Raw genomic sequence first — 72089 nt, forward strand, 5'->3', positions numbered from 1 at the left:
GCATAATTAGTTAAGAAAATGCAATAAAATGGTTCATATTTGAGCCAGATATGTAGAATTTCCAGTGTGATAACATCTAGAAAGTCTCTGGCATCTGGCTTATTACTGAGCCTGTACTATTGGGAAGTGGTAGAATGATTAAAAAATGTAGGCAGCTAAACTATGCCCTTTGATGTCATGTGACATTGACTCACTTTGTCTGTCTCTTGCTTTCTGGCTAGGCATGTGAGAATTTTTGCTCAATCATGAGCTCTTGTGTCTTCTCACCAAGGCAATTCAATGGAGACACAAACTTCTAAAACTATGAATCAAAGTAAATATATTCTCTATGGTAATGGACCATCTCAGTTTTTTATTTCCTTTTATAGTCACAGAAACTTAGCCAGCATGGTGTTTCCAAAACGTGCCTTTGTTACAATAATAGAGCAGAGTCAGTTCTGTTCATTTTACAGGCAGACCTCATCCTCACATTTGTGTCATCCCTTGTTTCCAGTGGGACTTAGAGCCTATTATCTAACTGCAGCATATCTCAGTTCCCTAAAATAAAATATGCACAATGTACATAGATGCCTTCAAATATATTTGTCTTGAGGCTCAAATTTATTAACAGAGCAGAATCACAAAAAATAGAAATATGTATTATTGTCTTCTACACAAAAAACCTTTCTATCATTCCTCTTTTATCTTTCCTCATATACAAGGTAAAATATTATAATACAAATGACTTCAACTACCAGAACTATCAAAATGTGCCTAAAATGATTAAAGAACTAATAGAAAGATGGAATAAATTTAAAGATATGAATATAATTAAAAATTTTGTAATAATTATAGATACTGTATGATCGTACACTAAAAACTGGAAGCAGGACATCATGATGCATATTTGTAATCTTATGACTAGAGAGGTAAAGGCATGAGCATCAGGAATTCAAGGTTATTGTTAGAAGTATAGTAAGTATGAACCAGGGGCGAGGTACATAAGATTTTATATTGAAATAGCAACCAATCAACTAAGTAACCACAAACAAAAACTGGAAAAAAAACACACACAAAATAAATTACAGAAGTAAAAATAAAACAAGATTAGTCTGTAACAAAAATTTCATGAAAAATTGGTGTTAAGCTACAAAACTTTTAGAGATTAAAATGATGGCATGTGGAATTTTTTAAAACAAATGGATTAATAGATAATCAACAAAATATCTAAATGTATAAACTTTACTTTTAAAGAAAGGGTCTGAAACAATGTAGCAAAAAAAAAGATAGGTAGAAAGTAATAGATAATGACACCCACTTTTGGCATCCATGTGCTTGAAAAAACATTTGAATGTATGCATACATACATACACACCTTTGCACACACATAAACACATAAATGAAGCCTAAATCAAAAATGTATTTTGTAGTAAATTAATAATATAATCAAATTGAATTAATAAATTGACAGGAAAATGTTTAATTCTGAAATGTAAGATGTGACTGTGAAAAAGCACATTAGTGAGGCTGCTTCTAGCATCAGGGGCAGGAGCTCTAAAACAATACAGTCTCTTTCCATATTCTACTTGAACATGATGTGCAATACAACAGAACCTTTTTGATATACCATGAAGTGGGAGCAATTCTTTCTACTTATGGGATTTTTTGTTGTTATTTGTCTTGTTTTTACTGGTGAGGTACAATATGAAGTTTTAAATTTAGTATATATTGGTAATGAATATGAACAATGATATTAGAATATCAATAGTCTCAGGTTATACCTTCAAAAAATGAGTGCATCCAAACTCTTTTCTTCTATTGACTTTAATTTAATGCCTTTATATCAATTATATTTCCCTTTGAGATCAATTTTTAGAATCAACTTATGAAAGATTTCAACAGTATTTATCATTTTGTACTGAAATTTCATTTATAATAATGAACTTCAAGCCCATATTTGTTACATATGACAGTATCCCATGCAGGTTATGTTTGGATTACATACATACATACATACATACATACATACATACATACATACACACACACACACACACACACACACAGAGACAGAGAGAGAGAGAGAGAGAGAGAGAGAGAGAGAGAGAGAGAGAGTGATGCCTGTGTTTCTGACACATTTTAAAATATATCACTATTGATAAACATTTAGGCTAATTACATATCATGGCTATTGTGAATATTATCACAATAAAAATTGGATTCCTGCTTTTTAAAAAGATGTGCAATAATGCAGAAATTTTTTAATGTAACACTATGTGGGAGCAAATATTTCTACTTATGAGATTTTTGTAGTGGTATTTGTTTTGTTGTTACTTGTGAGATACAATATGAAGTTTTGAGTTTTACATGTATTGGTAACAAACAGATTGAGTTTATTAGAATATCAGTTAGAATATCAATATCTGTTGATCAATTTTCTTTAGGAATGCAAGGAGATAGATAGATAGATAGAGAAGTAGCATGAAGCCTCAAGTTAGCTGAATATTACAGGACAGGAGAAAAAACAGTCAGTTTTCATTGATGGTGTGACTCTTGCATGTTGACTGCAATCCAGGGCAGGCTCCATGATGAGGAGTTGGTGGTCCAGAGGTAAGGTTTAGTTTCAAAAGAGTACTGTACTGCTAAATAGCACACTGCTGGCTCATTACATTCAGTGAACAACTGAATGCTGTAGTGATAATAATCTCTGTGATTGCTATTATTTTTCTTTTAACTTCAGTACTGCCTGAAAACTAAAATAATTTCAAGAAAAGGGCATTCAGTTTTCTTTGGGTGCATAGTGCCTTCTGGTTTCAAGATTCAGTGAAATGTATGCTTTTCTTTCTTTTTTAATAATAACAAAATAAAATAAAATCTATCACATAAGAGATGGAGAAGACAAACAAACTGATGGAAAAGAGATCAGGAGAAGACTAAGAATCATCAACCTACTTGTTCACATACTCAGGTATCTCATAAAAACACTAAAGCAGAAGCCACAATATATATATATATACAGAGGACCTGATACACACCTGTGTAGACCCTGTGCATGCTGCATCATGCTCTGTGGGCTTATATGAGCTTTGTCCATTTTATTTATTGGGCCCTCATTTCTTGGTGTCCTCATCTACCCTGGCTCCTACAGTCTTCCTTCCTCCTTATCTGTGAGTATTGCCTAAGACCTAAAGGGCGGAATTTGATGGAGACATTGGAGACAAAGGGTTTGTGACTTGTTTGGTGTTTGTTTCTCTTTTGAGAATATGCATAGAACCTTCCTGTACCAAAGATGCTGGAATGTAGGGGTGAAATTTCCAAGTAAGAACAACCTCAACTATTCCATGTTCAATAACTTGTCCTCACCAATGGGAACTTGCTGTCAGTTTGTGTAGCTCAAACCATTGTCTTGAAAACAGCCTGGATTTTGGGGAGATTGCAAATGCTACACCTTTGACCAAAACTAAATTATATGTAAACTAATCCCAGTACTAGAAGCTTCATTTGGTGACAAGTTTTGCCATTTGGACTCTGACTTCCCCTTTATTTGACAATTTATTTTAGATTGCCTTCATATATGAATATATTCTAGGCAGCTCTTATTGTATTAGACTTCCATATTACCCATCAAATGCTCATTAACTTTGGTTGTATTTCCACATATCCTCTCCCTCATTCCCCTGTCCCATTCCCATCCTTACTTGATCCTCCCATTCCAACCCCCACAAACCAATCCATCCATGTCTTTCTATTCTATCTTCCTCTCTTAAAGAGATCAAAATTGCATAAACGGAGTTGGCAGCCCCTTCCCCATACAGGGATACTCTCTCAATCTAGACAAATGAGATAGGGCCTAGGCCCTTCTCCAAATGATGTGACAGACTTTAATGATACCCTATGGAGGGCCCCAAAATCCCTGGTGAGTAGAACGAGGGATGGGTTGGGGGGTTGGAGGGAGAAATGGGAGAATGGGAGGGAGAGGGAACTGAGATAGATATGTAAAATATGATTGTTTCTAATTTAAATTTTAAAATCTATTAAAAGAAAAAAAAGAGAGAGATCCATCTGTTCCTTCAAATCCTTTACTCTATAACTGCCACCTGTGGTTCTATGGATTTTAGCTTGTCCACCATTGATTTTAAGGCTAAGGTGTATATTATCAGTGCATGTTTTTATTAACAACGTTGAAATCAGTACCCCTTGCATTTGTTAGGCTATGCCTTGTCCTTTATTATAGTTGTGCATTAAGATCATTTCTTTTTGCTATCAAGTTAAAACTGTATATTTGTTTGGCCATTAAAAATGATATGCTAAAGTATTGTTATGGAGAGATTTGTAGTACATGGATATTATTGTGAAGCCTCTTCATTCATTCTGTTGCCTCTTTCTGCGGTCCACATATTGTAATTTTATCTATGGTGTCAGTTATAGAAACAAGCCATTCTGCAATACAGTTTACCATACTCAGATATTTTTAAGGATGTGCTCAGCTACCATAAATGTACATCAATATCTACAAATGACCATGAAAATAACATATTTTCATATATGTACATTAGCCTACACACACACACACACACACACATACTTTTTCTTAGCTCTTTGATACAGGTTCCTACTATATAGCACTGGATATCCTAGAACTCACTATGTAGTCTAAGCTGCCCTCAAACTCTAAGAAATCTGCCTGCTTCTGCCTCCCAAGTGCTGACATGAATGGAATGTGCTACTATGCCCAACAAGGAACACACAATCTGGTCAGCAACAGAGAAGAAAATATGTGTATGTTACATGCATATATATAATATATATATATATATATATATATATGATATCTATGAAATAATAAGATGATAACACAACAGCGGTCATTCTAAATTATACTGTTTTTTATTGACCTTTGTGCCTTTGTAGTTACTTCTAGAGCTAAGTAAAGTATAAATCAATATGAATGTTTATATGAAGAACGCATTTGAATGTATAATATAAAGTTTGCTTTAGATTAAGTGGCAGGCTTACTTAAATAATTTCACTGTGTTCTAAAGTTCTGGTAGCACAGAAAAGTTTTCTCAAGAGCTTTGCAATGTGTTTAAAATCCATCATGTGTTCACATATTTATACTTTGGTAACAAAATCTAAGGATATATGAGCTGCATGAATATTCCCTAATATGGTAATCACAGAACAAAAATAAAACATTTAAAATACCATGAATTACTATTCATGAAGGATTAACTTGAAAAACAGTATACTTGAACTCATTGAATTATGTCCAACACAATAGTGTGCCATGATATTGCAGTAAATTTTAAGTATAGATACCATCACAGCTACAATAAAGTGTCACTAATATACATTATTAAGTAGAAAGGCCACATTAGACTTAGAACTTAATCTAAACCTCAGTTTTATCACTATTCACATAAACTCTGATTGCCTCACTTTCTATGATAAAGACTAAGAGATAAAAATATGGAAATTTATTTTGCAATGGCATTTAAATTGTTTTCCTTTTGGTATACACATTAATTAATATGTATGGTTTAATCCTTTTTGAGATAAAACAAAATGAGAAATTGGCTAGAAGAGATGAATGGTAAGCTCAAAAGAATCACATTAGCCATTAATCAAAACTATGGAAAGAAAAATTAAGAATGTTTTAAATAAAGATATACAATTTACATTTTTTTCTTTTGTTATATAACAACAAACCTTGATATGTAATAGCCTTAAAAATTTGTATAGCATCTTAAATAAATCATGAATGCCCAAAGAACTCCATTCCAAAGAGACTGTGAGCTAAATCTTTTCAGTCAAAATTTATATGTATCAATCAATATATTAGAAACAGGTAAACTAGAAAAGAGATCATTTATTTGAATATTTATGGATTCATTTTTTTGCATGCTGCTGAAATTTGAACTCATGGACTTGAACTTATTATGTAAGCAGCTGACCAACATCCTGGGCATTATTTTTCAGACACAGTCTCAGTAGGAATCTAAGTGAGCCTTTAACTTGCCAGATAACCCAGGTTTGCCTCAATCATGTAGTTTTTCTGTATATATCTGACAATGGTTAGATTATCACACCTAAATCAAAAATTGTCCTTAAATTTAGTTCATGTGAAATGTATGCACACTAACAGTAGTTTGTAATGGTACCCAATCTTTAAGTTCAAAGTTGGATTGCAAAGACAATATCTAAGATGATTAGAAATTTTTATGAATACAATAGGCTCCTTTTCAAACTGTATGTTTTGGTGTTTTACTTTCATATATTGCAGAGAAATACATACTCAGCAAATCATGCCATTTACGATTCTGAATTATAGTTTGGTAAATATAATATAGACACAAGAATTTATTCATTTAATATTGTTTCCTAAATATACCATAGACCAAAATCTTACCCGATCAAAACATAAAGCATTGAAATGCTAACAAGACTGCTTAAACTTTGGAAATCATGGTTCTACAACTAGAGTCAATGACACAGCAGCAATAGTTCTAGGTAAGTTTGAAAACTGCAGAGAAAGTGAAGGGAACATTTTCATATATGATGGAAAGCACTTAGTACACCAACAGTCCTAGCACAGAAGACTATTCATAATATTCTGCAGGAGTTGATAACAGACTCTGTTAGCAAGCTAAGGAAGACCAAACATTATAATTATGAAGTTACGTGAAGTAATCAGAGAATTGTATAGTAAAGTTTTATGAAGATAGTATTGACAGATTCCAGTTGGCTTAATGAACAACATCACATTTAGAAGACTTTTCTTAAATTGTAAAATTGAGGTAATGTGAGGGAAAGTTTAAAAAATGCCAATCAATTAGTGATTACACAAAATATAGAGAAACAAACAAAAAGAAAAATCAGATTTTAGAAGTTAAACTCTGCATTGTGGAAAACACACTCACAAACACACACACATACACACACACACACACACACACACACACACACAAACACACACACACACAGTCCCATATATAGACGGATTCATCAAAGTTGAAGGTTTATAATTATGATTGGGAGAGGTTTTTCTCACTCAGAAAGGAAGCAATCATACAGAAGACATTATGGATCCAAGAGATATTTCAGGGCTTGATATGTGAGATTCAGTGACTTCTTAAAAAGGAGGCTGTTGAGTGAGAAGACTGAATAAGGAAAAATTCACCTTCCACTTGAGCAGCTAGCAATGGGCATTCTAAATAGGAAATTGGCAGAAAAGCTTCCTTTCTTCTCAGATTATGAAGAGTTAGGTAAATTCAGAAGATAACAGATTATTTCTATGGTTACTTAATGTGAGGCTAAATGATTGTTTAGGATACTGGAAACTTGACTCCCAATTTAAAGATGTATTTTAATATTTAAAAATTCTAGGAAATACTGCTCTAAAGGAGGATAATTTAAAGAAATCATAAAAGAATGAGCCCAATAATTTGCAGTATCCAAGGACAAGTACAAATCACAAAATTGAGACAGAGGATTAAATTGCATACAGAAATCCCTTGTATTACTAGCGCAAGCATTTTAATATAATGTATATTTGAATATATTAGTTTTCTAAAATGTGGTAAAATTTAATCTCCACTTATATTAGAAGTACATGCATAAAAAAGTGCCTTATATATTTCTTCAGAGAGGATTTTTCCACAATCAAACTTGGGAAAACTTTGCCAATAAGTCATCAGGTCTCAGATATTCAAGAACCCAACTTAGACCAGACAGACCATGTAAGGGAAAAAAAAAACATTAATGTTTTGGTAAAGGAACATATCAATAAAACTGTCCCTAATGACATTCTGATATACTTATGTATGAGTGTCTTCCTCAGCCACCATCCCAGAAGCTTCTTCTTACAGTAGATGGGAACAAATACTCACAGAAGGACAATGTGAAGAGAGTTCGAGACTTGGGAATGAATACCCAGTACTAAATGAAATGTTTCCATCAAATCTCTCTCCTAATAACTCAGGGAACCCTGTAGAAAAGGAGAGAGACATATTGGAGGATCCAGAGGGGCTGGAAACACCTAGGAAATAAGGCCTTCTAGATACGACAGGAAAAATGCACGTTGAACTCACAGAGACTGTAGCAACATGAACTGGGCCTGCAGGAGTATGTGAAAGATAGGGGTCCCAGCTATGATGGAGAGAAAGAGAAGCAGATATAAACACAGATTCCTGACCCAGAAGCTATCTACACCTGATTAATTTTCTCCAACACTCTCACCTGGGATGCAAGATACTCTTAAGGACAGGCCGCCAGGGAAGCAGTAGATTATGAACTCAGTGTCAGCTATGGAGTTTCCTTGTCTCTTCATGTTGACATTTTTAAAACCTTACAGATGTTTTGAGTAGATGTATTCTGTTATCCAGTTTTGTGGTTTTTTTTTTTTTTTTTGAGTTCCAGCATGTAGGAATTTGTGTTTCTCTTCGTCTACATGTGATTCTTATGCCCTTTCTTTGTCTCTTTATTTTATTTGTCTGTCTTATCTAATTCCTGTTTGTTTTGTTTCTTTTATTTTATTACTATTCTATAGATGCCTGTTTGTTTTCTGACCAGAGACAGAAAGGATGTGGATTCACAAGGGATGGGAGATAGAGAGGGTCCAATGTCAGTTGGGAAAGGAGAAAATATAATCAGAATATATTGTAAAAAAATATTTTCAAAAAAGTAATAGAAGGCTAGAGAGATGGCTCAGTCATTAAAGGCTAGGCTCACAACCAAAAAAGTAATAGAAATGCAGATATGCTATAGCAAAAGTATATAAAAAAAAACCTTAAGCCTCTGTATTAATGGATTGGATAAAGCATAGAAATGAGATTGTCTTGAATATGCTCTGATATAAAGAGGGACATGATTGTTTCTTTCTTTCTGGCTTTATTATTTTCTGAGTTAATATAAATTCATAAATTATGGCACTCTTGACATCAGATATTTTTCAGATATTTGTTATTAAAAGTTTCTTTTACAGTCTGGAAAAGCCTGCCGGATTTCAACTGTCCTTCAGAACTATGAGTATCTTATATTGGATTTTTGTACTAGTATTGCTGTTTTTCATTCACAAACATTCACACAAACTCTAGTTATATTGCTGTGATTGGCAATCTAAATGTATTTATTGAATTATTTACTTATTATCTTATTTTCCAATGTTAATTGGTTTATTAAAAGCAAGAATATACATATGTACGCATGTGTATGTGTGTATATTTTTAAGGCTGGTATAATACAGAAATACAAGGTAATAAACCCCCTTAATACTTCATGTGTTACACATTTAGCTTGACATTTGATAGAAATTACTGACTCCAAGGTAGCTTGCTTATTAATGGGCTGGCTAGTTTTTTGTCAACTTGACACAAGCTGCAGTCATCTGAAAGCAGGGAAGTTTAGTTGAGAAAATGCCTTTGTAAAATATGGCTGTAAGAAGCCTGTAGGGCATTATTACAAATTAATGATTGGTGTGGGAGCGCCACCCTGTCTGTTTCTTATGAGGCCACCTGGGATGGTGATCCTAGATGCTGAGCAAGCCAGTACGTGTCACTCCTCCATGGCCTCTGTTTCAGCTCCTGCCTCCAGGGTCCTTTAGTATTTGATTACCTGTCTTTTTTTTCTTCCACAATGAGCAGTTGCATGGAAGTGAAAGTCAAACCATTTCTTCCCCCAGTTGTTTGGGACACAGTGTTTCAGCACAGGAATAGTGACACTTATATAGACAAGTACATATTTTAGTAAGATCATAAAATAATTCTTTTGAAGAACAGCAGTGATTCTCCCAAAATAACATGTAATTTTTAAAGAGCAGTCCATCAAGAGACTCAACAGGGATTTGCTTTCTAAAATCCTATTTTGTTTTTTCTCCAAAATAAACAGATTACAAATTTCATAGCAATGTATGGTGACAAGCAGTATAGCACAATCTAGACACTAGCACTCTGTTGGTTTATTTAATTCAGTGACTGAAAATAATATAAAGTATCATATAAGAAGCAACACATGTACAGATCTGACTGTGAGTGAAACAAATATGTATTCATCCAATACTTCATTTTACAGCTCATGCTAGCACGCAGTGTCTGCCCAAGGAACTTTCCAGGCATTCAGGCAAGATTTTTAGATGTTTTAATGTTCCTGTCCCTGGGATGAATTTGCATGTTGTCTATAGAGAAGGCAATCATGCATTGAGAATGAGAAAAAGAAAAGCAGAGAATCCAGCATAGGATATTAGAATCTTTCAAGCTGAAAAATTCATACAAACCCCTGAACACGAGACCTACATATACTACTGAAAAGTATGGTCTGTGCTTATATGAAATAAAAATGTTATCTCTACAAACAGTATTAAATATTAGCTCATGGGAAGTTGACATGCTCAATAAACTTATGTAATTATTAATAATTCATCTACTCAAGAAATGAATAGAAGGGACTAGAGCTGCCAAATTTTGTGTATGCATCTGGTGTGTGTGTGTGTGTGTGTGTGTGTGTGTGTGTGTGTGTGTGTGTGTGTGTCTGTGTGTGTGTGTGTGTGTGTGTGTGTGTTTGTGTGTCTGTGTCTCTGTGATTTTCAGCTTTTGAGTGTAGGCAGATATGTATGTACATGAATGTAAAGTTCACTGATAACTGACAAAGTTGTCTTTACACAGGTGTCTTCCAGCCATTGTAAGATTTTCTTTTAATAGAGTATTTCTCACAGACCTGTAAATCCTTAAGTAGGGAAGGCTGTCTGGTCAGTGAATCCCAGGGGCACACCAGTCTTCTCCTCATGCCTCCTGAGCACTGGTGTTACATGCATGTTCTCCTTATTGTTTCTGGCTTTGTTACATGTGACCTGCACATGGACCTCAGGTTCTCAGGTGCTCACAACAAGTACTTCATTGATTGGAGATCTCCCTCACTTCAAACTCTCTTTTATAAAAAGGAAAAATTAATTTTGTGTATGGAGGGGGGCCTTGGGGATGATGTGGTCTTGAGATTTTGTTTGGTTTTTGGTGAAAGAAGTTGAAGTTTTGTGGGTAGAGACTCGGTAAGGATCTGAAAGGACTTGGAGATGGGAAGAACATGATCAAAATACATTTAAACATGAAAACTTTTAATTAATAATTTATTAAATGTTAAATGTCAATCCATTTACTGCCTTGACATTTTTAGAAAAGTAGATTCCCTCTCCATTTCTGAAATGTGAACATATGTAAAATCTTATATACACTGTCAAATATGACTTATCAAGATCCATGTCTTGAAAGAAGTAGTGTTTTAATGATCACAGCTGCTCAAGGAAAAGCAAATATTATCAATGATGGCATATATTAAGTAGCTTTAAGTTTTTTCTATGAATTATTTTCTATTTTGATTTATAAATAATACTATTATACTATAGCAAATACGAATAATGTTCAAATATATAGGTGCACCAAAGACAGAGTCAGCATTTATATTTTATTACTATCAGTTCTTATCTAATTATTTTAAATGGTTAATAATTTGAAAAATTAAGAGAATATTGAATTTATAATTATGTGATGTGCTTCATTAGAATTTTAATATAGCCTATTCTATAATATATAACATTCTGTGGATACCAAATTTTAATTTCTATAGAATATCACATCAAAAATTGTCATAATTGTTTATCAAAAATCTTGCTATGAATCATGTGTGTCAATTTTCATTGACGTGAAAGATACTATAAAAGAGACGTGTCAAGATTTTCTCACCATTTGTTGCTAAAATTTGAAATTTTCCAATATGTTGTTTAAAGGAATGTTTTTTGCTATTCCATGTTAGTAAAACATACATAACAATAGGTATAATTTTGTGAGTTTGATTGATAAAATTTCACATGAAATATTGCCACATATATTAGTGATCAGGAACATATTTTGTCATGTTTGTTACTTATCAGAAATCATCTATTTGGTACCTTTTCTTTTTCTAATAATGAAGATGTTACCCTTTACTTTCAATAAAATTAAAAGTATTATAATTTTTTATTAGTTCTTCGACAATTTTACACCCTTGCAATGATACACAAACCATTACCTCTTCTAGTTTGCACACCACAGCTTTGACCATGAAAATCCTTCACAAGTCAACTGGCCTCACATTCTGAGCGAAAAAATGGGATTTTTGGGTAGCTCTGAAGGCAGGTTCTGTTATCAGATAAGCGTAGGTCCAAGATCTTGGGGTAGACAAGTAACATGTCAGGTGAGATTTGTAACTGTCCTTTTAGATTTGTGTATTTGTTGAGAGCCTCTACTCCTTTTGTTGGTTATTAGGCTTCTTGAGGGAGGATTTATATATTCAGACAGGAAACAAAAGGTTAAGGTATTAAGATTATTCGTTTAATCTGCTTATGCCAATTTTAGTACTGTTATCCACTCTAGCATTGAAACTTCCCTTTGCCTTAAAATACCTTCATTAGCACTAAGAGATATCAGACAACTCCATTTCCATCTTAGTGGGCCATCAATTGACAAATGCTTCAGTCAACCATTGAAATACACTTTTGACAACTTTTTAAACTGTGTGTGCATCCACATTAAACATAGAATCTCCACTCTGAAGGCCCATATCAATAAAATCATCCTGATCCAGTATTATGCTCCTTCTACCACTATCCCATACCATTAATATCCATCACCACACATATTACCCTAACTTCTTGGGCATACTGCAATGAAATATAATGCTTCTCTTATAATGAACACTAAATAAGGGAAGTCAGAAACTACCTAAGAAATTATGCAAAGTAATTCCTTTAAGAGCAAAATATGAGAGTAGAGACAATTAAACACAATCAATAAATACTCTATAATTAAGATTATCAAACAAATATAATTCATAATAAATAACCAAATAGAAATGTGATGCTGAAGACAAAAATCACTAAACTGAAAATTAAACAATTTTAACAGCTGTAATAGTCAAGTAGAAGCAGAAAGAAGTGGACTCAAAAATAAGTTATTAAAACCCTCCAGTTAGTAAAGTACAAATATCAAGGAATGAAAGAGTGAAGAGAACCAACAGGATTGGGGAAGATCATTAAATGACTCGTGAATAAATTATGGAACTCTGAAGAGGAGAGGAGAGAAGAGAGTTGAATGTTTAATTAAATAAATAAGAGTTGAAAATCTCCAAAGTCTTATAAAGAGAGTGGCCATGCAGATTCATGAAATCCAAAGAATGCCAAATAGTTTCAAACAAAAGTAGTATTCTACTTTACAGTGGTCTGAATAATTCAAAAATACAAATCTCTGAAAGCAGAAAGAAAAGGTCAACTTATTTTATACAAAAGCACTTCATTACACTATCTGTGGATTTTCACAGAAATTTTATAAGCTAAGAAACAATGTCATGTATGTTTTCACACGCTTGGGGATAGGGATTTTGAGACAAGTTTTCACTATATAGCTGAGACTGGCCTCAAATTTACAATCTTGTCTCAGCTATCTGAACACTTGGGTTATTGGCAGGCATGATCACAATCAGCTTTCCAAGTGGTGAAATTTAAGGAAAACCCTACTGCCTAAGAATACTAGACTGTATAAACTGTCTTTCAACAATGGAGCAAAGATAAAGAGTTTCTCACAAAAATAGAAAGTGAAGGAATTCTTCATCAGCAGGCCATTCTTACCAGAAATGCTATGAGCATCTGGAGTTGTAATAGAAGGACACCAAATAGAACCACAAAAACAGTTGAAGGTTTAAATCTCACTGCTAAGTATAAATAGACATATAACTAAAGTATAGTCTAACAGTATATTGTGACACAAGTAATTTAATGCTACTATAAACATTAAAACATGAGAGAGCTGGAGAAATGGCTTATGGTTAAGAACACTGAATGCTTTTGAAAATGACACAAGTTTCGTTCCCAGAACCTATACCATGGTTCACTCCAACTGTCACTCTATTTCTAGTGCACTAACATTCTTATCTGGCTTATCAGGAACCCCATGCATGTGATACACACACACACACACACACACACACACACACACACAGGCAAAAACTCACATGCACAACATTAAAATAAATACTTAAATGCTATCAATAGCTATAAAAACAAAAAAAGTTTACATGCCATCAAAAATTCAATTCTGACATCAGTAATAATAATTTGGGGGTAAAAGTGTTACTAATTTATCCAGTTATATAACAAATACAAAGTCCACTATATTTGTAGTATTTATATAAAGGGTCTCTAAAAGAAGGATTGAGATAAATAAAATGATTAACAAATAAAATAAAAAGTAAAAAAGAAATATTATACATTTTATTGGTACTTGCTAAAATTATTTTAAATATTTTGTATTAAAGAAATAAATGAGCCGGGCAGTGGTGGCTCATGCCTTTAATCCCAGCACTCAGGAAGCAGAGGCAGGAGGATCGAAGCCAGCCTGGTCTACAAGAGCTAGTTCCAGGATAGGCTCCAAAGCTACACAGAGAAACCCTGTCTCCAAAAACCAATAAATAAATAAATAATAAGTGGAAGAGTATTGATTTCTGCAGTTTTATACTTATAATCTATCAAAATAAGTGATAATAACTATAACAATAAGCTAGATTAATTTAAATGAACCTTATATCAAAAGTTTTACTCTGGCTTTACACAAAATCTTTTATTTCTTGTATCAGCTTTTTAATGAAATATGTATTAAGATAAAACTGTGGTTATACAAATTATACAAATACACATTTTTTACTCTGTCTTAGAGTTTCCATTGTTGTAAAGAGACACCATGAAAAATGCAAATCTTATGAAAGAATACATTTAATGGGGTGGCTTACCATTTAGAAGTACAGTCCATTATCATCATGGTGGGACATAGACACTTGCAGGCAGACATAGTATTGGAGAGGTAAATGAGAGCTCTAAATCTTGGGTAGGCTATAGGAATTGGGCATGATTTTAGCATATATGAGACATCAAAGCCTACACCCACAGTGACACACTTCCTCCAACAATACTGCACCTACTCCAACAAGGCCACACACCTTAACAGAGTCCCTCCCTTTGTGGGCCATTTTCTTTCAAACCATCACGAGCCTTTCAGTTCTTATCCTTGATGAAGGTCTGGGAAATAAAGATCTTAATCTTCAACATAAAGATTTCTTAAATAACACATCCTTAACTTGTTTTAAATATGATTCAATGTGTACTATGAAAATTCACAGAAATTGTACGTCAAGAATATATTTAGTTTCTAGTCCTCACTGATTTTTGTGATGAATAACTCAATATTTAATTGGATGATAATAAAAATAGTCACATACCTCAACCAGTGATTTACAAAGCAGAACTTAATCTTTGCAGGTTGTCAGAGGATTAAATAATGATGTTAGCAGTCACCCACCTTTATCTGACCTCAGAGGCTTGAGCAATTGTCCAGCATAGAAAGAATTAAATTATGTTCCAGATCTGTCTTAACAATGTTTCTCTGGCAGTTGAGAGAGTGAAAAAGTGAAGTTCATGATACAGTGTGATGTTAAAAAAGTATGAACAGAGCATATAAAGCTTGTAAATGGAAGGCAGCTGCATATTTTATTCAAATATATGTCAAAGTCCTGTAAGAAAATACTTCATTGGAATGGATTTTCTTGAATAATCTATGGGATGTTTCCATAATATATTATTAAATCAAGCTGAAACATATATTGTTTTATACAACTCAACTCTGGGATCTTTCATATAGTTTGTAATGATGTATAAATGAAAATGCTGCATTCCCCAGCTGCAGAAACTCAGGGAGGAAAAGGGTCAGTGAATGCTAATGTCTGAACTAACTCCATTTGCAGAATAAAAGCAAATCATTTCAGTTAACAGTTTCCTTGTGTTAATCTTAGCAATAAAGACTATTTCATTTCATTTTGAAATCTAAAACAAGAGATAAATTTTGTCATTTTATAAAAAATAAATAATAGGAACTATAAAACTAAGATAACTGAATTTAAGCAGACTTTACATAAAAAGCTTTACTATAATATTACACAGAAAAATTTTATTGCATCAGCCTTTTTAGTAAAACATCTTCAAATTCTTGACTGTAATGAAATTTTCTGAAATGAAATTATTAATCTACATTAAGAAAACTTTCTTCACTTAATTTAAATATGATTCAATGTATACTCCAAATTCTGTAGACACTGCATGAGTAGTATACATCTATCTATCTATCTATCTATCTTTCTTTCTTTCTTTCTTTCTATTTATCTATCTATCATCTATTTATCTATCCATATATCTTCTGATCCTGTTTGGTTCTACCCTAGGTATCTGTGATATCCAGTCTCTGGTTCCTGGACATCCATTCAGTGAAGGGCAACTATGCACTCTCTTTTGTCATGGGCCTGAAGTTAAACAAACATTTCTTAGCCACTCCCACAAATTCCCCACCATCATTTGTTGGCAGAAGTTTCTGTCCCGCCCTCCCCGTCCCATTGCAATTTATTCACAAATAAACACACAGAGGCTTATAATAATTACAAACTGTTTAGCCAAAATCTCAGGCTTCTAATTGCCTAGTTGTCTCTTAATAATTGACCCATTTCTATTAATCTGTGTATCTTCACAGTCTTGTCTTAGCTGTAATACCCAAGTCTCTTGCTTTCTCTTCAGCTACATAACATCTCCTTCATGATTCACTCTCTCCATTCATCTTCCCAGAATTCTCCTAGTCTGGTAGCCCTGCCTATGATTCCTGCCTGGCTATATCCTGCCTGTCCATTAGCTGAAACAAGTTTATTCATCATCCATAAAGAGAAACATATATTCATATAATGCAGAAGGACTTCTGATCAATCATTGTCCCAGTACATCTTGCAGGCTGAACAGATTGTAGCTGGAGGGTTTTATGGCTGTGTTGGTGCCCATGTTTCTCTTTTGGTAGCTTGTAGAAAACCTGCAGAGTAGCCTCCCATACCAAAGAGATAAGTAGGAGTATTGTCTCTATGCAGGTAACAACTCACCCTCTCTACATTCAGTGAGCTGTGTCAAAGTTATTCTCATTAATTGGGTCAATTGTCAGCATTGTGAGAGTGACCTTCTGTCATAGCATCAGTTTGTGTTGTTTAGGAATCTAGCTACATGGGATCTTCACAACCAAAAAATCAACAGAATGCAACACAATCCTGCCACTGAAAACCTTGCCTGGCTACAAAAGATAGCCAGGTCAGATTCCATGTCCTCCATTACTGGGAGTCTTAACTAGGGTCATACTCAGATTTCAGTAATTTTCCATTGTACTAGGTTCCAAAATTCACCTTTACTGCCTCCAATTATAACTCTCTCTCACTGCACTATCTCAGTCCACCCCCCAACGCAAACATAAACACACACACACACACACACACACACACACACACACACACACACATGCATGAATACCTGATTCCTCTCGTTCCCATTCCCCCCAACCATTATATTTTGTAAATAATATACTTTAATGTCATTTGCTGAAATTAATTTTAAATGTTTTTAAGAAACACATAGGAAGGTACTAATGTCTATAGGTATATATTTGTCATTTATTCAAACTAAAGTAATAACAATAACTTAAAACTAACCTTGACAAATTTAAGTGAACCTTACATTAAAACATTCACAATACATTTTATTAGTTAACATTTATCTCAGTAGATTCTATAAAATTTTGTTACTTGAATGATGGCTCAGTATGTGATAAATTTTTGTTTGTTCTGTCCTATTCTTGTTTACTTATTTCATTTTATTATTTTGAAATTACTTCATTTGTGTGCATGGGTGTTTTTCCTGGATATATGTTTGTGTCTCAGGCATTCCAGGCACCCAGGGATTCCAAAACAGTGCATTTTATTCACTGAAACTTGATGCTTGTGAACCACCATGTGCCTGTTGGAAATTGAACTTGAATCCGCTAGAAGAACAGCTAGTTCTCTTAAATACTTAGCCATATCTCCAAGTGTATCATTATTGTTTATTATTATCATTATTATCTTAGATGACTATTTTTCTTTTCTAATGAGATATACCAAGAAATTTTATGGATTTGTGTAGATGTGATGTGGGGAGGAGCTGGAGGAAGGGAAACTATAATCAATATATTATATAAAAATCTAATTTCACATTTAAAAATTTAAAGAAAAATTCTTTCTGGTCTTGCAGGGGACTGGATTTTAGTCCCAAATTTGTAGACTGACAACTGATTGCATTTCCAGTTCAAAAGAATCTAATTCTCTTTTCTGTCTATATCCAAACTCAGTATCACTCTGTCTACCCCTACTATTGCCCACTGTGAAAATAAAACAGAATCTTTAAAGAAACATAAAATGTCAAATCAAAATTTAAACTGGCTTTGACTTCTGCCAACTCAAAGAATCGTTATTGAAGAACTATCATTAGGAGACTCAAAGAGTGAGATTTTGACAGATGGTGGTGAAGTATTCCTTTAATCACATTATTCAAAAGACAGGTTGGCCTATGAGTTTGAGGCCAACCTAGCATACAGAGTGTGTTCCAGGTTAGTAAGGACTGTTACACAGAAATACCTTGTCTCAAAAAATAAAATAAAATAAAAAAGAAAAAGGAGAGGCTAGCACAGTAATATAAAATCTGTATGTAGTTGTAATTAGCATTTTTATGATCACAAGATGTAATGTTGAAAATCTTTTTATATTCTTATTAGTAATTGTTACTTCAACTATTGTGATGAGATCTGCCTATTCATTAAACTATTTATTGATTATGTCCTTTTGTTTGATTCCTCTTGATTCCCATTTCAACTTTTTTGTTTGTTTGTTTTGTTTTGTTTTTTCGAGACAGGGTTTCTGTGGCTTTGGAGGCTGTTCTGGAACCAGTTCTTGTAGACCAGGCTGGTCTCGAACTCACAGAGATCCGCCTGCCTCTGCCTCCCAAGTTCTGGGATTAAAGGCGTGCACCACCAACGCCCGGCTTCAACTTGTTTTCAAATCTATATATTGTCTGTTGCATGCAATATGTTCCATGTAATATATAAATACATAAAAATTGAAAAATTTAGATAATATAATTAAATGTGAATAGGTGGCTGCGAAGATGGGTGGTAAATATTTATCAGTTTTTAAACAAGTATAATTTGTATAATTTAATGCTAAAGCCTAAAATAGTAAATAAATGAATCCCTAACATATTAATAGCAGGATAGGGCATCAAATATCAATTATTTATCAATGATTCAAATCAATACATTTAAGTCTGATGTCTCAGTGAATAATTTAGCTTAAAGTAAATATTGAAACAAGGTAGCACAATAAGTAGGACAAATCAAATTCAAGTGGACATTGGCTATCCAGAATTAATGATGATTTAAAATCCTAGATAATAATTATTAAACATATTTGAATAAAAATTTGTAGGAAAAGCTCATTAAAAAAGGCTAATCATCAAAGTACATATTATGAGTACAACTTGCCATAGTTGTTTAGAGAAATATTAAAGAAACATCTTGAGAAAAAGAATTTAGGGCAGCTTTTGATACCTGATATTTATTAAAATTCAATGAATGGTAAATAAAATTTAAAACAAATATATGAGAAAATAAGCTAAAAACTTTATACTTTTCTGAGAGGTGTTTATTTCATGTCAGATTAAATAAAATACCCAAATATAAGATATTTTGATCAATTAATTGATACCTAAATTTATATTTATATCTTTCTAAACTCAGAAAAGACACCTGTAGATATTACTGAAGGTTAATATATTCAAATGAATGCATTTATACATTTGGTGTTTATGAAGTTTCAAGTTAAATAAGTGATATGAAATATACTTTTGTGTACATAAACACATAGAGACTTGGTTCTAGTGTTCTGAATCCTATAGTTTCATTTGTTATTAATAAAAATTTATTCATGACCTCTGGATATATTACATGGTAAATATTCATTATCATTCTTACACTGAAGAAATCATAAGTTAAAGTTAGAAGTCATAATTGAGGTTAAAACTTCATTTACACTAAGTATAAACTTAAAATTTAGATCTAAAAAATCTTAATGAGTGAATTGTGATTAAAATCAAAACTGAAAAACTGTTTACTTAAACATCCATGCTAAATTAAAATGCATCTTAGTATGCATAACTATTTTATATAATTATTTATGTTATTCAACTAAATTCTATTAATGATTTTATGAATTTTCATTATTAAAGCCATGATGTGATAAATAATAAATATGAATGATCTGCAAGCAATTTAAATGAGATATAGAAAGGATACAATATCAGAAGCATAGGAGTATTTATTGAATAGTTATGCCATTCCCCAGAATATGGAAGGCATATTTCTTATCATATAAATATCCAAATATTCCATCCAGTATTTTTATTATCATTTCTTCTCTAAACAAACACTTGTTTGACAGTGAAGTAAATGAATCATGACTCTTGATTTTGGAAATGATGAAAATATTTCAAGTAATAACCAAATATTCTAGCAATGTTCAGGTACAAGTTGACAACAATATTTATCCATAATCTCAAACATTATTGTAGCATTTTTATACTGAACTTTATTATTAGAGAAGTACATTATCCTTGACCGAAATACATTTTGCCATGGTCATTCCTACCTTGGGAGATGATCTCACATTGACACTGCCCAAGCTCATTAGAGAATCGTAAGTGGCATGCTTGGTCTATTAACTAACTAGCCAAACTTAATTTTCATGATAGCTTCCCAAGAGGGAGTGGAAACCTCTCATCATTTTCAGGGCATGAATTAGTAGACGCTCCACTACAGCATACAGATTGGTATATCTTTGTACATTATTCATTTGGTCTTTTTTTCTCTGTGAGAACAATTCAAATCTTATCATACACACAGCTTTATAAATTTATATTTATGAATATTTTAAAACATTATTCTAGATTTCTGATACAAACTATATATAAACAATTATATTTTAACAATAGTTTTAAACTAGCAAGAATCAAATCATTTGTCACAAGAAATTATAAGACAGAGGTCATTCCCTTAAAAATATTTACCCTAAGATTTCCTTGGTTACTCTAACAGATGCATTGCTCTTGACCTTATGAAGCTATTATTTGGGAAGTCATGTTTGTGAGACTTTTATGGGAATTCTAAAATTCATAGTATAAACAATCTAATGGCAAACTTTGATCTGGCTCTTACTCTTTTTCTGTCCACTCTTCTGTAAAGTTTCCTGAGGAGTGCAAGGCAGATAGATGTATTCCTTGCTACCAGGCTCTACAATTCTTTATTTTGATTTCTAGATACTTTAATAATACAAAAATGAAAACATAGAAATATGTTCTCAATGAGCAATCAACATCAAAATTAAAATAAGGTATCTTTTCTCATGAGAGCTACACATAAACATAAATAATTAAATACAATAGGATTAGTACATGGAATGGTTATAAAAAAGAATATCAAGCATCTGATAGTGTCTGTTAACATGTGGGAAAACTCAATAAATATAAATTGTTGATTAATCCCAATTGGGTTTGTAGATGAAAAATAATTCACATCAGAATCTCAGAAACATATTCTGTAAATATCAAAAAGCGCTATATCTGAAGCATATATAGAAGATGTAGATAGCTAAAACATAGCTCTTCCATTGTTTACTTCCTGTTTGTCAGGTATCCTCAATGCTGATCATGTGGCTGTCTTTAAGGAGGTTGCTATAGACATTTGTGGTCATGCACTTGGTCCCACATATGGGTCTTTAAACACTAATGAATTTCTACTGCAACAAGAAGCTCCCCTAAACAAAGTTAGGATCAGCAACAATCAGTGAAAAGAAACAAGATATTCAGAAGGCAGCTTGAAATCATGACAAATTAGCAAAATAATATTAGAAGGTGTTTCTTAAGGGATATAACTTCTCTATCCAAAGATTTATGCCATACTTACAGTACGGATGATGAATGTCTTCCTGTGAATTAGACCACAAATGCAAAAAAATGGCTGCTTCCTCTTATAAGTGGTATTGACAGTACAATACCAGAAGGCACATCTTGCCAGTCAGATTACTGATGTAGCAATAAGAGATTTTTTCTTTTCCTTTATATTTAAATTAGAAACAAGCTTGTTTTACATGTCAGTGCCACTTCCCTCTCCCTCCCCTCCATCACTGACCCCACCAAACTCTTATCACATCCCTGTTCTGTTCACCAGCAAGGTAAGGCCTTCCATGGGGGAGTCTTCAAAGTCTGTCATATCATTAGGAGCAGGGCCGAGACCCGTCCTGTGTGTCTAGGCTGAGAGAGTATCCAACCATGTGGAGTAGAACTTGAGTTCTATCCCAAGAATCCAAGTAAAAATACTTGGGCTTGTGCCATACACTTGTAATCCCATTGCTGGAGGAGGCAGACAGAGGTGGCTCTCTGGTCAGCCTTTTCGAACATACTTGGTATGATCCAACCCTATGAGAGACCTCAATATTAATGTGGGCTAGATTACCACTGAAATATACATGTACACATGTATATGCTCATGAAATATACTGACTACATCAAGAAAATTTGAAAAGATTAATACTATTGTGTGTCTCAAATATAAAAGTTTTAATTATTTTTATTTAAAATATATTGATTTTTCGGTTAGGGTGAACTGAAACAAAAGATAATTTCTAAAAATGTGTGCTATGAATATGTAAAAAATATGTCAATCAATTATAAATTTTCCAAATGCATATTATTTATATATTTTATGCTAGAATTCCACAAATCAACTAAAGAAGGTGAAATTCTTTCTTCTATTTTTGTCACCAGTTACCAATAGCTATGCCATTTCTAAGTATATCTGGCTTTATCTTGGCAAACCTGAACTATCATGGGTTCATCTTTTTCAATTTCATCATGTTTACTAGTTGTAAGTAGGTTTGCTTTCTATCAGTCAGCACTAAGAAGTCTTGGATTTCTGAGCTCTTTATCTTCCAAGTTTTGTATTACCCAAACTTCAGATCCATCATGAATGTCATGTAGTTTTTCATATTATGAAAACCTGATATTAAAAATTGGATAGAACTGATCTCTAAGAAAATCTTGAGAGTAAATAGTTTTGATTCATTTAGAAATATAGCTAAATCTGATTATTTTGAAAAATGGCAATAATCTCCCTTGAATTGAGTCAAACAATTTTTTCCCTAAAAGATTTAGAGGTAACCTTCCATGTTGTGTCCACATTTTTTAAACTTTGGATTCAAAATCTCATGGAATAATCTTTTATATGTTCTTGTGTTGCTAGGAAATGGAAGTTTGTACAAAATAATATCCAGAAAATTTGTTACTAGAGTACCATTAATTGAAATGAATGAAGAAAGAACAAACAATTTAACAAGTCTTTCTTTTCTATGCTTCTAAATAAATAATACTTGAGAAAAATACAGTAAAAAACATTTGCAGAAGCCATGTCTCTTTCACTGAAATACATTACTTCTCCTTGGTAAATATTACACAATTAGGAGAGAAATATGTCAAATGTATTAATACCTTGTCCCATGTCTTTCCTGTGTCATATCTGGACATTTTCTGTTCCTACTGCTTTCTAGGTGTGAGTGTCATATAATCGAAATCAATAATTCTTTCTCTGTGCCATCAAGCACCATCCTACATCAACCAACTGAAGATTTTCCCCTCACAATTGTTTCTCCTCTCTCTTGCCTAAATCATATTTTCTCTTTTAAGTGGATCATTTTCATTTCTGATCTAACATACTGTAATTTCTTCTACTTAAAAGGAAACAAAAATATCATCTTGATCACATAGTTCTTATAAATTCATGTTTAATTTTCAAATAAATTACTGTTCCTAATACATCCATTCTTACATTCTTTAATGTATGTATTTAATTTGCATTATGGTGAAAAATTATTTAATGAAAATAATTACAGTAAAATTATTGAAATTCATTCTCAGTTTTGATTTCAGATGTAAGCAATCTGCAGTCATTGCCCATACCTTCTTCTTTATTGCCATTTTTCACTTGCTTTCTAGGAAGACACATTATTTTTCCTGCTGTTACTTTGGATAGTTCTTCCTTCTCTCTCCTCATCATGGGGCCTAATTTACCAAAGGCTTCTCATATGTTGCTATATTCCTACTTCACAATGCTTAATTATACATTCCCAGATCAAAGTACTGAAAATATGGATTGACCTACTTTTTCCCAATAATATGTATTGTAAAAAGACACTAATACCTTTCTATCCTAATCTCTGTGTATAGACACTTGTGTATACATTTAGAGCCCTGCAAGTAAGTACGGTATTGTATCTCTCAGATTGTGTGTCATGATTTCTGTAGAGTGTCTAATTATTGCTGATTTTTAGATGACTGAAATTCAAATTTATATTGATTTCTATGCTTGAAAGTTTTTCCAAATGTTTGTAAAAATTAAATTGGCATATTTGACTTAATATGTTTAAGTGTTTTGTTTGGATGCAATTATGTACACTATGTGCATGCACAGTTTGTCCAGAGGCAGAAGAGGTTATCAGATCCCTTGAGACTGGAAATCCAGATGGTTGTGAAACTGCCTTGTGGTACTGGTTATCAAATATTGGTCCTCTAGTACAACAACCTCTTAACTGCTGAGCCGTCTCTCAGGATTCAGATCTGCATACTTCAAATTATGTAATCTGTTTTGTGTTTGATAATTTTCAGAAATATCGTTGGTATTTTCCTGATGCTTTGAGAATCTATGTTTCTCATATGTATTCTTCCCAAACCAGAGAATTCTGTTTTCATAAAGACATTTGGATAGTGATTATATTTATGTTCAAAATTCAATGTATTTTTCAACCTTTTTTTCAGTTATAACTCTATAGAGTCAAATGAAACACACTCCTTTATGAGGTTTGACATATAGTGATTTCTCAATGTTAAAAAATAATTTAGGTATAGTAACATGCTTTGTAAAATATCACTAGTCATGTTTATTTACTAAATATTTATGGTGCAGGGAAGGGCATTATTCTATATTGTAAAACATAAAGCCATAGCGTCACATGATTTGAAGGTATTTCAAGCACAAGACAGTTCTGCAGACTGTCTTATTTAATGTGAGATGGTCTTGCTACCTGGAAAGTTAGCAACTCTGTAATTTAAGGAATAGATACAGCTTTTCTATGAATCAAATTATCTTGAACAGTTACTGAAATTAAAGATAATAATACACATTATTTTGTAATCCAAAGAAGTCTGTCTTTGAAAGGGTATGCTAGAACAAAGCTGGATTCACCTCACATTTAGAATCCTTTCTCACTTGTAGTCTGCCTATATTCTTCATGTACTAATTCACCTTTCCACATAACTTCTCTACTTGTGAATGTTACAAATAGAGACAATTTGGGCAAATTTAAACTCCAAAGCCTTTTGTGTATTGGATCGCTCACAGTAACTCAGGAAAAACTAGAGAGCTGAACTTGGAAAGTAGCCAGAATTGGGGAGGCTTTTGCATCACAGCTAAATTACATTTGTGTTACAGAGCCAGTTAAGTTAAGCCATCATTTCTGCTTCAGCTATGGCTTCACTTTGGACAGCTGAGTTTGGACTGGAGGAATCTTTAGGCTGCACTTCAGTTGCCAGTTCTGAAAGCAAGATACAGACTTTGATCTGCCACAGAGTCAGTTCCACTAACTTTCTGGTGCTTATCCAATATCTCCTTTCAATCTATGAGCCAGGTCCGATTTTGCTTATCAAAATGCTGGAGCATGATTAAGGGATCTGACTTGATTTCATGGTTGAAGGCAAGCTTACTGTGACCTATTTTATTAATGAGTTCAGTTTGTTAAATATAGAAAGTTTCAACCAACACTACCCAAAGTAAAGTTTGCTTCAATTTTGAATATTTATTTTCTGACATCAATTTAAAATATTAAAGTATATTTTCAATTTAAATAGCATTATACCACTTCACAGTGTTCCTTTACTCCCACAAACTGTCCAATAAGCTCCCTTGGAAACATCTATCCTCATCAATTCTCAAGGTGATAGTAAGATGTAAAGGGCAGCCTGCTGGGTTCATTTTATTATTGGTGTGTTTATGGTTTCAAAAGCTCTGCATTAGACAACAAATAAAGGACATTTTTATACATTAGAAGAAAATATTTGATATGAGCATAAATAATAAGTCTTTTCTGTGAGGTGGTTTAGCATGGTATATAGATAAAATGATTATTAATATTTGATGAATATTCTTTTAGATATTTTCTGTATGATTTTTCCACAGGAAATGTGCAATACTAATGTATAATCTGTAGGTTTGTGATTAGAAAAAGTGAAATAATTACGATTCCATCACCATTTTCATGGCTAGGTACAGAAAGACAGCATTGAGTGTTAATTATCAGTTGGCTTATAGAGTCTGTAAAACAGCAGTCATAGGGCCCAGTAGCAGTGCTTGAAATTGTCATCAAACACACAGTAAATTAGAAAAATAGATAGAATGAACTGGTTAAAATGGTTTGGAAAAGAATATCTCTGGGGACTCCGGTAGTTGATCAGTATTTATCCTTAGTGTATGAATGGCTTTGGGAACCCATTCCACATAGAGGGATACTCTCTCAGCCTAGACACATGGGGAGGGCCTACGCCCTGCTCCATCCAAATGATGTGACAGACTTGAAGATCCCCCATGCAAGCTTCACCCCCCCCCGGGGAGCAAAATGGGGATGGGATAGTGGGAAGGTGGGGGGAAGGGGAGGAGGGGATGGAGAGAAAACCGGTATTGACAGGTAAAACTAGATTGTTTCTAACTAAAATTAAAAAAAAAGAAAAAGAAAACAAATAATCCTGTAATCATCTTAACTCCTGAGCATATTGTCAAACTACTTAATAAAATTCAACATTCAACTTTGTTGTATAAAACTAAAATAAAACTAAGTGACATAAGTAGTTGTGGTTTAAATTTGTATTTTCTGAAGCTCATTGGGCTTTAAGATATACAGCAAACTAAATTATACAAGTAGAAGATAATGAAGATATCTATAACACTTAATGCTTTCAAATTGATCCTGCAAGCCTAAATATAATAATGAGTAAATCTATTAAGAAACATCAAAATGAATGTTATTTTACTACTATTGAGTGCCTGGTTTACTTATGTTAATAAAAACTGCAAAAGCAGAACTTTGATATGGCATTAAAATATTGACAATATTGGAAGTTTATTGAAATTATGTCACTGTACCTCAACCAACACAGATTCTGCAAAGATCTGAAATTACTGCAAAACTGAACACTACAATTTATGTTAGCAAGTATCCATATGTGCATGCATATATATCAACAAGTGTTCATTTCGAATTAGTGTTTAAAACAAAACATCCTCGAAAAAGAAAAATATTGCAGCAACATTTCCATTTTCTAATGTTTCATTTTACAATTTCATTGTCATCCTTGTCTTTCATAAAATGTCAGTGGCTCTCACTTGCTAACATTATGCGGTATACATTTTCTTGTCTTATTAATGTGTAATTTCTAGACTCACATTCATTTATGCCAATAATATATTACATGACCTGAAATATTCTACATTTTATTTTTAAATTATATATATATATGTCTTATTGTATCAAAAGTTATTAACTTTTTTATTCTTTAATTACTACGCATATTTACATATCCATCACCGCCATTCCCTCACACTCTGATCCTTCCATGTTCTCCAACAATCCCCAACCCACCCCCCAACTCCTCCCCAAGGATAGTGAGGCCTTGCACAAGGGACCTTCAAAGTCTGTCATATCATTTAGGGGAGGGCCTAGGCCCTCCTTGCTGTATCTGGGCTACAATAGTATACCCCCATAGGGAATGGGAACCCAAAGTCCATTGTGCTCTAGGGATAAAGACAGCCTCTACTGTGAGAGGTCCCATAGATTGTCTTGGCCTCCTAGCTGGCACCTACATTCAGAGGGCTTGGTTTGGTTCAATGCTGTTTCCCCAGCTTTATGATATGCATCTCCATGCTATCAATAGGTAAGGTCCACTGTTTCTGCAGGTCTCTCCAGCCTTATCTTGGCTCATTTGTTCAACCCTGCTCCCTCTCCACAACTGAATTCCAGTAGTGTGGTTCAGTGCTTATGTGTGGGTGTCTGTTTCTGCTTCAAACAGTGACAGGATGAAGGGTCTCCTTCCTCTCCCTACCCCTCGTCTCCCACTTTGGTCAGAAGTTCTTGTCCCCATCCCCTTCATGGAGGGACTATGCAATCTTCTCTTGGGTTCCTCCTTGTTTCCTAACTCCTCTGGCAGTGTGGATTGTAGACTAGGGATCCTTTTCTCTATGTCTAAAACATCATGTATGAGTGAGTTCATACCATGTTTATCTTTTTGTGACTGGGTTACCTCACTCAGGATGGTTTCTTCTAGTTCCATCCATTTGCTTGAGAATTTCAAGATTCCGTTGCTTTTTTCTGCTGAGTAGTTCTTCACTGTCTAAATGTACCACATTTTCTTTATGCATACTTGAATTGAGGGGCATCTAGGATGCTTCCAGATTCTGGCTATCACAAATAATGCTGCAGTGAACATAGTTGAACATAGTCCTTATTGTATAAGTCTGCATATTTGGGGTTTATACCCAAGAGTGGAATTGATGGATCTTGAGGTAGACTGATTCCCATTTTTCTGAGCAACAGCCATACTGATTTCCAATGTGGTTGTACAAGTTTGCACTCCCACCAGCAATAGAAGAGAGTTCCTCTTTCTCCACACACCCCCAGTATAGATTGTCATTGGTGTTAATTGATTTTAGCGATTCTGACAGGAGTAAGATGGAATCTCACAGTTGTTTTGAGTTGCAATTCCCTGATGGCTAAGGATATTGAGCACTTTCTCCAGAGTCTTTCAGGCATTTTAGATTCCTCTGTAGAGAATTCTGTATTTAGTTCTGTACTGGAACTTTTATTGTATTGTTTGGTGTTTTGTTGGCTAGCTTCTTGAATTCATTGTGTATTTTGGTGATCAGCCCTCTGTCAGATGTGGTTTTGGAGAATATCTTTTCCCATTCTATGGGCTGCCCTTTTGTCTTGCTGACTGTGTCCTTTGCCTTATAGAAGCTTCTCAGTTTCAGGAGGAACCATTTATTAATTGTCAATCTCAATGTTTTTGCTACTGGTGTTATGTTCAGAAAGCAATCTCCTGTACCAATTCATTCAAGGATACCACCTACCTTCTCTTCTAGAAGGTTCAGTGTGGCTGAATTTATATTAAAGACTTTTATACATTTGGAACTAAGTTTTGTGCTTGGCAATAGATATGGATCTAACTGCAAATTCTAAACATGTCTGAATGCAGTTATGCCAACACCATTTGTTGAAGATGCTTTCTTCTTTCCATTTAGCTTTTTTGTCAAAAATCAATAGGTGTGTGGGTTTATATCAGGGTTTTGAATTTGATTTCATTGGTCAATCTTTGTGCCAATACCATGCTGTTTTCAGGAATATGGCTCTATAATAGACCTTGAAGTCAGAGATGGTGATGCTTCGGGTAGTTCCTTTATTGTACAGGATTGTTGTTTTATTTTTTCTCAATCATGGGTGTTTTATTTTTCCATATGAAGCTGAGTATTATTCTTTCAGGATCTGTGAAGAATTGTCTTGGGATTTTGATGGAAATTGCATTGAATCCATAGATTGTTGATCCTACCTATCTCAGAGCATGGGAGATCTTTCCATTTCCTGAAATATTCGTTAATTTCTTTCTTACAAGACTCAAAGTTCTTACGATACTGGCATTTCTCAGTTTTGGTTAGTGTTACCCCAAGATCTTTTATGTTGTTAGTTGCTATTGTAAAGGGTGGTGTTTCTCTGATACCTTTCTCAGCTTATTTAGCTTCTGCATATAGTAGGGATACTGATTTTTTTGAGTTAATCTTGTATCCTGCCACATTGCTGAAGGTGTTTATCAACCGTAGTATTTCCCTGGTAGAATTTTTTCAGGTACTTATGTAAACTATAATATCATCTGCAAATAGTGAAAGTTTGACTTCTTCCTTTCCAATTTTGTATCTCCTTTTCTCCTTTTGTTGTCTTATTGCTCTAGCTAGTTTGCATAAAGGTTTGTCTATCTCTTTTACTTTCTCAAAAACCCACCTCTTTATTTCATTGAGCCTTTTTAGTGTTTCCTTAGTTTCTACTTTATTGATTTCAACACTCAGTTTGATTATTTCCTGGTGTCTACTCCTCTGGGGAGAGTTTGTTTCCTTTTGTTCTAGAGCTTTCAGTTGCAATGTTAATTCTCTAGTGTGACTAATTTCCAGTTTCTTCATATGGGCATATCGGGCTATGAACTTTCCTCTTAACACTTCTTTTTCTGTTTCTTCCTTGACACAGGAATGGTACAATTGTGCATTATTCAATTTTCATGAGTTTGTAGGGTTTCTGCAATTTGTGTTGTTGTTGAATTCTAACTTTAAAGCATGGTGGTCTGATAAGATACAGGGGGTTATTCCAATTTTTTTGTATTCATGTAGGTTTGCTATCATGCTGAGTATTTGGTCAGTATTAGAGTATGTTCCATGTGGCACTGAGAAGGAGATATATTATTTTCTGTTCAGATGGAATGTTCTATAGATGTCTGTTAATCCCAACTGGGTCATATCTTCTGTTAAATCTATGGTTTCTTTGTTAAGTTTCTGTCTGGTTGTCCTATCTAGTGGTGAGAGTGGGGGTTTGAAGTCTCCTACTATAAGTGTTTGAGGTTCTTTGTGTAATTTGAGATTTAGTAATGTTTCTTTTACAAATGTAGGTGCCTTTGTAATTAGGGTATAGATGTTCAGGTTTGAGACTTCATCTTGATTAACTTTTCGTGTGATGAGTATAAAGTTCCCTTCTTCATCTCTTTTGATTGATTTTAGTTTGAGGTCTCGTTTGCTAGATATTAGGATTGCTACAGCAGCTTGTTTCTCAGTTCATTTTAACGGAAAATATTTTCCTAACCCTTTACTTTGAGGTACTGAATGTCTTTGAAGTTGAGGTGTGTTTCTTCTATGCATCAGAAGGATGGATTCTCTCTTTGTTAGCCTGTGTCTTTTTATAGGCAAATTAAGACCATTGACATTGAGGGATATTAATGACCATTGATTGTTGATTCTTGTTGGTTTTGGATATTTTTTGGTGTTATTGTGTTTGTTTTTCCCCACTATTTTGGTGTTTGTTAAAGTGGGATTATCTATTGTCTATGGTTTTTTGAGGGTAGTTTTCTTCATTGCATTGGAGTTTTCCTTCCAGTAATTTCTGTAGGGCTGGATTTGTGGATATGTATTGCTAAAATTTCGTTTTGTCATGGAATATCTTGTTTTCTCCACCTACAGTGATTGAAATCTTTGCTGGATAGAGTAGTCTGGGATGGCATCCATGTTCCCTTAGCATTTGTATAACTTGCAGGGTCTTCTGGCTTTCAAAGTTTCCATTGAGAAGTCAGATGTAATTCAGATAGGTTTGCTTTTATATGTTACTTGGCCTTTTTCTTTTGCTGCTCTTAATATTTTTTTTTTATTCTGTAGCTTTGCTGTTTTGATTATTATGTAGCAAGGGGACTTTTTTTTTGAGGCCCAGTCTATTTGGTGTTGTGTAAGCTTCTTGTACTTTCATAGGCATATCCTTCTTTAGGTTGGGAAAGATTTCTTCTATGATTTTGTTGAATATGTTTTCTGTACCTTGGAGCTGAATTTCTTCACCTTCTTCTGTACCTATTATGCTTAGGTTTGGTCTTTTCACAATGTCCCATATTTCCTGGATATTTTGTGTTAGGGATTTGTAGGGCTTGAGATTTTCTTTGGTGGATGACTGTGTATCCTCTAATAGTCTTCAACACCTGAGATTCTCTTTTCCATCTCTTGTATTCTACTGGTTATGCTTACATCAGCAGTTCCTGATCGTTTACCCAGCTTTTCTAATTCCAACATCCCCTCATTCTGTGTTTTCTTTATTGTTTTAAACTCTGCTTTCAAACAGTTCACTGTTTGAATTGTTTCTTTCAATCTTTTGGATGTTTTTTCTTGGCTTTCTTTAGATTCTTTAGATTTGTTTATTTCTTGGATAATTTTTGTTTTTGTTTTTCTCCATTTCATCTAATTTTTTCCTCATTTTTTTCACCCATTTCTTAAAGGATTTTCTTGTTTCCTCTTTAATGGTCTCATCATCTTTATAATATAAATTTTAGGGTCCATCACTTCTTCATCCTCTGTTTTGGGCTTTTCAGTTATTGCTTGTGTGTAGTGCCTATGTTCTGGTGGTTTCATATTGGTCTTTGTCTTCTTGAGTGTGTTCTTATTCTGTCATTTCCCATCCCTTCTTCCAGTGGGTGCAGGTGGGGTCTCTCCCTCTGTCAGGAGGCAGGTGGAGGGCTCAGGCTCAGGTAACAGGATCAGGGTCACGTAGCAGGCAGAGGGAGGTGGGGGAAAAGGGTGAGGTACATCCAGACTCAGAGTGGGCCTTCTGGTCTGGGATGATCCACTCTTGTCTGGTGGGATTCTCAGGATGAACCAAGCAGGGGATGATGGGGGAGGTTGAGCACGGAACAGTGAACAGACTCACTCAGGCAGCAGGGGGAGAGAAGAGGGCAGAGGAGGAACAAAGGAGCGGTGCTTCTGGGCTCAGGGTGGGCCTTCTGGTCTGGGCAGGTACACTCTTGTCTGGTGGGAGGCTCAGGAAGAACCAAGCAGGGGTTGATGAGGTAGGTTGTGGGCAGAGCACTTCCCAGACTCACCTTAGGCTCAGTCAGCAGCAGAGGTTGGGGGGGCACAAGTGTGTGGTTGTCCAGACTCAGAGTGGTCCTTCCAGTCTAGGCAGGTCCACTCTTGTCCAGGGACAAGATAATAATAATAATAAAAACAAAATAATAACTTTTATTTATGTTTTTTAATTACTCTCACACTTAATATATTATAGTTTCCCACATAACCAATTTGTACTGTGATTTGAGATCCCCAAATATTTTCAAACAGTTATACATTTAGATGTGCTTGAAATTTCCTATTATACCAAATTCAAAACTAATGATCAATATAAAATAAATGTTAGAAATGAGAATTAATCAGATTTTATATTCTTATAATGTAGTTTCAGTGAAATATTGGTGTAATATTTCTATCGATGGATAGTCTTTTGTTCATAGAAATTTTCCTTAATTAATAATAATAAAGTCCAACATTGTGACAACGAGTAGTTACTCTTTCCATTTTTAGTTTAAATAATCTGCCAGTCACCAAACTGATAGAATTTTATTCCTATTTTTGTCTAAGGCAATTCTACAATATTATGTCATAATCCTGCTTTGTGAGACCATAATTTAATAGGATCATGGTTCTTCATATAAAACTAATTACTTGTTTTTTATCATTAGTTTAACAATTTTTGTTTCCAGAACATTGTATTTTATAGGGGAATCTATCTGGTTGTCTGTATACTTTTTTGTTCTTAAAGAATATTTCCTGTAAAAAAATGAAAAATCTAAGTACATTAAAAAAGAAAAAATATGAAAACTTATTAAGATATTAATAAAATCAAAATTATTCTCTGCTGTTCATTTGGCTGTTTCTTTTTCTTATTTTTAAATATGGTCTTTATGGAAATAGAACTATATCATGTACCACCTTCATTTTCCTTCCTCCTGGTTCTCCCAAGTACGCTGAATCCAACCCACCCTCTGGATAATAAGTAACAAGTAACGGGCCTGATTCCTGGGAGAGGCCAATTCTCCTTCTCCCAGCAGTTATTAGTTGCCAATTTGACTTTTGCTTATTTTCATATTATAAATATATTTCCAAACCTAACTTCATTTCCCTTTAGACATTAACTATGGAAACATGTTCCACTTTTCCCATTTCATTTTACTACTGCTATAGTCTCTACAGCCAATTTTTATTAATGGTTTTCCTGGAGATGAAATCACTTTCAAACTTTATCTACTGATAATTCCAGATTTCCCTTCATAACATAGCATTTGCTACCTGTGTGCTGCACATACTTGTATTTGATAATTTTTGTGACAAGCACTGGCTTGTTTGTTAGACACAGTGATATAGACATGGGACTTCATTTAGGAAGTCTATGCAATAACTTTCTATGATAAAACAAAAAAGCTGAACACTGGAAAATATAGAGTTTCTTCAGACAGGGAAAACATCACCTCACACATTTTTTTCAGGGAAATGCTCAGGATGCAGTGAATTGAAACAAATATGTATATGGTCATTTTGAGCAATTGGTAGAAATGAGGTTTGATTACAATGAGATGAAATCCTGGGGAAAAGCACTTTTGAAGGATTTGGAATAATATGGCACACATTAAAGAAAGTATTAAACTCTGGAGACCTGCACAGTTCTCATATTGGCAAGTTAATACAACAATAATAAACGTCACTTCATAACTTTAAAAAGAGAAAAGTATCCATATGGAATAGCACATAATGTGCTTATGTTTTGTTTCATGTAATAATAGACAGAACCTGAAGGAAAACTAGATGCCACTCAACTGAAGAATGGATAAAGAAAATGTGGTACAATGGAGTACTACTCAGTGGGGGAAAATGGAATCTTTAAATTTGCAGGCAAATTTCCCTAAAATGAGATTGATGACTACCTTGTATGCCATTCTAGAGACTTCATCGAGTAGCTGATGGAAGCAAAAGCAGACACCCACAGCTAAGTACTGAGCTGATCTCCTAGAATTCAGTTTCAGAGAGGGAGAAGTGATGAGCAAAGGGGTCAAGACCAGGTTGGGGAAACCCACAAAAACAGCTCACCTGACCAAAGCGAACCTCATGGACCCCAGAATGATACCTGGGAAACCAACATAGGACCAACCAAGACCCCCTGAATGTGGGTGTCAGTTAGGAGGCCTGGGCAGTCTATGGGGCTTCTGGTCGTGGATCATTATTTATGCGTAGTGTACAATGAACTTTGGTAGCCCATTCCACATAGAGGGATACTCTCTCAACCTAGACACACTGTCGAGGGCCTAGACCCTACTCCAAATGATGTGACAGACTTTGAAGATCCCCTATGGAAGACATTGCCCTCCCTGTTGAGGAGAAAGAGGTGGGATAGGGTTATGTAGGGGGCAGGTGAGGAGGGGAAGAATAGGGAGAGGGACAGGGAACTGGGATTGACATGTGAATCAAAATTGTTTCTAATTTAAATTTTTAAAAAGAAGAGGGAAAAAAGAGACAGTCATCCAATGTAAGTAACCACAGACTTTCAATAAATATTAAGTATGTGAAGGAATGGAGGGTTTAACATGTAAAGAAGATTGCTTCTTAAATAAAAAAAATTAAAATAAAAAAGAAGTATTTCTGAATGGATATAGTCAAGGACATAAGCATAGATTTAGTCAAGATTACAAAGCACAATTCTAATCTCCCTTACTGCTCTTCAGTAGGATACTAGAGTAATAATAGAAATTTTTCACTGGGTAAGAGTAAAACAAATACATTGTAATTAGAAAAGTAATTTAAAAAAACAAAAAGTCACAAACCGCACAAGACTTTAAAACAAAGACTTGAAGAAATTGAAGCTAAGGAAGCTCCACAACGAACAACACCTATATCCCAAGAACTAGTATTTGCCATTTGATGTCCAGATTTAACAAACAAACAGTTAATGATTAAAGATATAAAGCAATCATCATGATGAATTTTAGAGTGGACATGAACTTTGGAGAAACCAAACAGAAAAGTTAAGTAATTCTGACTGATGTGCTAAGAATGTTCATGGAATGGGTAGAGTGGTTGAAATAACTGGTGTGTGGTATAAACATAAGAACAAAACCAGATGAAATGATCCAATCTCTGTACTTTAAAGGAAATGGCTTTGATTTTCCCATTAGCAAAATGAACAGAACAGTGGAACCAAATTAAAGAGCATGAATACACACAAGTCCTGGTTGCTAAATGATAATATGATGTCAAAAAGACCATAGAATAAATGAGGTGGTATATTTGTGTATTATGGATGATAGAATAAGAAAAAATGAAACTTAAAAATGTTTAAAGTTAGATGCAAAAGAACTTCTATAACTAATGATTGATCTCTGCTAAAGTCTATAGATATACAAATACAATTAGCCATGTGTTGTTCAAGTGTCAGGGAATAGAATGCAAACAGACAAAAGAAAAGTCTCATAAGAAAGTAAGGATTGGCCAGTGTGATGGTACAGCAGGTCAAAGCACTTACCACCAAACCCAGCAATCTGAATTTTATAAATAGCACCAACCATCAACTTCTGTGAATTTGACTCATGTACTGTGGCACATGTGTATCTCCCTCTCTCTCTCTGCACACACACACACACACACACACACACACACACAGAGAGAGAGAGAGAGAGAGAGAGAGAGAGAGAGAGAGAGAGAGAAAGAATAGAGATAGAAAAATAAATGAATATATTTTAAAATAATGAAAAAAACATTCTTTATTATAAAGGAGTAAACATAAAAGACAAGTATTTAGTGCTTAAATGTGGGGATTCAGAATTTTATATTACTAAAACTATTCTTTGCAAGAAAAGAAAAATTTAGAAAAACAAAGTGGAATTAATTTAATGTAGGCAAATTTGTCTTGAGAAAATAATATTAAATGATGTTTTTCAGAAATCAGAAAATTATCTAGGTTAGACTATGAAACACAGCAAATATAGATAAATTCCTACTAAGGAATAAAGTGAAATTAAAAGTGTAATTTTACTCACCTTAATTATTTAGTACATATTTGCTCAAATTAATAATATCTAGAGTGAAGCATTTTTGAACATGTGTATAATCAATCATGTGCGTATGTGCATATGTTTGTATAAATTCAGATATATGTGTTTATAAATATATGTATATATATATATATGCACATAGGTACATGCATGCACACACATATACAAGTAAAAACAGTGAAAAAATCTGGGGTGAATTTGAAACAATGTGGGAGGAATGTGGGAGGAGTATTGGAAAAGTTGCAAGAAGGAAAGGGAGAAATAAAATAATCAAACAACTGCCTCAAAAACCAGTTAAATCATTATACATATGATTTAAAATCAAACATAATAAAAATATTTGAAACAACTACAATGTAAAAGACTGGTGTTTCATATGCTAATTCAAAAACCATTGTCAATACCTCAACATAAACTCTCCTCAAGGCTGATACATTGCTAAACGGACAGGGTTTCTCTGTGGCTTTGTAGGCTGTCTTGGAACTTGCTCTTGTAGACTAGTCTGGTCTTGAACTCACAGGGATCAATCAGCCTGACTCTGCCTCCCCAGTGCTGGGATTAAAGGCACCACCTCCCAGGGCTTAAGTGGAGCCAGGGAGGCAAGGCAAAAACAATGTTTGGCAGAGGCTGGCCTGGAACTCGTAATCCTCCTGTCTATGCCTCCTTCAGCAAATCCTACCAGAGTACACCATCACAACAGGCTCTATTTTTTTTTCTGCCTGTATGGAAGTGTGCTAAGAGTTCACCTGCAGTAAGTAAATAAACTTGAGCAATTAAATCGAGAGATGTTAAGAAGTGAAGTGCTTATCTGAAAAGCTTTAAGGTGCAACTTGACAGCTAGATTGTGGCAAGAGACTTGACTATGGTCAACTACAATAGAATAGGCTTCATCTCATTCATGGGTTCTGGATCAGTCCCATGCTGGTTTGCCAGCTATCAGTCTGGGGACCATGAGATCCCCCTTGTTCAGGTGAGATGTTTCTGTGGGTTTCACCAGCCTGGTCTTGACCACTTTGTTCATCACTCCTCCTTCTGTGCAACTGGATTCCAGTTCAGTTCAGTGTTTAGCTCTGGGTGTCTGCTTCTACCTCCACCAGCTTCTGGATGAAGGCTCTAGGAAAAAAAAGAATGGACTTCATCAATAATATACTCATGTTTATTTCAATATTCTTAGTAATTTTCTACAGAGATTGTGTGCTGTGTGTGTGCTTTAGATTCCTTATTTTGTTTACTTTATTTGAATAGACACACAAAAAGATGAAATATCTGTGTAGTAAATACACTCAGATGATATTTCTAATAATGTTCTCTAGTAAAGGAAGATATATCATAGATCCTGGTAGATATGGCTAATTCTAGTAGTGTGGCAAAAGTATATGAGATGAGCGGGAATATAGGACATTAAGTACCATAATGTTTGTTTTGAAACAAAAAAAAAGATTGTACTGTTTTGGAGTTTTTCAAAGAATAGTTAACTCAAAATAATGCCAGATAGGGAAAAAAAAAGGTGATTAGCAACAATGGTTTTAAGATAACACACAGAGAATAAAATAATGTATTTCTCAGTGACATAAATGAGCATAAAATGAATAAATAAGAGAAAAACATCTTGCTAGGTTTCTAAATTATTCATATAAGCAAAAACAAAAAGAGCTTAACTTTTAACTTCTTATGAGTGAATACTAACTTGTTCCCAAAGACCATTTCAAAATATGATCATTCATGGGTAAATAACTTCATAGTAAATTAACAGAAACAAACAAGTAATGCTCCAGCCAGTTCCATAAGGCCCAACGTATGTCCTATTGGTGATGTGGGCCTCTGAGTGACTAGAAGAAACATGTAATTCACCACCTCATTCCAAATACATACCTCCTGTTGATAAATCTTTGTATACTATAAAGATTTGCCACTTAAATTGGTTTAATAAAAAGCTGATTGGCTGGTATCTAGGCAGAAAGTATAGGCAGGACAACCAAACTAAATATGCTGGGATGAAGAAGGGTGGAGACAGGAGAAGCCAGCAGACACAGAGTAAACAGGATGTGTATAAAACGAGGTAACAAATTATGAGCCAAGTGGCAAAGGGTAGATTAAAAACTATGGGTTAATTTAAAATGTAAGAGTTTATTAGTAACAAGCCTGAGCTATCAACAAAACATTTACAATTAATAATTTAACTTGGGAGAAGCTTTTGGGACAGAAACTTCTGCCCATACACAGCAAATAGCTACCAAATCACAGTACAAGACTGACTATCTAAAAACCAATTGGCCTTCAATTCTCAATCCTCTCAATTCCTTTATGAAGAAAGAAAGCCTAAAAAGCTGCTGCAGCCGGAAAAGCTTTGGGTGACACCTGCAAATATAATGTGATTCTGCTTCTTGTTATATGGTGTATGGTTGCTAACCCTGGGAGACCGGCTCTTTTCTGAAGAGAAACTAAGAAGGTTGAATGCAGGGAGAGGGAAACTGTGATCATATTTGGAATGTATTGTGTGAGAGAAGAACAGATTAAAAAATAATAATGTTAGTAATGAAAATTAGGAAGATAACTCACAAAACTGTTAACTTCCATTTTTTATTGCAATGTAAGAGAAAGAAACATTCTGGTCTTTCCATGTCCCTTCTGATGTAAAAATTGTCTATCTTCCTTCAATGAGGTACACATGCCTATTTAGGCAAAATCCTCCTGCTTTGTTTGAGCCATTTGTTTGCTTCCTCCACATTTCTCTCTGCTGTTTAATGTATTTTATTCTAAATCAGGCTGAAAGTGGTAAACATGTGGCCTTTTAGAAAGTAACATCACTCAAGCAACAAATTCATGCACAAAAGACCATCCTCTGAAGTCTATTTTTCCTCTCAAATGTTAGTTTTTTTTTTTTACTAAAAATTCCTATTATTAATTTTTCCTTCACATTTTAAGGTTTTGTAAATCATGCAGATTATGCTTGTGTATGTATGTAAAGTTGTCTTTATTTTCAATAATTTAGTACTGCCATCATTGTCATCACAAGAGGAAGTGACCACAATACACCTGCATCTCCTAGAAAATAGGGAAGCCAGAAGAAGTATATGATAGCTGTGAGGGCAGAGAGATTCATGTTGACAATTTCCCCTTCAGTTTGTTCCAAGCACAAAAGCCTCCAGTGAACATGGGAATCAAATTGACGTATAGCATGATAGCACTTGAGTAAATTTCATTACTGAGATACTACTGACTTTTTCCTTCTCATTTAAAACTATTATTAATGAAAATTTTTTAAAAATAGAAATTCTATATGGTTGTCTACATTATTCTTTAATGTGGTTTTCCATTATCTTTTCAGACTAAATCTGATATAATACCAATATAAATAATACAGTCCACAGAACACAAGTAATTATAAATACAAGGAAAAGTACACTCCATCTGGTTGTGTAATGTTTATGTTTCCTTCTATTACCTTCTCTCTATATGTTAAACAGTGTTATTAATGATTTTAATCTTAAGTATAATACCTGTTATTTTATGTCACAAGTGATTATTGTTTTAGATACAGAGAATGAAATGTTATAACATCAGATCCAGGTTATTATAAGTTACAACTTCATATAATCAATGAGTGTATTTCTTAAATGTCTTTAATAGCTAATCCTTGACCTAAGAATTATTGCTCTACCTGATGTATGCCTCATCTATGTAAAATGACAAGAATGGTCATTCCTAGGTACTTTGGATCTTATAATATTTAATTCATATTTGATTGTGTGTCCGCCAAGAACAAACTGTGATGCTTATTGCATGGGGCAACTGTAAATGAGAATTCCTGAAAGTAAAATGCTCTAGTAGACTGACTGATTAAAACTTCACTGATTGGAGTGGCATTTTAAAGATTCCAGATCCATAGTCAAATTATTTTCATCTATCATTTGCCCAAAAAGAACCATATTTGTCTTGCACCTAAACCTTGACTAGCAGATAAACTACATATAATGTCTTGATTACAGATTAAAAAATACTCTGAAATGGTTAAACTTAAGCAAATGCTATTCTCTAGTCATAAACATCCTAAGAATGATGTAAAATATCATTTGGGGACTATGATATTTGGCAGATCTTTTTCTTCTGTTGTCACTGATTTTCAATATATTTAAAAGGTGCCTTGACATGACTTTTCTTCATTTTTTATTATAAAAAGGAATTAAAACCAATTTCATGTTGAAACACGAATTTGCAGAAATGTAAATCTGTGTTTCAAAGCCATGGCCACTCAAATATAACTTTAGAATAAATTATCTCTTACTCCCTTTGAAGTGAGAGTTTATGCTTGTATGAACACTATACAACGTCTAGTAATTATATGAAGAACTACAACATAACAATGCCACATTAACTGAAATATGAAGCTCACAATCAAGTTCACTCAATTTGGCTATATATTAATGAGACAGTCTTTTGGACTGTGGAAATTATTGGCTGTAGAGTGCTCTCCACCAAGCTTATATGGTACCTTTACCATTACACCAGCTATGACTACTTACCAGAGGCCCTCAGGATGGGGACCTAAGACCATTGACATTATCTCAGAGAAGTATTTGCAATGGTTCACTGGACTCTCATAAGACATTCTATTCTATCTTCCCAGTCTTATAGTGGGAAATTACCAATACAGAGTCAGGAAGAAATATAAGAGTATTTAACAGGGAAAAGCCTTACTTACAGAGCAACCTAGCCAGCTGGCTACAGCTTCCCCTACACAGTCTATTTTGTGAAATTGTGCCTTGTAGGCACCAAGACTCCTGTTCTTAGGAGGTAATGGAGATATCATCTAAACATGAGCTACTAGAAAGGGACTCCATCTAAATGACTCTCACAAATCATCCTATATGCGGAGTGGTGATATTTAGGAGTAGTCAAGCCCAGTGCATAACTTTCATCCATACACTGTAAATAAGACTAACAAACTCTTTGTTTCTCCAGGATAAATTTTGGTGGATCATATTATGGCTTGTCTTAATGTCCTTGTGATGAGAGGATTATAGATATTGTTTATATCTCTCCAAAAGAAGGAATTTTACAACATTACAAATTGAAGCTGTTTATTTATTTAGGATTTAACTGAAGATTTTACAATCTATAGGGTAGAATTTTTAATATGCTTGCAGTTACTCCTATGATTTTCCTATGGGTGCTGCAACATTGCTGTAATAGAATACTATGTTGCTTCTGTGGTTCACATAATGCAGTAAATATGTATTATGCATGTATACACAGTATATAAAACAAAGCAAAAAAAGTTTCCCAAGTTGTCAAGTTGTTTTTCAATTCCTATGGAAAGAAGTGAAAAATAAAAAAGAATTAGAACCCATAAGAGAGATGAAGAGATAAGAACAACTGAAGAGGATGAAATAGGAGGAATGTGTGTGTCTTAAAATTCAGGAACAAGAGCCGGGCAATGGTGGAGCATGACTTTAATCCCAGCACTCGGGAGGCAGAGACAGGGGGATCTCTGTGAGTTCGAGGCCAGCCTGGTCTCAAGAGCCAGTGCCAGGATAGGCTCCAAAACTACACAGAGAAACCCTGTCTCAAAAAACAAAAACAAACAAACAAAAAAATTCAGCAGCAGTCTGGGAAACATGACATTATTTTCCAAACAAAATAAAAATTGTCCCTGTATTGGAAAACAAATATTCCTCACACATATAATCTACCACTTCTGGTGTTTTGTTATATTAATGAAATACCTCAATAAAGCAATGAGAATACTAAGTTTTCAATGTTTTGGGATATGGTCCAAGACATGGAGCCAACATACTCATAATGATTCTATCCTTACATGGATTACATATTTCAATGTTCTGTGCATTAAGTGTTAATTTTTTCATAAAAAATCTCACATTTCCATTTAATAGTGGATTATACCATTTATTTACAAAAATCTATTCTAAACCTTCAGTAATCTTTTAATTGTAAGTTGTTTTTTTCACCTTTGTGTTTCTCTTTAGAGTCTTTTAAATTTATTTAATTTACAAACAATCTTGTTTTACATATCAATCCCAGTTCCTTATTCTTCCCATCCTCCCATGCCGCCCACCATCTCCCCATCCACTCCCCAGAAAGGGTGTGGCCTTCAATGGGAGATCATCTAGTCTGTTGCATCATTTGAGGCAGGGCCTAAGCCCTCCTTCCTTGTATCTGGTCTGAGAGTGTTTCCCTCCATGGGGAATGGGCTCCCAAAGTCCATTTGTACATTAGGGATAAATGTTTTCACTGTTAGAGGTCCCATAGACTGCCCAGGCTCCCTAACTGGCACCAACATTCAGAGGGCTTGGTTTAGTCCAATTCTGGTTTCCCAGCTTTGCAATAGGGATCCATGTGCTCTCACTTGATCAGGTCAGCTATTTCTGTGAGTTTCTCCAGCCTGGTCTTGACCCCTTTGCTCAACACTCCTCCCTCTTTACAAATGGATTCCAGGAGTTCAGCTCAGTGTTTAGCTGTGGATGTATGCTTCTAGTTCCATGATCTACTGGATGGCATTTAAGTAGTCATCAACCTGTTGATAGGGGAAGGGCATTTAAGGTAGCTTCTCAACTATTGCTTGGATTCTTAGTTGGGCTCATCCTTGTGGATCTCTGGACATTTCCCTAGGGCTAGATTTCTCTTTAAACCTATAATGGCTCCCTCTATTAAGGTACCTCTTTTCTTGCTCTCCTCATTAAAGTCTTAATGGTCATACTTTGTTGTGGTACTATAACTATTACCATGTTTAGCTTTAACAATTCTTTTTTATTTTTAATAATTTGTCTCATATATCCTTCAAATATAGCTACTGACATTCACTGTTTTGGGTGCGGTTAACTTTACTTGTGCAACAATGATCATTACCTTTCATATTGCACTTATTAAAAGAGGTATTTGCCTTGTTAAAGCAGCATATATTGTTTTTAATTACCAGTCGATATGGGTTAGAAAGATTAAAGAAGCAAAACAACAGCAACAGCAACAACAAAAAGAAACAAACAAACAAACAAAAAAACCCAAAAACTGAAGAATTATCCCCAGGCAGCCTATTGTAAGGCAAACCTTGGTTAAATTGTTAACTGCACCAAAGCAAATATTCCCTTGACAAGTCTTTGTACTGTCCTTGTAGGGGAACCAGAAACAGAACATATATGGTTTGGGAGAAAATGGACTCAACTGTTGAAGTGGATGTTTATATCAGAGAACTTAGGAGAAGTGTAAATACATTTGTAAGACATTTGTCTGATTCACTCATGTGTTATAAAAAGAAATCTAGAAACTGATGATTCCTTTATACATTTACAGTTTTTACTTTCTTGAAACAACAAAAAAGGTTTACAAATTCTCTGAATGTTTTCAATTAGTTCTTTAAAATTTATTGTGTTTAAAGTGGGAGCATCAATCACACTAATGTGGCATCACTACAAAGTCATTTCCTGTTATAAAGAAAGAAAAAATGTTTTAAATACATGTTCCTTTTTCCTCTACTGCTTGTGCTACCTGATGTATGCACAAACATAGGGAATCTTAACTCCTCAGTTCTCACTCCCGGCAATATTCAATCAAAAGCTTCACTTAATTTATTTAATTTTTATTCTACATGAGCAATTGGACAGCAGTCCCACAGCTGGGGAAACAGCATAGGACTGAACCAGGCCCCCTGAACTTGGGTGTCAGTTGGGAGGCCTGGGCAGTCTATGGGGCCTCTTGCAGTGGAAACAGTATGCAAGAATGGGGTTTGGGAGCACATTCCCTATGGAGGCATACTCTATAGGCCTAGATACACATGAAAGGACCTAGGTCCTGTCCCAAATGATGTGACAGACTTTGATGATCCCCCATGGGAGGCCTCACCCTCCCTGGGGAGTAGATGGTAGATGACGGGGGAGTTGGGGAGTTGGTGGGGGATATTGTTGGACAGGATGGAGAGGGAAATGGGGTTTGTATGTAAAATGAGATTGTTTTTAACTTAAATAAAAATTTGTTTAAAAAACCTTCACTTTAACAGGGTTTTTATTACTCATATGCTCATTTTGAGAAATATTTCTGTAAGGTTTTATGGAGATTAAATATACCAAGATTGGAAGAAGGTATGTGAAGTTTTATCTACAAATTGTTTACCATAGGGTAAGCTATCAAGTACAAATTAGCACAACCTGAGACAAGAGAGAATGCCAGATGCCTCAACTCTGTGGCATTAAATTTAAACAAAAGTGAGTATGATTTGTTCTCCTGACAGACAATTCTATTCTTAACTTGTTAGCAGTCCAGTTCTCAGCTTATGTGCAAATGAACTTCCATAAGATTCAGTGGAACAACTGAGGAAACTCAGATGTGCCTAGCATCCGGACTTAAAAATGAGAGTTAAGAGCTTGGAAAAATACACTTCATTTGACAAGTAACACTATACTATAAAGTGGCTTCTCTCTCAACAACCGTCTTCTTATATATGCCTGAAATTAAACTGTCTGCACATTCAGGAAAGTGATTCATTCCAGACATGAGAATAACTTATGATTGATAAAAAGATCAATGCTCATTCTTTTGTACAATCAATATTTATTAATTAAATATTTTATTGAAATTAAGATTCATCAGTAAGGTGAACAGTACTTTGAAGAAAAAATTAAAAACCTTCACTTAGAGGCCAAAGGTATGGCTAGCAGGTAAAGGGGTTTACCACCTAGTTTCATGGCTTGAGTTCAATAACCTGGATCTACAAAGTGGAATAAGAAATCAACCACTGAAAGTTGTTATCTCACCTTATTTATACCCCACACACACACATTAAAACAAACCAACCAAAATTGCAGTTGGTGATGTGTACATATTTATGCATATCCAGTCTGTGGCCAATAGTGGAGAGAATTATCTTGTTAGCATTAAGTATGGGTAGTTACAGAACTACTGATTTGATCACTTCTAAAGCTGTCTAGCTACTTGTTGAAATTTAGATTTTCATTAAGTTATGAGAACTCTGACATCATGTATACTATAGAAAGTATGATGTTCTTTTTTGTTTAATCAACTTTTAATTGCCCAGAGAGAATCACAGAACCAAATTAAGATATGTTCTGCCTTCATTAGAGAATTTTATTCTTCAATAAAACAACCTCAAGAATGCCTCATAGGAGTCCCTTTTGTGTTAATTCCCTAAGGATGTCAATAATGAAGTCTCAATAAATGCAGAATAATGAAAATGGAACCATAACAGTAAGTTCATATGTATTGCAGAATATAAAATTAAGGAGATTGCATCTGAGAGGACATGTGAATTAAAGGAGAGGATGACTAGAAATGAGGTTGGTTACAAATATAGACAGATGTATGAAGAAATGAAAGAGGCAACTTTAAAAAATCACCAAAGCATATGACTTTGAATTTGTTTCATTCTATGATGTTGGTAAACTAAATAGTCTATGATTCTGGGGGTTTTGCTCACAGATCAGGTCTGTGAGTAATATGTGCTGGGACATGAGTTCAATCACTGTCACTTAAAAGTAAAAAGAAAAGGAAAAATAAAATATAAAGGTCAGTGATGATTTTATTACCACTTTGTAAATAGCTTTGTGAATTTTAAAATTTGTTTCTCCCTTTTAAATTCTTGTCAGCATCTATAAATGGCAAATGTGATAAAACACACATGTACTCATAATGTATAATTGTTTCATCTATTTAAAGATATGATCTGATTGGAATTTCATTATTAAAAGATTTCCTTCATTGGACTTCGTGTTAGGTGTAATAATTTATTCTTTTATGTAAACTGTGGTCCTACATATTAAAGCACTATATTTAATATTAAAGACTATCCCCATTTGATATGAATATAATTTTTAGAAAATCCTGCTTTTCCTTAAATTAATACTTTAAGGTATTTAAAACTTGAAAATTCTTAAATTATACGAGCATAGCAACCAATTTTGAAAAACAAAGGTTCTTAAAAGTACTGATATCTAAAAATCATATTTTTTGGACTCAAGACTTTATTCTCTTTCCATGATAAATTTGACTCTGACCTGAGTGTCACAGGCTCCTACAGAGATAGATATGAATGCTTGGTAAGTGCTGTCTATGTGCCTATTAAATTGTGGTTTGAATGATCTTTTTTTTTTCCTTAGGTTTACTTGAATAATGATTTCAAAGCTCAAATTTTATAGCAGATATTCTATAATTCTATTCACCAAACCCATATATTATTCAAATATAACTGTTGATGTTGGTTGTGGGAAAGTCATGTTATTGTGAGGAAAGGGTTTCCTCTTAGAGTCTTCATTCAGCAAAAGGAAACAATAGGAAGGACAGTGGTTGAAGTTCATAAACCTCTATTAAGTGTTAAGCATTTTTGACTGTATAGATAAAAACTAGAAGCAGCTGTACAAGTTACTGAAATGTCAAGTTATTCTTTCCCTTTGATTTGTTAACTTTGATTTATTTTTGTTCTATGTAAGTTGATATTAAGTGTTAATATAAAACACTATAAATATGATTTTTCCAGACGTGGTTTTATGTAGAACAGCAATAATACAGTACGGACTTTGCTTTTTTTGGTCAAGCAACAAAAGAAGAAAAGAATTCAAAATTGTATACAATCTGTTGCCATCTCCATTTCCATGAAATTTAAAAGATTCAATGACTTGTGTTTGCCAGTGGTATTCTGTCCTTTCCCATGAGCTTGGCTTTCAGGTGTAGACAGGCCTTGGTTGATATTCCGTATTTCTATTCTTTTTGAAATTTCACAGAGTAAAAACATTTACTGTATTGAGGAGGCACTAGGTAGCAATTGCTTTGGAAGTTTGATGGTTTTTATTTGACCTCATGAAATACCTGCTTTGAATTTGACACAAACCGAGTCTTAAAAACCCCAAGGAAACTACTTTGCAGTGAAACATTTGTTCACGACCTCTTACTCTGAATCTAGTGAAAATTAATCAGTAATACTGTACCTCAAAGTGGTGGAATCACTGTCTTTGACTAAGAAGCAAACAATTGGTACACAGAACAGTGCAGAGGATATCAACACTGTAATGAATCACCAAAATATTGCACAATACATAGGATGTTTGTTATTTCCATTATAGACATGGACTAGACCTGCACATTCCCATTAATAGGACCGTGTATTATAAATGTTAACAAAGTCCTACATAAAGAGGTTACAGAATTAATAGTTACATCAACCTGATAGTGAATGTAATTATTTCTTCACCACTTCAAATGTCAGGAGGTAAGTGTAGCATAGCTTTCTAAGTAATAGAATTAATTAAAGGACAAGGAACTAAAATCAGATTGTCTTTCCCCATTCCATTGGACAATTGAAAATTTATAATTTTAGTTTTTGAGTTAAGTGCCACAAAGGAAACAAAATTCATGAAAGTCTGTTTCTCAGGAAGAGAATACTCTATTGATTATTTGCATCAGACAACTTTTTTCCAGTTTTAATCTTTTGCAACCGTGACGAATTTCTTGGCCTCTGTCTTGAGTTGTGATGAGAAAATGTCTTTATATATAGCTAAACATCCTCTATAGGTGAACTCCACCCCTTGTTGAGAAGCTTTGCTCTTGGTGATTTAAGAGATATTTAAGAGGAAACTGTGAGTGTGTGTGTTTCTGCATTCCCTGTGCCCCCTTCAATATTTACATGAGAAGCGTGAGACATAGTTATAATCAGTTGGGAGGAACTCCCAGAATGGAAAATTGCTGCAGAGCGGAGTTCATGCACAATATCCTCTCTGTAGGAAGGAAATATTAACTGAATTTGATTCAGTTACTAAAGCCACTATCTCTCTCTAAACCAGCTCCCATCCAATAATACCAACCAAAAAGAAACAATTAGTGGTATGCAATTCCATTACATTTTATCTTTTGCTTTTAAATTTTGTTTTAATTTTACTTATTTTCTGAAAATTTCAAACCTAAATAATGTATCTTGTGTATCTTGAACATGTCCACTCTTACCTCTAACTTCTCCTAGGGCCTGCCTCCAAAAAAGAAAAAGCATCCGTTCCAATATACCTTTAACTCCTAAGCCACTTCCTGTAGCAATTAAGTTCTATCTCCTTCAGTGTTATGTTAATACCTAGTTAGACAAACATTCAAATTTTGTATACTTTCTTATCTATTTTCAGACTCTTTAATCTCCCTTTCAGACAAAGTTAATTTCACTTACAGTTAAAGGTTACTTTCTGACTTTCAACATAACACTGAGAACATAGTTGACATTCAATGCATTGTTCTTGGATCAATGAATCTTGCAGTCCATTAATTCTGTTACAGAACAACCTGACAAAATATTTTATGCATGTTTTATTGCTGTGGTTCATATTAATGTCTTGATGTCAAGATAACAAGCTTCTATATTTTTTGAAAATGCCGAATTTAAGACTTAATTGATACAGTATCTTTAAAATTTTATATACATTTTATCACATTGTTTTAAAATAATATAATTGGATTAATGATACAGATTACATATATGCATTTATTGAAATTGATATTATCTGCTCTAAAATGAGGTAAATTTCAACCTGTGGCAGTGTTTATTAGAGAAGTTAAAAACTAAAATCATTGATGACAAAATATTATGTATTGAAAATACATTTTCAACATGGACATGAATAACAGGTACATAAAATGTATTGTGAGCATGTTTATTTACACACCCATTCACAGGTGAACACACATAGACACAGATGTCTGTTTTAGAGTCTGAGCTTCCATGTTCCAGTCTTCACAGCCAGCTGCTGCTCTGGTTCTCTCTTACCCATGGTATAGCCTATTCTTCATAACATCTTATGTAACCAGATCTATATCTCTTCAGCTTACAACTGGTTGTGGTACTGGTGTTCAGAAGCAAACAGTGCCTGGATGTCAACCACCACTAATGCTTGTCCAGCAGGAGTATAAGCAATGGAGCCAGTAGCAGCTATTGACCATCTCACTTCAGCTTATTGACACTGTCTTCAGTTTTTCTCTTATAAGAGTGGAGTCTATTCTTTCTTTATACAGTGTTTTAACTTCTTTGTTATATAATAGCAGCTTTTTATCTACCATTATTTTACCCAGCTTTCCATGAAAATATTCTTTCCAATTTCATCAATAATCAATTGGAAAAGAACTTATTTTAAGTAGCTGTCCACCTTGTCTATTTTAATACATTAGATGCTTTCTCTGTATCTTTTTTTGTTCATTTTTTGAAACAAGGTTTCTCTGTGTAGGTTTGGAGCCTATCCTGGCACTTGCTCTGTAGACCAGGCTGGCCTCGAACTCACAGAGGTCCGCCTGCCTCTGCCTCCAGAGTGCTGGGATTAAAGACGTGAGCCACCAATGCCCGGTACTTTCTCTGTATTTTATAAAGTGAGTTTTTCAGTTTTACTTTATTTATATGCCTTTAATGGTTGGTTATCATTCAACTTCATTTAGTTCCCCTAAACAATACTATATTTTAAATATATTTCAATATCAGTTTCCAAAAGAAATGATTGCTTTACCTCATACACTCCATGTAAAAATGGCTTATGCTGTCCAAAAAGAAACACTGTAAAGTTCACCATTACTTGACATTGAACAATCTATATAGGGGCATGTGGTCAATTAGCAGAGAAATATTTTACACAATCTAATTAAATGCACACTGTCTGGATATGGTAGCATAATTTAAATGTTAATTTAAATGTCTTAATATTTTAAACTTTAACCAGTACAATTTTCAAGATGACAGTTCCCTAAGTATTTCTCTTTTTGATGACAAGTATTGAATCTTCATGTCACTCCTCTTGTCTTTCTTGTACTCTCAGCAATAATATCTACAATATTGGTGCTGTGACTTAATTTGTAGTTGTTTGTTTTCAATACCCATTGGAACACAGATTTTTGTTTTGTTTTGTTTTGTGCTGACTTCTTTTTCTAAAAATTTACGTTTCATTTTACGTTTATCAACCCCAGTTCACCCTCCCTCCTCTCTTCATGCTCCCCACCTTGCCCCTCCCACCCCTATCTACTCCTTGGAGGGGTTAAGGTCTTCCTTGGGGAATCAACAATTTCTGGCATACCAATATGAGGCAAAACCAAACTCCTATCCCCTGTATAAAATCTGAACAAGGTATCTCAAAATAGAGAATGGGCACCAAAACATCAGCCAATGTAACTGGGATAGGTCCCCCAACAAATGTAGTAACATAATTGTCACCTACACTCAGAGGGCCTAGTTCAGTCCCATGTGGTTCCCCAGCTTTGAACACATTTTTCTATGTGATAATTCACTATTTGAATTTTAACAGGAAAACATTAGCATATCCCATTGCTATAATAAATCTATCAGAGAATTAAAAAGAAGTTGATAATAAAGAGAGAAACTAACTCCGTTCCAAATGTTAACATGGCACTACATTTTCATGGATAACAGAAGATTCTAGTCAGAAAAAAGAAAGAACCAAATTTCCATCATTTGTGGAAGAGTTGCTGGAAGTATCACTGAAATCCATCAGTAGCACATAAGACTAGAGTTTTTGGAGACACCATGTTGAAGCAGTTTGCCTTTTGCTGCTAATTTTAATTACTGCTTTTGTGAATGCTTTTATAACTGCCAAATTTTCAAGTAATGACATGCTCTATGATGACATTCATCAGGTTGTCATTCATTTGATGAAGCTAAAACTAATTGGCAATGCTTTCAAGAGCAGCTTGTGAAATTTTTCCTTTCCATAGATGTTTTAACACTGGGAGATAAGCTTCAAACTGTCCAGAAACAGATGGTTCAATATAAATAAAAAGAAATTGCATGTTTGCCAAACTGCATACATTACTTTGCTATTTGAAAAAAAATGTTGAAGATGATTTTTAAAATCCAAAGCTTAAAGATACATTTTCTAAATATCATGTTAGCATGGATACCATGGCTATGGTTTTTATGAAACTAGAATAGGTCTACACAAATAATTTCATGTAAGAATTAGATAAGTACCATGCTATCAGGAAGCTGTAGGTGATTATACATGACCAGTTCTCAATGCCTTACTTATAATTAGTGCTCAACACTGAATTTTAATCTGATAATGATTAGATAAATATCTGACCTATAGATGATAAATAGCAGACCCTAAATCCTCAGTAATAGAATTCATTGGTAAATACATTACATTATTTAGTGAACATAATGAAAAGGATAAATCTCCTATTTATAGACAGGAGCCAAATTTCAGAGAAAGTTATGTCCCTGTGAGGCACCGTGTTTGGAGGAAGGCTGATAACAGACAACTCATCTATATTAAATGTGACTTTCTAGTGAGAGGAATAAACTGGTACATACTGAGGACATACCTTACCATGACCATTCCCAGATCCTTGAATATAAAATTATTTGACTTGCAGAATACACATGAATTTTGAATTTATTGATGGCTCTTTACAATTTTGCTGATTTTCTGTTGTTACTAAATTGCAAGAAGATTTTAATTACATAGAGAGTGAAGAAAATGACTTCTTAGAGAACAGTTAACACTGTTCTAATATTAAATTAGGTGACTTAAAGTCACATACTATCAGTGATATTTTAGTTATGTAAGTGGAAATTCAGTCCATGATAACTTACCTCAATAATATAAACCCTAATATAATTGGTATATTGTTAACAAGCAATTCAAAATTTAATGTATTGAAGAAGAATCAAAAAATGAAGATAAAAATGGAAATATAGATACATTGTCTTATGTTATCTTTTCAGCTTTTAAAAAAATAAGATGACACATCCTTTGGTTAGTAAATAATCACAGTAAATTATTCTATAACTGATTAATAAATGAAAACAATAACACATCAAGATGAAAAATGAAGGGATGTTTGTGGCAAGTCATGAACTACTTTGGTTAGATGCAATGATTATTTTTGGTTATCTGCTTGACAACATCTGAAATTAACTAAAACCTAAGCAGCTCAGTACTTCTTATACTGATTTTTCTTAATTAAATCATTTGAAATACAAAGTCTTATCTTCCTTCAGATCTTTAGAGGAGGAAAGATCCACCTTAATTCTGGGCTACACTTTGTTTGCAGTCTATATGGAGGATGTGCTAGAACGAAAAACTTATCTTCATTCTCATTGACAAATTCACTCCTTCACTGGTGTTAGACCCACTTCTTCAGCATTACGGTGTAAGCTGAAGAAAAGCTGAGGCATCCAGCCTCATGGATGGAAAAACTATTTCATTCTTGGACTTCCATTGGTATACAGACATTGTTGGACCTAGCTGGACAACAACCTTGTTAGCCACTCTTATAAATTACACATGTATAAATTACATGGCTATTACCCATTCTGTCAGTTTTGTTTCTACCAACAATCGACAATCCTGACTGAACGGATAGCAGGAAACATTACAGAGGCAGTGTTTGCCTCTGCTGCTGAGTGATGCACCTGTGTACAAATCCAATCTCACTTAATCTGCATGAAGAATAACTTATGTTTTGGAAATTTATCACTTTGGATTTTTTGTATTTAAACTCTTTAGTGTATATATAACACAATAAAGGAATTATATTTATGCCACATTGAGCAATTCCTATATGTGCATACATTACAAAATGTTTAAATCAAGATATATATCTAAACTAAACTGGTGGGATTTTTGATACAAAATATAAACTTATTATTTAATTTTTATTTTCTGTAAATAATATGCTAGCATCTAATTTTTACATATTATAAAATCTACAAAAATTATCAATAGATATGAAAGTAATTTCACATAGAAATAGAAGAAAATTATGTTAGATTGGATAAATATATATATATATATATATTATAAAATTACAATATATATAATATACTCATATTACATATATACTCATATAATATATACATATAATATATACATAATATATATGTATAAAAGTATATACATATATAAAATTATATATGTATACACAATTTTTAATTTTTACTTTTAAAATGTAACAAAACTTGTTTTAATCATTTTTAAATATAATTGGACAAATTATACATATATACTAGACATGGGTACATGTATATATTAATATATGTTCTGGTGCTTTAAGTGAGAATTATCTCCCTATATTCATACATCAGAATGCTTGGTCCTCAGGTGGAAAAAGCAAGAGGTGTGACCACTTTGGAAGAGGTGTATCACCAGAGTCAGATTTTGAGGTTTCAAAAGCCCATTTTGTTATAATAATAGAAAAGTAACTAAGACATAAGTATATTTCTATATTTTTAATACGGACATAATATATATAAATCAATGTCACTTCAAAACTTGATAATTGGTATTGATTTTATGAAGATTATATCATTTATATATAGCTGGCTATAAAAGTTGTTGTCACTTTTATAAACAGTTCATCCATAACAAAATTTTTCTTGTGGTTAGCTGCATTAAACTTTATATATTTTCTTCCCTTTGTTGGTCACAAATCTCTGAGCAATTCCCCCACACAATTAATGTGCATCATATGCCGACCACAGATGGTAGTAATAGCACTATCAATGACAATGGAGTCACTTAGTGTGACTGAATATCATATCTCAAACACCCAGCAAACTAATAATGGCATTCTCTCAATATTCCCATCATTTGTATGATCAACAGTAGACTATTAAAGCAATAATAAAGCAATAACTTATCACTGAAATAGCGCTCCTATTAAATGAAGGCAGCAAGGAAGTATAAAACTGCCAGCATATAAAACCCAGTATCTTCAAGTATGTTAGGAGTTATATTTTAAAAGATGAACTGATGCAATGTAGAGGCCCTCTATCTCATAGATAATGCCAAATTCTCTACAAAAGTTTTAGTATCAAATAGCGTTGGTTCACTTACATGATTTTCATATTGTTTCAAGTGAATTTTAATTACATAATACAGAAATTTTGTCAACAATGGATTGTTGAGTGCAAATTCAGATTTATGTATAGAAGGTAAACTAAATTAAAATTCTTTGGAACAAATTATGTAATGAGAATAGGGTTATCACTTTTAACTGATATTCCAGGGTACACTTGGTGGTTTAGTGACTTTTGGGTTGAAACTCTATTAGAAAAGAGAGAACATCTATGTGTATTTCAAGAGCACTATGATCAAATGGCTCAAAGGTGGTAACTTGAAGTTCAGTGGAGAATTATTGAGAGGAGGCATAATTTGCAATGCAGTCAGAGTCATCATCATTTTACAGTGGCTGAAACACAGACCACCAGTGCAAAAAAGCTAGAGCAATGGAAGATAATCCATAGTTTTTTGCAGATTAATGGATTTATCTGAACTTGGGAAGCCCCAGGGTCTGTATCAGAAATATGTTGCCAAAGAAAACTGTGGCATCCGATATTATAGCATTGTGATTTTACATTTTATGAGATTTATTAATTTTGTTATTGTGATGTATTTTGCTTGCCTATATTTATGTGAACCAATATTGTTTGAGAAGAAAATGAATCCTAAAAATGAAATATCTAAAATGAATAGAAATGAAATAATTTTCTAAGAACTTAATATCAACCATTGAGTTATGTGTCCCTACAAAATGTAATAATGATAGCAAATGTAATTCATTTTTATAGTTCCCTAAAGATTGCAAATGTCCTCATATACAGGTGCTTCAACTAAATGGATTTTGCAATTATTGTTGAATGTATGTGTAAACAAATATGGTCCTTGAAAATAATGAGATTTCCCATTATTTTCTTGTGTGTGTTTGCATAAGGATGTCTAGTTTTCTTTGAACTTCCAGTTGAAAAGCATGTATGTATATGAATGTATATGCATATATGTTCATTATTGTATATAAGTGTATATGTGTGTGAATGTATATACGTATATGCATTTGTGTGAGGATGTGTGTGTAGGTACTTGTCTGTGGGGAGGTAGGTGTGGGATGGTGATAGGTGGGTATGTGATTCCTCATCAAATGACCTCAGACTTGTGTTGAAAATCATCTGACTGCAAATATATGATTCTATATTACCATTTTGTTTATGCAAATATCATAGAAATTTTCTTATGATAGCATCGTGATGGATTTTAAATCACAAATTGATCATTTTCATCTCTTTTCAAGATTTTAAAGTAATAAAATATCACAATTAAGTTGCATTACATTTTGAATTTTTATATTGAAAGAATATCATTAGAAATTTTGTAAGGATTTTATAAAAGCTGAAGATTGCTTTGATACTGACTCCTTACTGATATTGGATTTCCAATCATTATAAATTATTTATGTTTTTCTTCTGTGATTTCTACCAAAAATGTTGCACCAGATTTATTTTAGATTTTAGTTTAAATTATTACCTAACTAGCATGTTTGCCCATGCTATTGTAAGAAACAAAACTAGATTCTTTTGGGGTTGTTAAATATTAGGATGTAACTGATTCTTATTTCTTAATATTGTACCCTGATACTTTAATGAATTTATTATTTCCAACAATTTTGAGTATGTAGTTAACTACATATATGATCTAAAACATTTTCAATATAAAGGGCTTCATCATCTGCAAGCACTGATAATTTTGTTTTCATTTTAAATTTGGAATTTTTTATTCTTTGTTATTATTTATTCTTTGAGACTAGTGGTTCTAAGACTTTCCATATTGCTTTGAGTAGAGATGTGAGAATTAATAATAAACTGCATATCTCTTAACTGAATACATCTTATGTTTTGGCAAAATTTAAGCCAGTTAACAAGAAAGATATCTGTATAATTTTTAAAGTATTTAGGATTATATTTTCCTTTTTAGTAATACACACCAGACACCAAGAGATTAATAAACTAGAAAAACTAGGCAGTGAAGAGTGTACAATTATTACAGTCTTTTGGAAACATATTGCTATAGGTTACAACACTCAAGAGAAAAGCAATTATTTCAGAAACCCAAGAGGAATGATTATATAATAAATGTTCCCAAATCAAATTATAGTACAAGTGGAAGATTCATGCTGTTTTTTAAAAAGTCAATAAAATGTTCTTCTTTTGGCTTAGTCTCCTATTATTTGCAACAACCATCTGGAACTGAGCATATTTCATATTCTATTATTTTCAGAGGAATAATTATTTTATTGTATTTCTACTCTGGAGTCATTTTAATTCTTAGTTACATCTGAGGAGCATTCCAATAAGCGACTGAAATTAACCTGCTTGTGGCTGCTAATCACATTTTATTTGGCATTTGCACAGTTTTCATAAATAACAGAATGAAGCAGGCTTGAATCTTAGAAACTTTTGTTAAAACATTGGAAGTTTAGGAGAAAAATGCACAGTACTCTCACAACTACATTTGAATTAACTTTGTTCATATGCTGTAAAAAGTAAGCTAATATGAGTGGAAAATATGAATTTTGATAACAGTTAATTGGGAATGCCTTCTTTTTGATGAAAATATACATTAAAAACAGTATATGTGTATATATTGTTTATATGTTTATGTAAGCATATATATATTATATATATATATATATATATATATACTTACATATATCTATTTGTATTTATTTCATTATTTCATTGAAGATGTTTTAAAGTTTATTTTTATTTTTTAATGTGAATGGGGTTTTTTTTAACATTCTCTGTTGTCTCTTTACCACAATTATGCCTATTTCTCAAGGAGACCAGAAGAGGGTACCAGATACCTAGGTACTGGAGATACGAATAATCGTGAGTCACTTTGTGGGATCTGGAAATTCAACCTTGGTCCCCCTCTGGAAGAGCAGCAGTTGTTCTGAACCCTAAAGCTGATGAATTTCTCCAGCTCCCACTGGACGCAAATGATATGCAATTATAATTAAGAAACAAGAATAGTGAGAATTTAAAAATATTATGATTTATATAATTTTAAAAATGCATTTTATGTAGTAACCCCACCTTTTTTTAAACTGAGTTTTAATTTAACACAAAAGGAAGAGATTTGAGTATTTAGAATAGCATTATAGAATACTTTATATTTCTGTTCTAAAAGGATGGAATAAAATAGATCTGAAGCAAGACCCAGGGATGTCCAAAATATAACTTTTCTTATTTAGTAATATCCTAAGTATTAGATGTAAGAATCAAAAGCATGGAGGAATTCTAGAGCTTTTAGTATATCTAGGTGGATGACTAGGACTTAAATTGACAACAATAAGAAAGACTGTATAGTTATGAGATTTAAAAATGTTGTTAATATGATATTTGAAGTAGTTACTTTTCCATGTACTATAAGTTTTCCTCTGTTCCAGCAACCAGTAGAAATGACAAAAGAGAATAATGCTAAGGTGTAACACTAAAAGTAAATAGAAAAACTTGCTTTTTTTTGGGTTTTCAAGACAGGGTTTCTCTGTGGCTTTAGAGGCTGTCCTGGAACTAAATCTGTAGATCAGGCTAGTCTCGAACTCACAGAGATCCACCTACCTCTGCCTCCTGAGTGTTGGGATTAAAAGAATGCACCACCAATACCTGCCTGTAAAACTTGCTTTTTGTTTCCAAGAAGCAGTGACTACTGAAAGCACCAAGCACACTTATACAGAAGTGGGATTTGTCAGAACTTGAAACATTATTCCTACTAAAGTGAATGTTGCTCTTAGAACATGTGTTGGTATGTTGTATATGCATCTGTGGTGCGTGTTTGTGTGTTTCTCTGTGTGTGTGTGTGTGTGTGTGTGTGTGTGTGTGTGTGTGTGTGTGTGTCTGTGTGTGTGTGTGTGTGTGTGTGTGCTTCTGTGTGTGTGTGTGTGCTTCTGTGTGTGTGTGTGTGTTTCTCTGTTTGTGTGAGTGTCTGTGTGTTTCTGTGTGTAATTGGTGTTCATTTCCAAGGGTGTCCCATAAGTGATGGTGGTGTAAATATGAGTACAAGAGCAAGTAAATTCCAGAACAAGCTTTGGTGTTGTTTCTTGATGCCTTTCACTTTGATTTCTAAGACAAGTTCTCATTTGCCTACAACTCAACAAGTAAATCGGGATTAATAGCCAAGGAGGCACAGAGTTCTGTCTGTTTTAATGTCTTCACAAATGCTTGTGCTATACATATGCATCACAAACCACAGCTGCTTTTTAATATGGTTTCTGAGCATTGATTTGGTCTGTGTTCCCTGAATTGCAAGGCAGGAATTTTACCTTCCTCTCTAGCCCTCATGGCATAGCTGGTATTGTATGAACTTCAATGAATTCTTTTTATTTTGAAATTTAGAAAATTTGATTGTTCCTAATATTTTTCTCTTTCTTTGGTTCTTGAAAGAGCTAATTTTAAAAGTTAACTGGATTGGACTAAAAGTCTTCAAACCAAGTAAAGAATTAATGGTGTCAACAAGGGTATCTCCAAAAAATATTGCATATAAATTTGATAGGACTGAGTTGATATGAATTACCCTCAATCTGACACATACCAATCAACTTTGATCATGGATAGAATGAGAGCTGAAAGTGAACAGTCTCTTTGCAGAGAGCTAGAATAGACTATATCTTCAGGCTCAGTCACCATGATCATAGGGAGATAGCCCAGATATGTGAGTACTTACTTACTGGTCAAAGAAGACCCAGGTTTGGTTCCCAGTACCCACATTAGTAGTTCACAATTCCATTAATTCCAGTTATAGGAAATCCAATGCTTCTGTTCATGTGGGACACTTCACTTATACACACACACACACACACACACACACACACACACACACACACACTTAAAAATAAAATAAATTTAAAACATACAATGTATCTCTCTCTTAGGGACCTCCTTGTTTCCTAGCTTCTCTCGTGGTGTGTATTGTAGGCTGGTAGTTCTTTGCTCTATGTCTACTATCCATATATGAGTGAGTGCATACCATACTTGTCTTTTTGTGGCAGGGTTACCTAAGAATTTCAAGTTTTAATTTTTTTCTCTTCTGAGAAAACTACATTCTCCATTCATTCTTTGGCTGAAGGGCATCTAGGTTGCTTCCAGGTTCTGGCTATTTCAAACAAGGCTACTGTGAACATACATATACTTGTTGTATGAATGTGCATCTTTGGGTTTATGCCTAAGAGTGAAATTGCTAGATCTTGAGGTAGACTGATTCCCATTTTCATGAGAAAGTGCCATACTGATTTCCAAAGTGGCTGTACAAGTATTTCCTCCCAACAGCCAAGGAGAAATTTCCCTTTTCTCTACATCCTCTACAGCATAGATTGTCATTGGTGTTTTTGATTTTAGCCATTCTGGTCTGTGTAAGGTAGTATCACAGAGTTGTTTGACAAGAACTCCTGAGCAAATGTGGAGCACTGGAGGAGAAGGGAGGGAGGTAAGAAAAAGAGAAGGGAGAGGAAGAGGGAGAGGAGAACAAGAGGGATTAGGATGACTGAGTGAGGGGAGGAATAGAGAAGAGCAAGAAAAAGAGATACATTAATAGAGGGAGTCAGTATAGGTTTAAACAGAAATCTGACATTAGGGAAATTTTCAGAGATCCACAAAGATGACCACAACTACATATCTAGACTGTAGTGGAGAGTCCACCTTTTATGCCCTTCTCTTATAATGAAATTGATAACTAACTTATATGCCATCCCAGAGCCTTCATCCAGTAGCTGATGGAAGCAGAAGCAGAAATCCACAGCTAATCACTGAGCCATATTCCTGGAATTCAGTTGTAGAGAGGGAGGAGGGATGAGCAAAGGACTCAAGACCATGATGAAGAAACCTACAGAAACAGCTGACCTGACCTAGTAAGAGCACTGAGACACCAAGGTTAAAGCTGGGTAGTCAGCTCTGGACTGAATAAAGCTCTCTAAATGTGGGGCCAGTTAGGAGGCCTGGGCAGTCTATGGGACCTCTAAAAGTGGAACCTGTATTTATTCGTAGTGTACAAATGGACCTTGAGAGCCTATTACCTATTAAGGGATACTATTTCAGCCCAGATACATGGAGGAGGGTCTAGGCCCTCTCCCAAATGATGTGACAGAGTTTGATGATTCCCCCATGAAAGGCCTAACTACATGTTCTCAACTCAGATATTAATATAAGAAAGGATGATTCTATATATTTTTAACTGCTTCTCAGTTTTGTCATTGGCAAGGGAGGGATTCATCAGTAATAGTATCTTATCACAAAGATATATATATATATATATATATATATATATATATATATAATTTTAATATTTTATTGGAACGAATTATTCCCTGATCACTTTGATCTGTAGTTCAATCCATCTCCTGTGCTCAGTGCCCCTCAACTGAAGAATGAATGGAGATAATGTGGTACATTTACGTATGGAGAACTACTCAGCAGAAAAAAAAATGGAATCTTGAAATTCACTGGCAAATGGATGGAACAAGAAGAACCCATCCTGAGTGAGGTAGCCCAGTCACAAAAAGATGAACATCATATGTACATACACATATATGAATTTTAGACATAGAGACTACCATCCACATCACCAGAGAAGCTAGGAAGCAAGGAGGACCCTAAGAGAGACATACATGGTCCCCCAGAGAAGAGGAGAGGGACAAGATATCCTGAGCTAATTGGGAGGATGGCGAGGGGAGAGGGAGTTAAGAGAAAGAAAAGGGGAGAAGAAGAGGGAAGAGGAGGACATGAGGGAGCAGGAAGATTGAGTATAGAGAAGAATAAAGGAGGGCAAGAAAAGAGATACCATAATAGAGGGAGATATTATAGGTTTGAAAATAAATCTGGCATGAAGAAAATGTCCAAAGTTCCTACAAGGTCGACCCCAACTAACAATTTAAGCAATAGTCAAGAGGCTACCTTAAATGCCCTTCTCCGATAATGAGATTGACGGCTACCTTATATGCCATCCTAGAGATTTCATCCAGTAGCTGATGGAAGCAGAGACAGAAACCCACAGCTAAACACTAAGCTGAACTCCGGAATTCAGTTGCAGAAAAGGAGGAATGAAGATCAAATGGTTAAAGACCAGACTGGAGAAACCCACAGAAACAGCTGTCCTGAACAAGGAGGACATGGACTATAGACTGATAACTGGGAAACCAGCATAGGATTGTTCCAGACCCCCTGAATGAATATGTTAGTTTGGAGGTCTGGTTAATCTATGGGGCCTCTGGTAGTTGATCAGTATTTATCCCTAGTACACAAAAGGACTTTGAATGTCCACTCCACTTAGAGAGATACTCTCTCAGCCTAGACACATGAGGGAAGGTTTAGACCCTGCTCAAATTGATATGACAGAAAGATTCATTGGAGCAAACTGCAGTTTGAAAAAGCACATACTCAGCAAGGATGTATTCACTCTATAAGATAATTTCTTTATATAATAAAAAATGTTATTTCCTGTTTTATTATAAATTCAAGGGTTTTATTCATTCTGGTCTTTTAAAGACAATATTTGCAGTGCTGACAACATTGTAATAAAGTACAAGGAAATATCTATGGATTCTCCTTGGTTTTCATAAAACTTACAAAAAATAGGTTACAAAACTGATGGTGATAGAGCCAAAAGATCTTGTTACATGCACATGCACAATGAAATCTGTACATAGTGACAATTAAAAAAGAAAATAAAATAGGTAAAAAGAAGATGTTTATACTAAAAGAACATTAATAATCTAGACTAACACCAACGATTTTTAGGAAACAATTTCACAATTACATAACTTGTTTTCCAGTAGTTGTGAGAAGGATTAGAAAAGTCTCTAAATGTTAATTTTTAAGGTTAGAATACAGTAGCCATATAAAGTAGTAGATGTCATCTTTGTAGCTCTCCAGACCTTTCCCTAGTGCCTGATTTCTCTGTAAAACTAAAATGTCTTCCTGTATTATGGTATCTCCTTTCTTGTTTTCTTCTATTCTTCCCCTGACTCAAACTTTCTTGTCCCTCATGTCCTCCTAACCCCTCCTCTTCTCCCCTTCTGATTCTCCTGGCTCCCTCCTCCCTCCTCCCTTCCTCCCAATTTGCTCAGGAGATCTTGTCCCTTTCCCCTTCTCTAGGGGACCATGTATGTCCCTCTTAGGGTCTTCCTTGTTTACTAGCTTCTCTGTCAGTGTGGATTGCAGGCAGGTATTCCTTTACTCTATGTCTAAAATCCACAGATGAGTGAGTACATACAAACTAACAATCTAAGCAACAGAGGAGAGGCTACCTTAAATACCCTCCCCTGATAATGAGATTGATGATCGTCTTATATAATTTCCTTCATCCAGCAGCTGGTGGAAGTAGAAGCAGACACCCACAACTAATCACTGAAACTGAACTGGAATCCAGTTGCAGAGAAAAACGAGTGATGGGCAAAGGGGTCCAGACAAGGCTGGTGAAACCCACAGAAACAGCTGACCTGAACACCGGGGAGCTAATGGTCCCCAGACTGATAGCTGGGATACCACCATGGGACTGATCCAAACCCCAGGAATGTAGGTTTTGGTGAGGAGACCTCGGAAATCTATCTACGGGACCTCCTGTAGTAGTTTAGTACTTATCCATAGCATAGGTGCCCAATCCTCATACAGGGATACTCCCTGATCCAAGACAAACTGGGCTGGGCCTAGGTCCTATCCGAAATGATATAGCAGACTCTGATGACCCCCTATGGAAAGCCTCATCCTCCCTTGGGAGCAGAAAGGGAATGTAATGCTTAGGGTATTAGTGGGGGGGGGGTGAGTGGTAGTCAAGGAGTGGAGGGAATGGGAACTGGGATTAACATTTAAAACAATCTTGCTTCTAATTCAAATAAAAGATAAAAGAAAAAAAACTGTGATGGGACACAGAAGTATGGCTCTCCACAATAGATGGCTTTCATCGGGTTTGGGGAATGAAAGAACTCAGCACTATTTAAGACATAGACCACTGAGAGTTTGACCATGCTCAGTGAATCGGACTTGTATCTTTTTGTTATTGTTGTCACAAGGTCAGTGGGGTATACATCAGAAGACTGGGAAGTAAAGTTGATTATAGTGTATGATTCCCAAAGAGTCAATAAAAATATTATGTTGAAAGAAAAAAAAAGTGTGTACAGAATGAACATGCCACACATTCTTTATTCCCACTATATTCTCTCTGTGGTGTTCCATTCTCAGGCCTGGTATTTTCAGTATTGTTGGGAAGATTATGTGTGATCCTCTGGGTAATATTTCTAGATGCTATTTTTTGCATACTCTTGCTTATAATGCAGTTAATTATATTAAGCTGAGTTGTAAATAAGGAAGGCTTCTAACAGTATATAATCAGTCCAGGAAAGGAGACCTGGTACCATCCATAAACAAGGAGATTAAAATAAAGAATGTATAAATATCTGGATATCTTTGAAAACATAGAGAGCTTAGCACAATTAATAGTATTTGTGAGAGCTGCAACACTGTAGATGATAAGGTCATGGAAGTTACCATCAGGTCAATAAAGGTCAATAACTGGACCTCTAAATGAGTTGCAGAATATGAGCATGACATCTGGTCATATCCCTTGTTGGAACAGAGGTATATACACAGAGTATGTGAACCTTCCATTTGCTTGGCCCTTGATGACCCAGTTAATTGACCCAATATGGATTACCTTTGCCTTTGTCCAACTTCTTCCAATGACCCTATACAACCCATTAGGAAATACATTTGACAACTTTTTCTTTTCTTGGACATACATTCATTTTTCAAGAATGTCTCTCTCTTTTGACTCAATCTCTTATTTTTTATTTTTTAACCTTTCTTTAATTCTTCATAAAGTTTGCTTCAGGACTGCATATTCCTATAAGAGTCAACATATTTATTCTTCATTTTGATGACAGAATAATGTTAGAACAATTTCCAGGTTGGCCTTTGAAGCAGTGAGTGTGGAACTCTTGTGTCCCTGGGTAATGAACAACTGAAACCTGAAAGGATCCATTTTACTCAAAAGCCCAATGGCACTGTTATATACCTCAATACATCTAGAGAGTCAAAGAGATCTGGTTTAAATAAATTATTTTTACCTACAGGTAATTAAATCAACCAGCTAATAAATGCTCAATTTCAATATAGAGGGAAAATTATTCTAAATGAACTAGATTAGAGAGCTACACATTTATTAGCTTTGAATCTGGTGTGTTTCAAGTTTGTATTGTAGAAATATTACAAGAAAATAATAGTTCTTTGATGTATTATTTGAATATTTCCAATTCAACCAAAAATGTTTCTAAAACTGTTTTTCCATAATGAAAAATATACAAAATCCAATCTGCTCTCAGCATGTAACTTTTTCTGTAAGTTGCCCTATGATAAAAGTATTAGAAAAATATATTTGGCAGTTTATTCAAGCACAGAATTATTCATGAATTGGATTGCATGCTATGCCAGAGGAAGTTCAGAGAGCACTCTCCAGCAATATGGCCAGGCAATATTTATAGAGAGAAAAACAGCGATATGCTGAGCAGCATGATTGGTACCAGCTTGGCATTTCACCGAGATGAGAACAGCAGATGAGGTAATACCCTCAGAGAGACACACATGGAGGACCCCAGTAAGGGAATATAGTTAAGAGCTCCTGGTTAAACTGGGAGGTGAGGAAGAATAGAAGGAATGGAGGATGGGAACATGAGGCATCAAGATGACCAACTTGGGGAAGGAACTGGAGGGGCAATGAAAGAGATATCTAGATAGAGAAAGCCATTATGGTGTTAGGGGAAACCTGTTGATTGAGATAATCTCAGGAATCTACAAACATCACTCCTAGCCAAGACTCCTTGCAATAGTGGAGAGAGTGTCTGGATGGGCCTTCCCCTTTAATCACATTAATGACTACCCTAATTGTCATCATTGAACCTACATCCAGTAAGTGATGAAAGCAGGTGCACTGATGAATCCAAGCACTGGGCTGAGTATCCTGGGTTCAGATGAAGAGAGGGAGGTAGGATCATAAGGAAAAAAAGTTGGGTAAATACAGTGATGGGGAAAAACCACAGAGTCAGCTGACCTGAGATAGTGGGAGCTCATGGATTACAGACAGACAGCTGGAGAAACTACATGGGATTGAATTAGACTCTCTGAATGTGAGTGACAGTTACCTTACTTGATCAGTTTGGGTGTCCCCTTGCAGTGACAGCAGGACCTATCCTAGGGGCATGACTGGCTTTTTGGAGGCCATTCCTTATAGTGGGATACATTATTCAGCCTTGATATGGGGGGTAGATGCTTGGCCCTAATTCAACTTGATATGCCAGAATTTGTCGACTCCCGAAAGGGAAGTCTTCCCACCACTGACGAGTGGATAGGGATTGGAAAGGCAGGAGGTGGGAGTCAGGAGAAGGGGAGGAAGGGAATATGGGTTTGGTATGTAAAATAAAAAAAAATAAATAAAAATTAAATAAATAAATAATTTTAAAAACCCTCTTGCGTTGCAAATACTAGGACCAGAGTTATGATCCTAAAGCTCACGTGTAAGATTTGACAGTTGTAAGCAGTCATAGCATCTATAGATCAATCAAGCAAGCTAGACAGACAATCATTACCTGGTGACTTGTCAGGGGCCATGGGTTAGGGGCACTTCTTAAGGGTCACGTGTTCCTGGACAGAGACATGAAGCACACACAGTGTTAAGGAGGATGTGGATAATAGAATACTCAAGTTTGTGTGGCCAGGTCTTGGTTACCCTACAGACTTTGATGGTAAGACCCTATTGCTGAAGACAACTACATATGTAAATCTTAGGCCACAAAAAATCCAGCATAGTTTCATATGAGAGTGTACTTGAACAAAACTCATTGTGTGCATATATGAAGTTCTCAAAAGATACAAAGAAATGTTTTCTACACTTTCAACAAAGAATCCATTTTAGTACTCTTCTGTTCCCAACCTAATGAGGAAGATCGTTAATATATTACTCTCAAATTCTGGAATAAAAGTTTAATAATGATATTAATAATGGAGAAAATGCTGTTGTTTAGGGAAGTTTTTTTATAAAGTACAGGAATAATTAATTATGAAAGAGACTTGTTCCAGAATGAGCTTTTAACAATGTAATCAATATCACTACTTTTAAAAGCTGTTAAGTATCATAAACATATGCAAAATTGGAAGTTCAAAAATCATAATAACTGTAATAATAATGCAGGTGATTATTCATTGTCTGTTTAAGCAACAAACTTTTCCCAATGGTAAAACATTTTTAAGCTGTCTTTCTACCATTTGACATAAATTCATTTCTCACAATTTAGAGATACTTGAACCTTCTTCTGTCTCCATTGCTTCTTTATATATGTTAATTGTTAGGATGATTATTAAATTAAGTGAAATTTGTACTAATTTGCTGTCAAATTTCAATGATCAAAATTTAAGGTGTCACAGAATGTCTTATAAAATCCTAGATTTATATACTGTGCTTTTGCCAATAGGGTCTAGAACTCACTAAGATAATTACATAACACAGATTCATTTTGACTAAGCAATCATTAATATACTTGATAAACATGTTCCTGGTTTTCTGTAAATATTCATTCTGACACAGAAACTTCTAAAATAAATTCTGAACTTCTATTCCCCTTATACATCAAGGCACATAAACCTAGACAAACACTCACATGCATGTATACATTATACATAATATGTACTTCATTCACATTGGAAATGGACAGAAATATGTTATAGACCTACTTGTACAATTAGCTTTAAATACAGAAAGAAAACATGCTATACATGCACTTAATGTTCAAAATAGTGTGATCTGAATTGCTATATCACCTTGATATTACCAGAAATATTCAGACAAGCCCTAAAACATTAACTCTTCATAAAGAGATTTGAAATAGGAATATTACAGACTGAAGACTATGCTACTGCAAGGCCCTTCAAATGGCCTCTAAATAAAGAGTGATCATTGGAATAAGGAGAAACAGGAACCTATTTCTAGAAATACAAGAATGTGGGTTGTCTAAAGAAGATACTTATATATTTAAAAGGAATGATACTTAACATTGTGTGTGTGTGTGTGTGTGTGTGTGTGTGTGTGTGTGTGTGTGTGTGTGTGTATGTGTGTGTGTACCTGAAGAGCACATTACATGCATAATCGTATGTTTCATTCCCAGTTACTTTGAAGGAGTGTGACTAACTTGAAATAAACAATTCAGTCTAGTGATTTATTTAACAGCAATGCAAAACTAATTTTAAATATACACAGAGATTATAAAAATATTTACACATTTGTCTTGACTCAAAAATATATTTCACAATCAATTCCCCTTTGCATTATCATAAGTTGTACAGATTCTCTCCAGCATGCATTGCATGAGAAAAAATGATGAGAAATACTAAATATATCTTTGTGAATGGAAACAGTGTGCTGAAGTCAGTGGATTTTACCTCTGTAAATATTACAAAACACATATAAAAGTGGAAACATGTATTTGAGTTCTTTTCTGAGTTTTGAAGTGACCCATGCACATGACATACTGAAATAACTAAAATATGTGATATCAACATGACAAGCAAGAGAAAACCCCTTTTTAATGACTAAACCCAATATATGAACACAAACATGATCTGAGGTCTATTTATTTTTCATCATATTAAATGATAGTAGTTGTTGTGTCATTTTTATTGTTTTGCAGGCAACTTCTCTAACTTAGTGACTTGCCAAATGTTTCCAGAAAATAAGTGTGTCAAGATCAGGGCAAAGGACCTTGTCTGGTCAGTCTCAGTATTAATGTAAAATCAAGAATTATTTTTAAAATACAGGAGAGAAGGACATTCAGTGTAGACAACATGTAGCATGTCCACTGAAGCACATCACTAGGTGATTGGTCCCTGTAAACCCAAATACGTAATGTTCTCAGCAAAGGAACAGTGTGATTTTTGGCTCAATATTTTTTCTATATTTTATAATGTGCATTCTTCACCAAGAATTTGTTTGTTGCCATCTTTGGTGCTGCAGTTTCCCTTCCAAACAAAATCTGGATAAAAATCATGTTTTCGTTTTACCATGAAAATGTGGTACCATGATTTTTATAGTGATTTCTTATAAAACCTCAGTGTTATGATTCTCTTTGTTTCCTAGATTCTCTGGAGGTGTGGATTGTAGGCTTCTAATCCTTTTCTTCAGGTTTAATAACCATATATGAGTGAGTACATACCATGCTTGTCTTTCTGTGACTGGGTCACCTCACTTAGGATGGTTTCTTCTAGTTCTATCCATTTGCCTGTGAATTTCAAGATTAATTTATTATTCTTGAATATATAATTTAATCTTGAAATTAATTAATAAAGGGGTGAAGGCCACACTGGGAAAACCCACAGAAACAGCTGACCTGAGAAAGTGGGAACTCATGGACCCCAGACAGCTGGGAAACCGACATAGGACTAAACCAGACATCCTGAACTTGAGTGTCAGATTTGGAGCACTGGGCTGTCTATGGGGTCTCTGGCAGTGGAACCAGGATGTATCCCTTGTGCACCAAGGGACTTCAAGAGTCCGTTTCCCATGGAGGGATACTCTCTTAGCCTAGATACAAGGGGTGGGGGTAGGCCCTTATCCAAATGACTTAACATATTTTGATGAGCCCTCATGGAAGTTCTCACCGCCCCCCCTGGGGAGTGAAAGGGGGATAGAATGGGGGCTTGGTGGGGGCATGGGAGGATGGGAGGGAGAGGGAACTGGGATTAATATGTAAAATAAGATTGTTTCTAATTTAAATAAGTCTATTTTTAAAAAAGTCATTGTTTTAGGCACTGGCATGATGACTCCATGGTATACAGCACTGGCTTCCCTTACAGTTGATCCAGGTTCAATTCTAAGCACCCATATGACAGCTCACAACAGTCTATGAATCCAGTTGCAGGGTATCTTATATCCTTATACAGACATATCTACAGGCAAAACTCTAATGTACAAAAATAGCAATAAATAAATGATTAAAATAAATATATGTAACAAAGAAAATGATTATTTTTAAGAAAATAAAATTTGGAAGTGAAGTGACTGAACATTGTTTCCTTGGTGGGCACTAACTTCATGATAACAGCTCTCTAGTTACCTTATTAAAATAAACTAAATTAAAACTTTGAAAAAAGTCAAAAGGAGTAAGATATATCCTTTTATTTTAAAAGTAGAACTGGATGAGATATGGGAACTTGGAGTTCTCCTCCAGACATTGATTTTGAGAATAAAAATTACTTCTAATTTCGAGGAATCTTTAAGTGTGGTGAATAATAGTCAAAACAATTATGCAACATGAGCAAATGTTAGTGACTTTTTTTTTTTACTGTGGAAAAATTACATAATTTAAAACAAGTCAGAATCAGTATGAGTTTTCCAGCTCCAAACAAAAATGGACACAACCCAATTTTCAATGGATAATGTTTACTTTAACACAAATGCAAAATCAATAAAATGAATTTGGAATAATTATTTGTGTTAGATGACTATGCTCACTAATTTATTTTGGTGAAATACATTAGAGATGATTTAATACTAATAAATGAAGGCAACATGCCTGTTGTTAAATCTGAACAATGTTTATAGTTTTGCTTTGGTTATTAACATAAATTGGTGAGAGTAATGTTCCTATCTCTATTTAGTTCTGATGAATCACTTGGAGCTTTTCCTATCACTAGTCCTTAATACTTCCCCATGTAATTGTGCTGAGTCAGGTGTGGCTGCCCTTTTTTTGTGATGCCTGCTCCCCTTAGTGTACTGCAAACTCTCACCATACTCCAGCAGCCTGTCAGATCAATCCTCAGTAAATGTCGTGTTCCTGTTTCCTCTATGCATATATATAGCAACTCTCTTAACATATGAATAATTAATTACAGGTTTCTGATGAAAGTAGATATCTCTGCTACATTTTATTTGTGTAGCATTTGTTAAGTTTCTGTATTTAACAAATAATATAAAACAAATAATTTAATATTTAAAATTTTAATGTTAAAATTCCTATTATAGCAACAGAAGATCACATCTTTCTTTGTGTTACTGATTCTTATTGGCATGAAGTCTGGTACTAACTTTTTATATTACCCTTAATGGTCAGTATCTTATTTTGTTGTGTGTACACACAAGAACAAATATACATTTATATGTGCATAATATATACATATATATATATATATATATATATATATTACTACAAACATAGAATTTGAAAAAATACATAAATTGAGTTGTCAAATATTATTTTTCTAACATTGTAATAGGTACTGGTGTGTGTATAGGTACTGGTACATGCAGAGATGTGTTCATTGCATTGGTAAATGCAAAAGGACAACATTAATTTGTAGTTTTCTTAGTTGCTCTAAACTTTAGTTTTACAGACATTTCTCTTATTAAACCCAGATCAAATGACTCTTCTAGACAAGCCTGCCCTCCCCAGGGTTGCTTTATCTTCTGCCACCCTGGTTATTGTCACATTCTGTTTTCCATCTTGTCTTCTAATTTAGTGTGAAGCTGAACTCAGGTGCTAATGTCTGCATGGTGAGCATTCTGTCTACCAACTCATCTCCTCAGATCCCAAGTCACCATAGAAAACCAACAATAACCAAAAACATGTAAAATGGGTGCATTTAGTTAGTTTTGGGAATTACATATACCTTGTGATGCTACTTTAGATTATTGTACCATATTCAGTATAAACAATTAAGACCAAACTAGAAAAATATTTATTTTGAAACATTTCAATTCTTGTTGTCAAGGTTTCTAAATATGTTTTTATTAAGATAGACTATCAGTATAGTTAATATTATAGCTAAATTTTGTTGTAAATGAGAACAAAACTTGAGTAAAAATGTATAATTTGAGGTTGCTTTAATGACAACATAGTCTACTACATTACATGTTTAAAGTGCATTCATTCTATTATATTATAGCTTTCTTTGCAAATATCTTAAAAATTATTTTAATTTAAAGGTAAAAGTTTTATAAACATCTTCCAATATAGGCTATGACACATTAAATATTACTGAGATCATTCTTTATACAATTATAGCATCTATAATTTCATAAAGTGAAGATGAAAACTAAATTATTATTTATATATAAATGTAATGACATAATGACTGAAATTATTTTCCACTTTCTACCAAGATTTTTATGAACTATTATTATTGCCAAACTTACTGGTTTGAAACTGGCTACATTAGCTTGATTCTTACCCTATTAGAGTTTATAAAGTAAATAAAAATTTAAAAACATTGCATCATTTCCTCAAGTAATTCTATCATTAACCTAAGAAACTAAAAATAAAAGATGAATATTACATATACTCACTTAGAAGTGAATATTAACTGTGAAGTGAAGGATAATCATGCTACTACAATCCAGAGACCCAGAGAGGCTAAGTAACAACGAAGGATCAAGGGGGAACAAATGTATCTGTCTTAAAAGAGGAAATACATTAAATTTCAAGAGAGAACTTGGGGCTTGTGGAGATAAGAACAGCAGGGATGGGAAGGATTAGAGCAATGGGGGAGATGAGTGGAATTGGGGTGGGAGTGGTGAGGTAGAAACCCAGTGCAATGGAA

The sequence above is a fragment of the Cricetulus griseus genome (genome assembly GCF_003668045.3).
Source record: "Cricetulus griseus strain 17A/GY chromosome 1 unlocalized genomic scaffold, alternate assembly CriGri-PICRH-1.0 chr1_0, whole genome shotgun sequence".
Taxonomy (NCBI): domain Eukaryota; kingdom Metazoa; phylum Chordata; class Mammalia; order Rodentia; family Cricetidae; genus Cricetulus; species Cricetulus griseus.